The following is a 72,089-nucleotide window of genomic DNA, read 5'->3' on the forward strand; positions in this document are numbered from 1 at the left end:
AAGGAAAACTCTTTTTATACATGTCATAAATATCATTTCATATCTTATCGTATCATATCTTATCATTCCCTTTCCTTTAATTTCATTTCAAAAGCCATATTTCCATATTTCATTTTCTTTTATCATTAAGTGCTAAATCTGGTATTAAACCGTTGTCATTTTTATACTTAGGGTCTACGTCCAATAAAGGAACCACTCCCAAGTCTAGACTAAAGGTGGAAAGAACAAATCAATCCACCAATACATCATTTCCATTAGGACATCTATCTCGCGAAGGGGAGGCGCCACCCCCAATAGATTCCTCTAGTGCCTCTTACGAGGTATCATGGCCCGGGCAGTTTTCATTTCATTACTTTCGAATTCCTTTTGTTACTTTCCATTCATTTTCATTACTTTACATTTCTTGTCATTACTTTCCATGCTTTGCACATTTCATACATTAGTTTCATAAACTTGTTTCAAAAGTAAAGAATATATATTTCAAAATATTTTCAAAACATTCAATCTTCCAAAATATTCTTTACTTTCAAAAACATTATTGCCTTCAAGGCATTCTTTCAAAACATTCTTTTGAAAAGCATTTAATACTTTCATTTCAAAAACATTTAGCATATCAAATAATTAATATTTCTTTATCATAAAAATCATTTTGCCATGTACCCCAAAGTGGGAAAATGCCAACACGTACTCACCTCAATCACATGAAGGCTTGCTAGTCCTCTTCTAGTTCCTTTCCTTAGAGCAACACTCTCAATCACCTCTTATATAACATTGATGAGCATAAGTCATTAAAATGACCAATATACCCCTCAAGGATTTTTATCATTTAAATATCCCCCATAAGCTTATTTACTTCCTATTAGCTTATATATAAAGTTTGAGGGCAATCGGAGGTCATTTACTAGGTTTTCTATGAAAAGAATACATTTCACAGACTATTTGACACGCCCCCGTGTCAAAATTGCAGGTCACCATTTTGTGTAGAATTTTGCTAAAAACTTAGTCACTTGTTCCCTATACCTCCAATGGCTACCAAACTTTACCAAATGGTTAGTAAGGACAAAATAAAGGTTCTAAACTTCTCAAATACTTAATTAAACCTTACCCACATGATGTCTTAATCATTAGACTTTTAGATGTCATCAAGCTTTAAAAAAACATAAAATGACATCTAAGCACTCTAGTTAGAAATTAAGCTCTTAATAACCACTGTTCTCATTCAACATCATTGTAAATCACTTATATGAGTTCTCACACATGGTTAGGAGGTGTTTTATCATCTTGAAACACTCCACTTAAACCCATTAAGTGCTCATTGAACACATCAAGAGCATAATGATTCTCAAGTGTAAGTTAGTCCATTTTGCACTTGAACATTCTAAATCCCACAAAACTTGTTCCCTACTTTTTGTATGCCCAAGAGGATGTTTTCAAGTTCATGTAATGATTACTAATCTCATTGTAAATACCTACTAACCATGGAATCCTCAATTCCATTCCATGTTTCCTAATTTTCCCTTTAAGTCAAAACAATCACTAGAGCTATAAATTCACTAGAATCCCTTCATGTTTATGTTTAAATATAATTTCTAGAGTGTCAATTCCTATTCATGAATGTCATCCACTTCCAATATGGCAATCATCATGTAGTTATCCCTAGATTTCCCAAAATGCCCCTTATGACCACAAATTCCATGGATTCATCCAATAATCAATCTACACTTAGTATTTTGCATCCAAATCAATCTAATTGCATCCATTAATGGTTATGAACTTCATTTGCTCAACAATTTCTCAATTACATAGGATTCCATTGTTCTCATTATATTGTCCCCAAATCAATTTCTACCCAAGCTTATACCTGATTCTACCATCATGGATGAGTTTGATAATTCCAATTGGATTTATTGCTTCTAAACATCATCTAGGTCATTGACTCCATTCTAATCTAACATATAAACGTGAAATCCCCAATTTGAATTTCTAGGGTTCATGAGGGTTTTCACCTAAATCCTCAAATCCATCAATGGGATGATTGGATTAAGATTAGGATCATCAAAACAACTCAAGGGAGGTTAGAAACCAAAACCCTAATCCTCAAATGATATGGAAATCATACATAACTCCTAATCCATAGATGAAACTCGAGTTCTACATTAAAGGAGGAAGAAAGACTTGACATTGATTCCTAGGGTTTCTCTTGAGCTTGAGTCGAAAAAATACAGCTCTAAGGACTAAGATATTCGAAAAAATAAAAATACAGCTCTAAGGACTAAGGACTAAGATATTCGAAAAAATAAAAATAGAAGCCTAAAATATCAATTTTTAAACTATGCCCGAGATTTATAATAAATGTACATATTCAATTTCCCATATCAAAAGTTGATGATGGCAGTTGGGACTTGGTTGGCCATAGATCTACGGGGACCCAAGATCTACACGTGGTGTTTGACTTTTGGATATTTATAGTCTTTTTCTTGGGTGCCTTCAATTAAGTAATTATTATTATATTCAGTTTAATGGTTTCAAATTGTTGAAATCAAAATCTTGAAAAGTTCGTAACATACAAGTCAAGTATCTATTGAAGGCAAAGGGCGGTTTAGATTTTTTTCCCCAACATTGTAATTGTTATTAATGTATACTAATTGTTATATATATATATATATATATATATATATATATATATATATATATATATATATATATATATATATATATATATATATATATATATATATATATATATATATATATATATATATATATATATATATATAGAGGACTAGGGTATAATGTGGATGACATCTATTGTGTGGTTGTAAGGACAATTCTAAACCACTAGAAGAAAAATAGATGACTATGATTTGAGTGTCTATGATGATAAAATGGAATAACATGTACCCAATAACCCCGTAAAATTCGTTATAAGGGTACTTTAGTCAATTAAACTACTTTTAAAAAAGGAAACTTCGGATTTTAAGGGATAATTGATTCTTTTTATTTTAAAATTTTGATTTTAAGGGATACTTGTTCTTTTAGTTTGGATATTCTAAAAGAATATATTTATGAGTATGATGTCTATTCTAACTGAACATGCTTGTAAAATATGAAAACATTTTTTTTCATTTTAAACAACACTTATGCTAGGCAAAATGTAATATTACAACATGTATTATCAAAAATAACAATTTGTATGAAAAGAATAATATGGCTAATATTTGTTAAAAATTACATTCGTTCTTAAAGAATTTGATTATGAATAAGAATTGTATTCTTTCTGAAAGAATACGATTATACGATTAAGAATTACTTTTGAAATCTAACAAAAACATTAATACATTATAAAAGATTGTGGCTACTAAGAATCATTTTCATTTACAGTCTATTTTTCAACCATTAGTTTTCCATAATGCACTTGATCTTTGAAGAATGTATACAATTGTGACAGCATGCACTTCATCTTTAGGTCCAAAAAATGAAAGAAGATCAACCAATTGTATGAGGATTAAACAAACAATCAACTATAACCAAATAAAATCAAACACACGATATGTTTTACTCTTGCTACACCAATTATCTCAATTTCTTAATGTTTCCATTCATAAATTAGATATGTTATAATGTGAATTTAACCAATCTTATCAATCCAGGTAAGAGCTTAATGTAAAAAAATGATCAGTTGATTAATAAAATCAAAAAGATCTTATGCAATATGCCAATAAATATGAACAAAAGGCCAATAATATTACAGTTCATATTATTATACAAAGTTTTGGCTGGTTGACATCATGTGCTTTATTTGTTTAGAAAAAGCAACGACTCTATAAAATAATATAAGACAAAAAATGAATGAGAAATTTACGGTTTCTCATGAAAATCATCCTAATGAATTGTTGAATACTAAATTTTGTAAGGTGGTAACCTACCGGTAATAATCATACGCACAATAAGCAATATATGAACAACCATTCAGTTGAAAACCAAAACAACCAATGAATATATATGCGATATTTGTTTTACCTTGGGATTTGTGGATGAACTGGATTTTACGCATAAACCAACGTCATTGACGTCCAATCTAATCAGTCGGCTTAAATAAGTAATTAGCAACTATTGTTTTTCTTTTTAATCGACAAGCTAAGAAATTATACTTTTGCTTTCAAGAATACAAATTATAAAAAGTAAATTATTATCATACCTGATGTGATTTTGGATACACTGGTTTTGTTTTTATAGTTGATGATTGAATGGTATCAATTAAGGTGGTGAGCGGCAACTAAGGTTACGGTGGGCGACGATGGAGAGGAGAAGATGGAGGAGCTGTGAACGTACGCTAGGGTTTATGAGATGCAACGTGATTTAAGGGAAATTGACCATTTATTTTCGGGAATATAATTTTAGACATAATTAATTAGACGAAACTACCCTTTTGTCAATCCACATATTAACCTCTCTCTCTCTCTCTCTCTCTCTCTCTATATATATATATATATATATATATATATATATATATATATATATATATATATATATATATATATATATATATATATATATATAGAGAGAGAGAGAGAGAGAGAGAGAAGGTTAGGTTTATTTGAGACCATCTATATTTTGTGAGAGTGTGAAACACATTTTTTTATTTATTTTTGATTTATTTTTTTTATTTTTTTAGTTAATTCAAGTTTCAAAAATAATATTTAAAAAAAGAATTTTTTGATTTTTCCATTTATTTTGCATTTTAAAATTATTTTTAGAATATATACAGTGTAATATTCTATTTAGAATATTTCACGTATTTTTCAAAAAAAATGGAATTTTTTTATTATTTTTAATTTTTTTTAGTTAATTCAAGTTCCGAAAATAATATTTAAAAAAAGAATTTTTAGATTTTTCCATTTATTCTGCATTTTAAAATTATTTTTTAGAATATGTCAGTGTAATATTCTATTTAGAATATTTCACGTATTTTAAAAAAAAACGGAATTTTATTTTATTTTATTTTTTATATATTTTTTTTAGTTAATTCAAGTTCCAAAACTAATATTTAAAAAAGAATTTTTGGATTTTTCCATTTATTTTGCATTTAAAATTATTTTTAGATTTGGTCTCACGGTCTCACAAAATTAGAATGGTCTCAAATGAACCTGAACCTATATATATATATATATATATATATATATATATATATATATATATATATATATATATATATATATATATATATATATATATACTATCTTATAAAACAAATCCCAGATTTTCTAAAAATAGATTTAATATAATAATATTATTTTTTTAAGACATTCAAATCATTAAACTAATAATACAAGTAGTCATCAATAAAATAATATTAAATTTTAACCTGTGTTTTAAATCCTTATATTTCTCAACAAATTCTATCTCCTTCCCTAAATTTTGGATAATTCAAAATTTGAAACCATCAGAAAATACATGTTGATTCAAATATCTCTCCTGCAGATAACTCTTTCTTAATAGGTTTTTATTTTAATCCTTACTTGTAATTGATTTCATTATTTTTAACTTTTTATATTTTTATCTTATAAATATATTGGGTGAAAGCTTTATTATATCAGGTTTGTTCATAAAAAGGTTTTTACTATGTCTCTTTAATGTGTTGGCTTTGCAGGTTCAAAGAACTCAACTAAGAGGGCCAATTAGAGTATTGTATTATCATTAGTTTGTATATTTTGACATCTTACTTTTGCTATAAAGAACGGTTAAACACAAGATTTGACATGATTAAGGTAGTTTGTATATTTTTCATATTGTTTAGTCTAAAAATGAAACCTTTTTCATCATTGGTCCTTATAATATCAAGTTTCATCACATGGACTTCCTGATTACGGTAATTATTGTCCTTATTATAAGGTTCTATATAGATTTTGTTCAATATTTTAAGGTTTCGAGAACCTAAATCAATATGAATCCTTGAATAACATACCATCGTTGAAAATGTTTTAATTTGTGACCAAACATGGTTTAAAATCACAATGAACAAGTTGACACCTGAGTATTTTGGCCTTCTCAAAGGCCTATTTATCGACTTTTGAATCACAACACCTAATATTCTAAAGGTTTATTTTTATAAACTATTATTTATTTATTTTAGCATTTTACTTAGTAGGATATTAAATTAATAAATGAATTAAGAAAAACGAAAAAAAAGAGGACGATAAACAGTACAAGAGGTTTGGGTATGTATAAATGGAAGTAATAACCATTTAGGGGTGTTTGGCAAAAAAGCTTATTGCTTATTAGTTTATTAGCTTATAAGTTAATAAGTAAGTGTAGGGTAACTTATGAAAAAATGACGTATTAGAAGTTCCCCACCGGCATAAGTTATTTTAATTCAAACACTTTTTTAACTTATAGTGATGTGGAACCTAATAAGTTGTTTTAAAAAAAGCTTAGCCAAACACCCCCTTAATATGGTATGGTAATGCTCTTGAAAAATAGATGTCATTTAATATTCATTTTTCGAAGTGAATGCAAAATGGTTTTAACTCTAAAGAGATCAAATTATTCGCCGCTCGCCGCTTTGCGCGGGTAGACGGCTAGTATATATATATATATATATATATATATATATATATATATATATATATATATATATATATATAGAGAGAGAGAGAGAGAGAGAGAGAGAGTTAGGTTCAAATGTTTTCACTATCTATTGTTTGCATGTATGATTGATTCAGGACCAATCATTTTAGTTATTTTAAGAAAGTAATTAATGCATATTAAATGCTGAAAATGTAATTAATATTCATTATATCTTCAACATATAATATGCATTAATTACTTTCTTAAAATAACTAAAATAATTGGTCCAGAATCAGTCATACATGCACACAATAGATGGTGAAAACAAAATAACCTAACCGTATATATATATATATATATATATATATATATATATATATATATATATATATATATATATATATATATATATATATATATAGAGAGAGAGAGAGAGGTAGGTTCAAATGTTTCTCACATCTATTGTACGCTACAATACACCAATAAGATTTGAGTAAACATTAAATGTATATTAAATGATATCCATATTTATAAATCCTTTTTATGGAAACTAATTTAATTCATCATTAATGTCAATAATAATATTTTTTCAAAATGAATTCATATGTAAAATAATAAGAGTATATTCTAGGAGAACAAGAGTATATTCTACTAGAATACACCATCATTCTTCATATTCCATACAACTTTATTGTATTTTAAGTGAGTGAGTCCTGAAATAATGTTATTACTGACATAAAAACGTATATACAAATTCATTCTAAAATAATGTTATTGCTGACATTAATGACAAATTTAATTAATTTCCATAAAGAGAAAATTATAATTATGGATATCATTTAATATAGATACAATTATGGAAACCATTTAATATCTATCATTATTTAATTAAATAATAATATAATTTTACTAAATTTCTATTGGTGCATTCTAGCACACGATAAATATAAAAAACACTTTAACCTAGCCATATATATATATATATATATATATATATATATATATATATATATATATATATACGTTCAGGTTCATTTGAGACCATTCTAATTTTGTGAGACCATAAGACTAAATCTAAAAATAATTTTAAAATGCAACATAAATGGAAAAATCCAAAAATTCTTTTTTTAAATATTATTTTCGGAACTTGAATTAACTGAAAAAAATAAAAAAATCCCGTTTTTTTTAAAAATACGTGAATATTCTAATAGAATATTACACTATACATATTCTAAAAAATAATTTTAAAATGCAAAATAAATGGAAAAATCTAAAAATTCCTTTTTTAAGTATTATTTTTGGAACTTGAGTTAACTAAAAAAATATAAAAAAAAAATCTCATTTTTTTTTTAAATACGTGAAATATTCTAATAGAATATTACACTGTACATGTTCTAAAAATTAATTTTAAAATGCAAAATAAATGGAAAACTCCAAAAATTCTTTTCTTAATTATTATTTTCGGAACTTGAATTAACTAAAAAAATAAAAATAATAAAAAATAATAAAATAATAATAAAATAATTAAAAAAAATAAAAAAAATGCGTCTCACGGTCTCACAAAGTTAGGCCGTCTCACATAAACCTAACAGTATATATATATATATATATATATATATATATATATATATATATATATATATATATATATATATATATATATATATAAAAGGTCGAACGTATTTATATTTATTAATTCTCTTACCATACGATAGATGTACAATAATTAGTTAGAATACTTGAACCTATATATATATATATATATATATATATATATATATATATATAGAGAGAGAGAGAGAGAGAGAGGAAAGATCATTTGAGAACTTATATATTCCTAAGAAATCTGAGAACTAAAAGTGGATCGTTGGATCAATTGTTTAGATGGCCTAGATGATCAGTGGCATACTTTGTAAATAGTAGTAAAATTAGTGGTATATTAGGTTGTATTAAGAATAATCATGAGGGTAATATGGGTATAAAAAAAATTGATCACAAAAATCATCGACTTGATATTTCCCCTAAATTCAGACTTTCTCTCTCTAATCCTTTGATCACCTCTTTCTCTCACATGTTCATCGTTGAATCTTTGATGAAATCCAATGCCACCGTCTGAAATCCATGGCCGCCTCCAGTAATCACCACCACATCGATTGATCGCCATCGTCTTCCTTCCGTCTCCATCGATATCCCCTGTTTCCGATCAAATTTGAAGAAGAAGCTGAACAAAACAAAAATTTGGTGCTGTGACATATACCCGGTGAGACTGATAACTTCTGCTACCAAAGAAGAAGCATCCTTCTTCCTTGAATCGCACAACTTCGATCTCGATTCTGCCGTCTCCACCTTCTTCACAACCGCTACCGCCGTAGAAGAGACTCCCATGTCTTCTCCGTCTCGCTCATGATTAGCCTCCCCACCTCCTGCTATTGGTTTACAAAATCCTTACAATCTACGATCTAGAAACACCGCTACAGATAAGAAGCCATCAAGTAGTCGGTCTACTGGACGCATACAAACTTTCTCGGATCTGAATCGACAGGGTGATGACTCTGGAAGTTACTCCAATGAGCCCCAGGAGTATTATACCTGTGGTGAAAAGAGGTAAATAATGGTGTGCCTCAGCTTCAATTATACATAATAATACCAAATTACTTTTGAGCATTCAGCATATGCATGCAAGTTTTGATTGGATTTGATCGTTGCTTTGCCTATTTAAGAAAGGGATTGAAATGAGTTGTTTGTTTTGTATATTACAGGTAGAAATCAAGCACAAGCAGGTTGTATGGATTTCTGGCGCCTTCCCTTCCCTCTTGTTACTGGTAGGGTAAACTTGTAAGATTTTTATTCTTCATGTATGTATTTATGTATGTAGTTTGGTCTGTAATTAAAGATATGTAAAGATGTTTTTTAACTGTTCAATGTACTTTATAAAGATGATTTGCTGTGCTTTTGGTTGTTCACTATCTGCAGTGCAATTGAGAAGCTTTTGTCAAATACTAGGAGTTTGTTTTTTGGTGGTTAATGTATATGATATATATATCTCGAATATAAGACAAATAGCAAGTTAACAAATGACTAATGGTAAGAAGTGACTTTCTCAAATAAGAAATCATGAGAGACATACGTAGAAGTCACGAGTTCAAATCTCTTTGGGAGACATACGTAGTATTTATAAGAAGTTGACTTGATTTTCTATCTAGTCCTTCCACCACGTGGCCTGACTACTTTCACTGAAAAAGATTTAGGAAATTTTTAATTCTGATAGTAAATTTGAGGACATTTTAGCATTTTTCTCTGGTCAGGTCTTTTCTTTATAAAGTCAATTTTGAAATATTAGTTTAAGTTGTATATTGGTTCTTCCTTTATACAGTTTGCAAATCTCCTTACTCTATTGTGTACTCATGGAGTATGGATGATCAAAGGAATTAACCAGGTAATATTATATCTAGTTGTATGCCAACTTTTGTCATTTTTTATATTTTTATACATCTCTTACTCTATGATCATCAGGTACTATTTCATCCAATAGTTGTTCTTGTTTTGTCTGTGTTCATTATTTGTGTTTATTGTTTCAGTGTTAACTTTATTTGTTCAAAAGCAGAGAAATTGAATTTCATTATGTTTAAATTTTGACCTGTTTTTGATCCCAAACCATGAAATCCAAGTTAATAGTTATAAAATTAGTGTTTATGTGGTATAGACGAGTGTTAGAGACAATCTAACAAGTTCATAGTTTCCTTTTGAGCAAAAATTCAACCTTATTCATGCTTAGAAATCAAAACCTAGTTATTTTTACTTGCCTAAACTTTTCAACACAATAATAGAGCTTTATTGATTACTTTACTATATATAGGATCACCAATAATATGAAAGAAAAAGTCTTTGGTGATTCAAATGGATCTTTGCACATTCTGCTTATATTTGGATTTAATTGTAGGCTAAAACACTGACAATTTTGCAGGCAAGTACGAAAGTTGAATGGTTTCTAACGATTTTCAAATAAATTGGTTTGTGTCTTAATATATTGGTTATTGTGTTCCAATAACACATAATTTCTTGTTATCTAGATAGGTTGCTAAAGAACAAGTAGAGAGGAGGAAAAGAGCTCAATTGATGTTTGATTTAGGGCAAAGGCTTATAGAAAGGGTATGTATGGGCAATTAATTGAATTAACATATTAAGCACATGTAATTCACAAATGAATTACATGTGATTAACATGTAAATTGCAAGCGAATCACATATGAATCATATGTAATTCACATGTAAATCATAAGTGAATTACATACGAATTACATGTGATTCACATGTAAATAACATGTAAATCACAAGTGATTCACATGTGAATCACAAGTGATTCACATGTGAATCACAAATGATTCACATATAAATCACAAGTAATTCACATGTAAATCACAAGTGATTCACATATAAAATCACATGTAATTCACATGTAAATCACAAGTGAATCTCATATGAGTTACATATGAATCACAAGTGATTCACATATGAATCAAAAGTGATTCGCATATGAATTACATGTGATTACATGTAGAGCACAAGTGAATCACATAATAATTACATGTGATTCACATGTAAATAACATGTAACTCACATATGAATTACATGTGATTCACATGTAAATCACATGTAATTCACATATGAATCACATGTAAATCTTAATGATATATGCATGTGCATTTTTGTGAGTGTTGTTGCATTAATCAAAATTTTTTAATTTTCTTGTAGATTTTGAAGAATTTGTGGAAAATATTGAAGAGGTGAAAAGTGATAAATTGAAGAAAAGTGATAAATTGAAGAAATACGAAAATCTTGATATGACGAAATGATAACATTGTGAATCTTCGTAGCATTTTTTATTTTTTATATTTTATTTTGTATCGAATAAAAGACTTGTATTATTATGTTTATAAATTGATTAATAAAAATGAGATTTTTTACGATTTACTTACGAATATTATAATATAAGAAATATGCATATATTCATTTGAAAAAATATGAATACATACACCAAAAATGTTGAACTTTTTTTGTTAAAAAAATTAGAGTTTTTTTTTTTTTTTTTTTTTTTTTAAATATTCTAGTTTTTTATATAAATTTACTGATTTTTAAAAATTTATATTTGTTTAAAAAAATACAGTTTTATTAAAAAAAATAGCAGTTTTTTAAAAAAATATAGTTTTTTTTGAAAAAGTTGCACTTTTTTTGAAAAAAATTGCAGTATTTAAGAAACAAAATGCAGTTTTTTTGAAAAAATTATAGTTTTTTTTTTTTTTAAATTACCGTTTTATTAAAACATCTACAGTTTTTTTAAATACAGTTTTTTTTTTTGAAAAAATTGCAGTTTTTTTGAAAAAATTGTAGTTTAAAAAAAAAAATTTTTAAAAATTTATGCTTTCCAAAAAAGTTAAAAAAAAATGTGTAGTTTAAAAAAAACGAAAATTATTTTTTTTAATAAAAACATCCAAAATTTTATTTTATAATGTTAATTTGAGAGCTTTTTATTAATATTTCCAATAATACAAAAATTAAATAGGATTGGTATGATGACGATCATGCCCTTAATGATTTGATTTTGATTCAACGCTCCACCTTTAGTTCGTAGGTTCTCGGGAAGGTATGAGTTCTCAACCGATCTCAACCACACACACACACATATATATATATATATATATATATATATATATATATATATATATATATATATATATATATATATAATCATTTTGTTGATGTTAGAATCAAAGTTTGTTAAGATCGGGATCATACATATGATTGTTTTCAGGTTTGTAAAATCAATATCTAAATATGAGAATCAGGATCCTAACATCCCCAAAAATGACATAAAACGTAACTGATCATATATAAAACCTTTTTTCGTATATCATTGTTAAATAACTCAAAAAGATAATTGATCTTGTAGTGGTTATTGCATGGTTAAATAGCTAAAAATAGTATTTAATACTAATAATTTATCATACAACCATAACAATTCATAACTTTCACGTTATTTGTTTTAACTATAAGGAAGAAACCGATAACAATTTCAACTTTTGAAACTCAATTAAAAATCGCAATTTTTCAAGCTCTCAAGGAAAAAGGTTTGAATAATATAAAAAAAGAAACTTGAAAAAGACTCACTTTTAATGATGGGCTTGAACTCTTGAAAAAAAAATTAATAACAATCCAAAACTTAAATATCAAATTCTATCATCGACGAGAGTAAAGTGAAAAAAGAAAAAATAATTCTAGGATTGTTGGTCATTTACGGTTCAAAAAAAGTACAAGAAAGGGGTTATTATTGATTGCTCATTGAGTAAGGAGACTAGGTCAACCAATAAATTAGTAAAGATAAAAAAAAAATCATATTGAACTTTGGCAATTTTCATTAATAGGTAGGATTGGATTGGATCCCAATCTTATGATCCTGTTCCTATCTATAATCTTACATATAAATGAATCCTATTGCGATCCGACAAAATTTTCATAGGTAGAATCGTAAGATCTTACCATAAAGATATCGATGATCGTAAAAGATATAATGATTATATATATATATATATATATATATATATATATATATATATATATATATATATATATATATATATATATATATATATATATAGAGAGAGAGAGAGAGAGAGAGAGAGAGGGAGATAGAGAGGATATAGATTCAGTAAAAAAAATTTGGTTGGAAGGTAATATTTTTTCTGCATATTTTATTGGTGAACAAAACAAATAAGTCTCTAGATGAAAAAAATAACACGATTCACAAAAAAAATCTCGAAAAGACATCTCGATGATTCATTTTTACGATGATTCATTTTTTATTCATAAAAATTATCATAAAATTGATGTTTTTTCTTGATCTACTTAAAAATGAATAATGAAGGTGCTTTTTGGGATTTTTTTCTTGTAAATCATCTTACTTTTTATTCATCTGGAGATTCATTTTATTAATTCGATTATATATATATATATATATATATATATATATATATATATATATATATATATATATATATATAAAAGCTAATTTGCATGGTTATTCACACCTTGTTTGTGATCCTCGACATCCCAGACACAAACTTGAAGGGCACAATCGAGATTTAAACATGCCATTGAATAGTTCAATGAATCTCAAAGGATTTAGGAACTTCAATCCATTTAAAACCTAATGTTCAATTTCATTTTTCATGGTGGAAATTGGTAAATCGTCATTTACCTATCTTCAAATATTTTGCGATTTGGATTACGAAATCCTTCTTCCAGATTGTAAAATATTGTGTTGGGTCCTAGCCTTAATATTTCATTTGGGTGTTATATTAAGGACTTAAATAACCTAAACTTGAATTTCTCCTACATAGATGTCTATTTCAGATAACTATGGTCTTCCCAAATCTTTTAGAATTAGCTTTCCTCATGAATATGATAGTCCACAAGACAATCAAGGTGAAAGATTAATACCTTCTTTGTGTTGTAGTGGAACTTCACTTCCTCCACCTCCTACAATAATTCTCCCTAACCTACAAGTTCAAGGTCACTCAAAGCCCTATTGTCAGGAAGGAAAGTTTGTATGTGCTCTCATCTTTTAGATGAAGTTACATATTGACAAGTTGGGAGAGTTGGGTGGCGAAGTCTCAAGGAAGTTGACTATTGACTGGGCTCTTCAATCACTTCCTAAGTCATATAGCGGGTTCTTTAAGGACTAACATATGGGAGATCATGACATGACCCTTATTAATCTAACATATTTGCTTGTTGATGCTGAATCAACAATGATTTGGCGCACTAGTAAAGCAAATTTGATTGGAAGATCTACTCCCAAACTTCCATGGATATTGACAATGGTGACATTAGAAGTCCAGAAAAGCTTTCTCTTCCCAATGGAAAGGGATCTGCCATAGTCAACCTGGTTGACCAAATGGTAAAGAGAAGGGCTAAGTCTGAGATTATCCCATGTGCCATGCCAAAAAAGTCCGTATGTTTCTATTGCCAAGAGAAGGGGAATTGGTTGTGAAGCTGCCATATTTACCTGAAAGATCCAAGGTTGGTAAATTCAAAAGTTTGACTCTGCTTCAGGTAAGTCAACTATCTAACTCTATTAAGTTCCTATTTGGAGATTCTTAATACATGATGCAATGTAGTTGCATTTTGATGTATTTAAGAATCGAAGAAGTGAAAGGAAGCTTAAAGGAAGAGTATGTTGAATTTGGTCGCGAATATGGATTTCAATCGCATGGTTCGATGATCGGATTTTTGAGCTGCTGCTTAAGAGTTATGATAGATTTCTTAGAAATTTGTAATAACATAGTTTTCACTAGTATTTGCCTTCTAAGGAAAAGATTTCCGCAATTTTTTAAATAAAGGAAAATTTTGAAATTTATTTTATTATTAAGTCTCCTTACAATGGCATTTTTGAAAAATTGATGTTTGTATATTCTAGCAATGTTCAATACGAATTTGATTTTTTTCGTTTGTGGTAGTGTCAAGATTTACCAAATAAGGAAAGATTCTCATCACCCAAGTTTCAGTTGGATAGAAACTTGGAATCATGCAACTTGTATTGTATGATGAATGAGAATTTTTGTCTTTGGGAAATTAAGACTAATTGCTTGTTCACATGTATATGTGAGTCAAGTGAAGGACTAGGGGATCAGATGCACTTGGTTGTGTGTTGGTCACGTCCACCACAAAGAACGATAAGACTATTCGTCATGATTTACTAAATTTTAGTAAATATGGTTATGTTTACAAGTTTAAGTATAATTATGAATCATTGGAAAAGTTCAATGTATGGCAGAACGAATGAGAGGAATCAAATAAGGCATAAATATAGAATTTTCTCCAATCTGAAAAGATGGGAGAGTACTTGAGTATCATGCTTTATGATTATCTTAGTGATTATGAAACCATATCACAATTGATTCTCTAAGGACATCTTAATGCATTTGTATGGCTAAGAAGAGGAATTGTGAATTGTTGAAATGGTCAAATCAAAAAGGTGAATCCTACTTCGTTCCAAAACAAGTCTTAGAGTCATGCTCCAAGATTGTTCTTTGTGTGACATAATCTTACGAAAGGTTTATAACACTTGTCAAATGTAGAGTAACATGTTTTCTACTCTTGTACATTTGAAATTGGTAATTTGTGATGTCTTGGATAAGACAAAGACCAACTAAGATCAATTGTATGAAGTGTTTGTCTTGATGAGAATCCGCACTAACTCTTGAATATTTGTTTGTCAAGGAATGGTTCTTGACAAGAGAGACTTATATGGAAAGAAGTCAGTGGGGATCGTAAGGATCTTGACAAGTTTCAAGAACTAATCAAGAATAAAACCTACTGTTTACCACTAGTACACGACTTGAGGTTTGTAACCTATCGTGTTGACATATTCCTATATTTGTGCCCAATCGAGTAAAGTTGACTATGCATGTGAGTTCTATGAGTTCTCAGTTGTTTGCATAACAACCTTGGAAGCAATGGTAGGCCCTTGTGCTGCCAGGTGGCAAGAAATTAAGATTGAACAAGTTCAGTCCATATGAGTTTGGATTTGTCACTAACCTTGTCTTATGATTATGCTTATGAAAAATTCACATGGATAGGAATACATACACCATAAAATCTAAATGTCTTAAGGTTTCTCTCCAACTCATGAAAATGATTGTGAGAATACGCTTTCACTAAGTAGATTTTAAGGAGATAGCAATTGTGTTATGTGCATTCTCAAAATCAATTATGATTACAACATCCCTTTTCGTAATTCGAATTGTGAGAAATGGCAAAAGTCTAAACATTTCGGACTTATGGTTGCAAGTTCTTAAATTGTTTAGACACACATGTGAGCTATCTAAGGAAAGGTGTATGAGTTTGAGAAGCCTAGATAAAGTCTTATCAAAGCATCTCATGTCAGAAATCTGAACTTTGGTAAGAAAGTCATTGAAGTATTGATTTCTAGAAGTCCATCTGACTTCTAAATACATGTTAAAGCTAGTGAGAGCATAAGTGCTATGCTAGTGAAGTATTGATTTCTAGAAGTCCAACTGATTTCTGAATACATGTCAAAGCTAGTGGGAGCATAAGTGTTATGCTAGTGAAGTAATGATTGTTATGCTAGTGGTAGCATAATCAGTTATGATGAATGTTGCAAGATTAGCAATGTTAGTTATAGAAAACAAAAGTTTCAATTTGCAAGTTGTAGAGTATGGAAAGTTGTTTTGCTATAATTAAGGGAGAGGAAATTAGACTTCATTTCAAATCTAAAAGCTTAGATTGTGAGATTTTAGTCAAATTTAGTCAAGATTGTGTTAATTGCATTCTCAAAATTCGATTATGATTACGGCGTCCATTTTCATAATTTGAATTATGAGAACATGGCAAATAGAAATATTGTAGCAAAAGACTGGTTAGGTATCATGTCTTTATGACGTGTCCAATATGTTTTGGGTATAGGATCGATTACATGTTCTATAATATTTATCTGTTCTAAAATTTTCCAAATGCCTAGGGCATTAAGAGGAAAAAGGAATGGAATTAGATATGACTAAAGTGGTTAAACAACTTTTAAGGACAATCTAGGGTTCGCCACGGATTGGTCGCTTGTAGTTGGAAGTATAAAAATGGATGGACCATATTGACATATTTTGTAAAGAGGCAACTTTTGTTCATAAGTGATAGTCAAAATGGGAATATGCATATGTTTCCATAGGTGGAATTCATTCCTTAAATATGTGTAAGATTAGAAAACTTAATGCAAGAAGGATGTTCAAAGGTATGTACTTTGAATTTGAGACTTCGCTTCCTTGGAATTGTTTTGTTGTCAATCTCCATTGGAATACTTTGTAATTTCTGTTGCAAAGTCTCTGTGACTTTTGTGCATAGTCATTACAAGAGGATCATTGCATATAAGTTTAAAATCTAACAGATTATAGTAAATGGCAAGAATTTGATTTTCTTACATTTACGGTAAGAATTTGGGATTGTGAAATGAGCATCATTGAAATATTGTCAATTGATCTATTTCACAAAGTAAGGACCATACACAAACATAGTGTGCATGCTTGGAGCATAGCACAGTTATTGTTTAGACAAACATAGTGTGCATGCTTGGAGCATGGCATGACTATTGTTTTAATTCAAGTATTAAGTTAATTGTTCGAAACATTATACAATGAATAATGAGTAATCAGTATGACTCAAGTTTTTGGGCTATATAGGATTAGTATTATTCTTGTGTTTCACTTTGCATGTTTTGACTTCCCGAATAACTAGGTTATTCAAACCATCCATGTAACGTCCGTCTCTCGAGGTATTAATAATTTAATTTTTTTCTTAAATTATAGTTGGGCCTAGTATGGAAGAAAAAGAGTATTGGATTTGGATTATGCACTTGGGCCAAGTCTTGGGCCGCCCATAAGACGTACGCGGGGCGTAGCAAACCGCGGTTCGAATCGGGGACGCGCACACTTACGCGCAGCGTACCACTAGGTACGCACAACGTAAGTGAGCAGATAAGAAAACCCTAATTTAAGGGTTTGAGACCTATTTAAACCCCATTATAGCCTCCCTCTGGATTATTACCAGTCTCCTCACCCCCAAGAAAACCCTAGCACGTCCTTACTCTCTCTTTTGTGTGATTTTGCTCTTTGTGAGAGTTTTTAGTGAGGAAGAAGTTTTGAAGAAGGAAAGAAAAGGTTGGAGAAGAAGCTTGAGCTCAGAGATCTGGACTAGGCTCACTCTTTGTCACCAAAAGAAGGTATAAAGCACTGAACTTTCTTCCTCATATGCTAGATCTAGAGTTATTGAGCTCAAAGATCTGGACTAGGCTCACTTGTTGGATTAGTGTCTAAGTCCATAACTATTTTGGTATGTACTTGACCCGATTATGAGCATGGTCCTTTTGGGTTGCCTTCACCGTAACAATATGTAGGATGAATTAAGGAGAGAGAGGTTTAAATATGATTTATTAATATATTATGAGAATAATATATTAAAGGAGAAATCATATTGTTTAATTAATATTAGTCAAGAATTAATTAAGAATTAATTTTGTGGCTAAAAGAGATTTATTAAATTTAGGGGACTGGACTGCAATTATTGGATAATTGAGTTATTGGGCTAAGGAATGCTAAAGGAATAAGGGGTGAATGAAATTATGATGGAAGCCCATCATATTTTCGTCCATGGCCTTATCCAGAAGGTTCCATGGGCTGCTTAGCGTTTAAGTTGTTCATTAGGGTTTTGACTGAAACCCTAGCAGCCCACACAAGTATATAAAGGACCCCTTAGGCCCCAAAAACGTGGACAATTGATTCTATAGGTTTTCTAGTCGTTTTTGGGCAGCCTCGTTTCTTCTCCTCTTCATCCAAGTTGCATAAGGTGTTTGTGACTCCATTAGAGGTGCAACAATTGAGGCACTAAGCTTTTGAAGCCAATCCAAGCAAGGAATTGATTGTTATTGCTATATAACAATCAAAGGTAATTCTATAAACCCTAATTCAGTTTATAATATGTTAGATCTAAGTTTATTAGTCTTGGATTCAAAGCATGTACAATAGAGAAACCTAGATCCAAGCATTAGGGTTTGTATGAGCACATAGGATTGTACTTATGCATAAAACCCAACAGTGGTATCAGAGCCTTGATTGGTTTCAGTTGTATGTGATGCTTAACTATTTTGTTTGCTTAAAATCGAGTTTTTTGCCTCTGCCCGATACAACTCGAAAAGTCAGTATCTGGACTCGGCGAGTTGGCCCTACTCGGCGAGCCCAGGTCTGACTCGGCGAGTCAGTGCGTTAGGCGGAGGGTATTTCGGGATTTAACTGTTGTTTTGACTTGGATTTGATGCCTAATTCATTTTTTGAAGTTAAAATCCGATTTTTATCTTAAATTAGTGATTATCCTTGCCAAAAACAATAGGTAATTTCAAATCTTTTAAATATTGGTTGTTTATGTGATAAATATGGATTATTTAAAGTTATTTGGTAATTATCTAATGACTAAAATAAGATTAGGTCAAATATAGATAATTATGAAATTAATTGTTTAATTTGTCTTATTTGTTATTTGATCCCTTATGTTTTGAAAAGTTTCAGAACTTGCCCGTCAAGTTTTGGAATTTAAATTTTGATTAAAAGGTTTAATTTTGAAACATTTAAATTCTGAACTCTAATGTTTTGAAATGTCTCAAAACTTGCCCTCAAGTTTTGGGATTTAAAAGTTGATTAAAAGTTTAATTTTGAAATGTTAAATTCTAAAACCCTAGTAATTTGAAAAGTTCAAATCTCACCCTTATGGTTTTATTAATTAATTAACGTGTATAATTAAAAGTGATTTAATAAATCCATAGAGTTATGGTTTACATTTAATTAAATTAAAAGTATAATTGACTAAGTTAAACCACCTAGTATTTTAAAAGTGTAAAGTACACCCTATACTATATATAACATTAAAAGTCTAATATTATATATATGTATGAGTAAAAAGTCAGTCTCACCGTTAGTAGGCCTCATTCACGAAGCTGGTCTATAAGGGGTGTTTAAGGAAATTGCCTATAAAATGGCGATTGAATGGGTATCCACTCTTACCCACCGCACTCTTGACTAGTGGAGGGTCGTTAGCCGAACGGGTAGGATAGGACATAAACCTTCCATTATAAGTATAATGAAGTACAAAGTAACTAAATGCTTTTTTTTTTAAATTCCCAAATCATAGTTACTTTAAGCAAAATGTGAAATTGTATGCTAACCCATGGAATTACACTTCGTACCCTTGTCAAACGTTAGTGGAGCGTGTGTGGTTAACCGACACACTAATTTGGGGATGACATTGGTGGCGAAGGGTGGCTCGATGCTTATCATAGATCAATGGATCGTGTGTGGCTAACCGACACATTGATTAGGTGATAGTAGCATTGGGTGCACCACGTGATTCGTATGGTTATTCACACCTTGTTTGTGATCCTCAGCATCCCAGTCACAAATAGTAGGGCATAATCGAGATTAAACATGCCATTGAAAAGTTCAATGAATCTCAAAAGATATAGGAGTTTCAATTCATTTAAAACTTAAACTTCCTTTTCGTTTTTCATGGTGGAAATTGGTAAATCGTCATTTACCTACCTTCAAATATTCTGCAACTAGATTACGACATCCCTCTTCTAGGTTGTAGAGTATTGTGTTGGATCCTAGCTTGATGTTTCATTTGGGTGTTACATCAAGAATTCTAATCAACATAACTTGAATTTTCTCCCGTTTTGTAGATGTCTGAATCTTGCAATGGTCTTCCCAAATCCTTTGGAACAAGCTTTCCAAATGAAGATGACGTTCAGAGAAACGATCAAGGAAATGAGAGTCATGCTTCACTTCCTCCACCTCCTCCAATTGTTCTCCCTGACCCACAAGTTCAAAGGCTTGAAAAGTTCAAGCTCACTCAATCCCTTTTGGCAAGTAAACACGAAGATGGGAAACCTGTGTGTGCACACGTCTTAGAGATGAAGTCACACATTGATAGGTTAAGCATGTTGGGTGTCGAGATTTCAAGCGAGTCGGCTGCTGACTGGGTTCTTCAGTCACTTCCTGAATCATATAGTGAGTTCGTTAGAGAGTACTATATGATGGATCACGACGTGACTCTCATTAATCTCACCTATTTTCTTATAGCTGCTGAATCAACAATAATTTGGCTTGCTGGTCAAGCAAATTTTTCTGGTGAATCAAACTCCCAAACTTCAATGGACATTGGCAACATTGGAAGTCCAGAAAGAACTAAGTCTGTGATTGTCCGATGTGATGTGCCAAAGGAGTCCATTTGCTTTTATTGCCAAGAGAAGGGGCATTGGAGACGAAGCTGCCCTAACTACCTGAGAGATCTAAGAGATGGGAGAGTCAAGACGTATGGCTCTACTTCCGGTAAAAATCCATTATCTAACTCTTTTGAGTTCCTATTCTAGATTCTTAATACATGATGTGATAAGATTACATTTTGATGTTTTGTAGGATCGAAGAAAAAAGAGGAAGCTTGAGGGAAGAAGTGAGCCGAATCTAATCATGAAGAAATGGATTTCGATCGCATTACTTGAAGAATGGATTCTTGAGCTACTACTTGGAGTTAGAATAAATTGTTAAGAAATATGTAATAACATAGTTTTTCAATTGAATTGCATTGTAAGGACAAATTTTTTTCCGCAATAAAATGAATTTTGATTTTATCTTATTTATTTATCTTTGCGATGGCATGTATGAAAAATTGATTTTTGAATGTTTCTATTATTAGCAATAATGGATTTGATTTTTAATTAGGTTATTTGTGGAAGTGTCAAGAGTTTACCAAATAAGGAGAGTTTATCATCGCCTAAGTTTCAAGTGGATAGAAACTTGGAATCATGCAACGTGTATTGTATGATGAATGAAAAACTTTCACATTTGGGAAACTTAGACTAATTCTTTGACAAAGTGTAAATTGAAGGACTAGGAGATCAAGTACACTAGGTTGTGCGTTGATCAAGTCCACCACAAGAGTGACAAAGATATTCGTCATGATTTACTAAAGTTTAGTAAATATGATTATACTTATAAGATTAAGTGTAATTCTGAGTTGATTGAAAGAGTTTCAATGAATAGTAGAACGAATAAAGAAGAATCAAGTAGGCAGAAAGATAAAAGTTTCTCTATTCTAAGAAGATGGGAGAGTACCTTTTATTGTGGCTTAATGATTAAGAACCATGTCTCAATTGATCCTCTAAGTGAGTCTTGGTGCAATTGCATGTCTAAGAAGAGGAATCGCAAATTGTAGAAATGGTTAAATCAAGAAGTCAATCATACTTCGTTCCAATATCAAGTCTTAGAGTCAAGATTGTGACATTGAGTGAAAAGTCTTAAGTAGGTTTATAACAGTCTTCAAATGTGGAATTTGGAAAAGTTTTCTTATTCTTGCACATTTGAAATTGGTAAGTTGTGTTGTCTTGGATAAGACAAAGACCAACTAGGACCAGTTATGTGAAGCGTTTTGTCTTGATAAAAACTACACTAACTCTTGAATATTTGCTTTGTCAAGAAATGTTTCTTGACAAGAGAATCTTATATGTCAAGGAGTCAGTGGGAGTCTTAATGGTCTTGAAAGGTTTCAAGAACAAATCAAGAATAAACCTTATCGATCATCATTAGCACACGACTTGAGGTTTACAACCTATCGTGCTGACATTATTTTGTTTCTGTGCCAATCCAATTGAGTTAATTGTGTATGTGAGTTCTATGAGTTCTCATTTGAATGCATACTAGAGCCTTAGTCGATGGAAAGTACATTGATATGAAAGGACAAGTTACTAAACTACTTGGAAGACATGGTGGGCACTCGTGTTACCATAAGGCAAGAAATCAAGATTAAGAAAGTTCAGTCCATATGAGTTTGGATTTGTCACAAACTTTGGTTTTGGCAAATTCACAAGGATAGGAACTCATACACCATAAAATCTAAGTGTCATAAGATTCTCTCTTTCTTAAAAAATGACTGTGAGGAAATGCTTTCACTAAGAGAGATTTTAAGAAGATAGCGATTGTGAAAATTGTATTCTCAAATTCAATTATGGTTACGACATCCCTTTCCATAGTGCGAATTGTGAGATTTGGCAATTAGTTTCAACATTTGGAACTTAGTAACATAAGTTCTAAATTGTTTAAGCACACATATGAGCTATCTAAGGCAAAGGTGTATGAGTTTACGAAGCTTAGATAAAGGCTTATCGAAGCATCTGGTATTAGAAATATGAATTTCTGAAATTCAATAGGCGTTGTTTTCTAGAAGTTCATTTGTTTTCTAAATACATGTCAAAGCTAGTGGGAGCATAAGTGTTATGCTTATACGATAATCATGATAGTGGGAGCATAAGTGTTATGCTTGTATGATTATTATGACGAGTATTGCAAGTTAGCAATATTAATTATAGAAAAACAAAGATTTAATTTGCAAAGTTGCATGGGTTGAAAAGTTGTTTTGCTATAATTAAGGGAGAGAATATTATACTTCGTTTCAAAATCTAAAGCTTAGATTAAGAAATTTTAATATTTTCAGTCAAAGGATACATCGTGTGTTCTTAAAATTCGATTATGATTACGGCATCCCTCTTCATAGTTTGAATTGTGAGAACATGACACATAAAATATTATGGCAAAAGATTGGTAAAGTATCATATCTTTATGTAAGACATTATGCATCTTGTCCCATACGCTTCGGTTATAGGATCAATTGCAAATGCTATAATATCTTGTCATTCTAAATTTTTTCAAATGCCTAGCGCATTAAGAGAGAAAAAGGACTAGAATCAGTTTTGACTAAAATAATTAAACAACTATCAAAGGACGATCCAAAGTTCGCTGAGGATTAGTCACTTGTGAATAGTTGGAAGTATAGTATTGGATGGGCCATATCGACATTATTATGAATAGATAAGATTCTATTAAGAATGAGTTGTCATATGGCAAATGTGGAAATGTTTCCATATTGGGAGTTGGATATTGAGAATCTATGTCTAGATTAGAAACTTTTATGCAAAAAGGATGTTCAAAGGAATGTACTTTGAATGTGAGACTTCACGTCTATGGAATTGTCTTGTAACAATTTCTGATAGAGTACTTTGTAGTTTCATTGGCCAAGTCTTGGTGACTTTTGTGCTATGATTTTGCAAAGGGATCGTTGCATAAAATGTTAGAATCTAGCATATTCTAGTAGTGGCAAGAACCTTGTGTTCTTACACTAACAATTAGGATTAAGGAATTGTGAAATGAGCATCATTGGAAAAGTTTTCAGATGATCTAATTCACAAAGCATTGACCATAGGAAACAAAGTGTGCATGTTTAGAGCATGGGACAATTGTTGTTGTAATTCAAGTAATGAGTTGATTATCCGAAACATTAAATGATAAGTAATGAATAATCAATATGGTGGATAAATAGAAGTGTTTTATTTACTCTCACAAGTTTAGGGCCATATAGGATGAAGTATTATTGTTATGTTTCAGTTTGCATGTTTTGACTTCCAGAATAACTAGGTTATTCAAACATCCACAGTCGGTCATACGTTGGGAGTAGGTATGAATAAAGACTGTCATGAATCTGTCTGTAGATTGTCTGAAGTGTTTAGACATAGCACAAATTTGCTGTAGAGTTCATGAGTGCTTTGATAAGATTAGAGTATTGGATTAAACCCACGCTCACTTGGATCACTTCATGGATTTATCACGAGTGATTAGTGAGACGATAATATTGTATATTCTTGAAACCGAGACATGTGAGTTGTTATTTGTTGGTCGGTTGCACATTGATAATAAGTAAACGCACCAATAACTTGGTGTTATAAAACTTATTGTTGTGTATGATTCGATCAGTAACTGCTGTTTTGACTTGGATTTGATGCCTAATTCGTTTTTTGAAGTTAAAATCCGATTTTTATCTTAAATTAGTGATTATCCTTGCCAAAAACAATAGGTAATTTCAAATCTTTTAAATATTGGTTGTTTATGTGATAAATATGGATTATTTAAAGTTATTTGGTAATTATCTAATGACTAAAATAAGATTAGGTCAAATATAGATAATTATGAAATTAATTGTTTAATTTGTCTTATTTGTTATTTGATCCCTTATGTTTTGAAAAGTTTCAGAACTTGCCCGTCAAGTTTTGGAATTTAAATTTTGATTAAAAGGTTTAATTTTGAAACATTTAAATTCTGAACTCTAATGTTTTGAAATGTCTCAAAACTTGTCCTCAAGTTTTGGGATTTAAAAGTTGATTAAAAGTTTAATTTTGAAATGTTAAATTCTAAAACCCTAGTAATTTGAAAAGTTCAAATCTCACCCTTATGGTTTTATTAATTAATTAACGTGTATAATTAAAAGTGATTTAATAAATCCATAGAGTTATGGTTTACATTTAATTAAATTAAAAGTATAATTGACTAAGTTAAACCACCTAGTATTTTAAAAGTGTAAAGTACACCCTATACTATATATAACATTAAAAGTCTAATATTATATGTATGAGTAAAAAGTCAGTCTTACCGTTAGTAGGCCTCATTCACGAAGCTGGTCTATAAGGGGTGTTTAAAGAAATTGCCTATAAAATGGCGATTAAATGGGTATCCACTCTTACCCACCGCACTCTTGACTAGTGGAGGGTCGTTAGCCGAACGGGTAGGATAAGACAGAAACCTTCCATTATAAGTATAACGAAGTACAAAGTAACTAAATGCTTTTTTTTAAATTCCCAAATCATAGTTACTTTAAGCAAAATGTGAAATTGTATGCTAACCCATGGAATTACACTTCGTACCCTTGTCAAACGTTAGTGGAGCGTGTGTGGTTAACCGACACACTAATTTGGGGATGACATTGGTGGCGAAGGGTGGCTCGATGCTTATCATAGATCAATGGATCGTGTGTGGCTAACCGACACATTGATTAGGTGATAGTAGCATTGGGTGCACCACGTGATTCGTATGGTTATTCACACCTTGTTTGTGATCCTCAGCATCCCAGTCACAAATAGTAGGGCATAATCGAGATTAAACATGCCATTGAAAAGTTCAATGAATCTCAAAAGATATAGGAGTTTCAATTCATTTAAAACTTAAACTTCCTTTTCGTTTTTCATGGTGGAAATTGGTAAATCGTCATTTATCTACCTTCAAATATTCTGCAACTAGATTACGGCATCCCTCTTCTAGGTTGTAGAGTATTGTGTTGGATCCTAGCTTGATGTTTCATTTGGGTGTTACATCAAGAATTCTAATCAACATAACTTGAATTCTATCCCGTTTTGTAGATGTCTGAATCTTGCAATGGTCTTCCCAAATCCTTTGGAACAAGCTTTCCAAATGAAGATGACGTTCAGAGAAACGATCAAGGAAATGAGAGTCATGCTTCACTTCCTCCACCTCCTCCAATTGTTCTCCCTGACCCACAAGTTCAAAGGCTTGAAAAGTTCAAGCTCACTCAATCCCTTTTGGCAAGTAATCACGAAGATGGGAAACCTGTGTGTGCACACGTCTTAGAGATGAAGTCACACATTGATAGGTTAAGCATGTTGGGTGTCGAGATTTCAAGCGAGTTGGCTGCTGACTGGGTTCTTCAGTCACTTCCTGAATCATATAGTGAGTTCGTTAGAGAGTACTATATGATGGATCACGACGTGACTCTCATTAATCTCACCTATTTTCTTATAGCTGCTGAATCAACAATAATTTGGCTTGCTGGTCAAGCAAATTTTTCTGGTGAATCAAACTCCCAAACTTCAATGGACATTGGCAACATTGGAAGTCCAGAAAGAACTAAGTCTGTGATTGTCCGATGTGATGTGCCAAAGGAGTCCATTTGCTTTTATTGCCAAGAGAAGGGGCATTGGAGACGAAGCTGCCCTAACTACCTGAGAGATCTAAGAGATGGGAGAGTCAAGACGTATGGATCTACTTCCGGTAAAAATCCATTATCTAACTCTTTTGAGTTCCTATTCTAGATTCTTAATACATGATGTGATAAGATTACATTTTGATGTTTTGTAGGATCGAAGAAAAAAGAGGAAGCTTGAGGGAAGAAGTGAGCCGAATCTAATCATGAAGAAATGGATTTCGATCGCATTACTTGAAGAATGGATTCTTGAGCTACTACTTGGAGTTAGAATAGATTGTTAAGAAATATGTAATAACATAGTTTTTCAATTGAATTGCATTGTAAGGACAATTTTTTTTCCGCAATAAAATGAATTTTGATTTTATCTTATTTATTTATCCTTGCGATGGCATGTATGAAAAATTGATGTTTGAATGTTTCTATTATTAGCAATAATGGATTTGATTCTTAATTTGGTTATTTGTGGAAGTGTCAAGAGTTTACCAAATAAGGAGAGTTTATCATCGCCCAAGTTTCAAGTGGATAGAAACTTGGAATTATGCAACGTGTATTGTATGATGAATGAAAAACTCACATTTGGGAAACTTAGACTAATTCTTTGACAAAGTGTAAATTGAAGGACTAGGAGATCAAGTACACTAGGTTGTGCGTTGATCAAGTCCACCACAAGAGTGACAAAGATATTCGTCATGATTTACTAAATTTTAGTAAATATGATTATACTTATAAGATTTAGCATCTCAGCAGCCAGCGTTACGAGGTGAGTTTTCCTTCCAGTAGGAACGGGTCTATCGCCACAATGCCGACCCATTTAGTTAGCAGTAGTTCCGGACTTCGGTCTGGTGCAGTAGTTCAGGGTGTTTGATGTCTTTGTGATTCAAGCATGTGTTTGTGTTTTGTGTACCAGACTTCGGTCCGATGCAGTATGCAGTATATGTGTTTATGCTAGTAGATATGATTATGATATGCTATGTTCAGTCAATTTCTGGACTTCGGTCCGATGCAGTTTCTGGACTACGGTCTGATGCAGAGAGCAAGGCCCTGGTTAGTTTCCGGACTCGGTCTGATGCAGTTTCTGGACTCGGTCTGGTGCGGAGGTCAAGGCCCTAGTTAGTTTCTGGACTTCGGTCCGATGCAGTTTCCAGATTTCGATCTGATGCAGTGGGCAAGGCCCAGTATGTGCTTTATATGTTATTGTATGGTATGTGGTAGATTGGGGGAGCTCACTAAGCTTCGTGCTTACAGTTTTTTGTTTTGGTTTCAGGTACTTCTGCTAGTAAGGGGAAGAGCTCGGGTTGATGGCATAGCACACACCACAGTTACCGTTTTATCCTGGGAGTTTTATTCAGATGTTTCGATATGATATTAAATTTAGTTTGATTGGATACATTTATTATGGCATTTTGAGACATATGATGCATGGTTTTATTATATAACATTCGATGTCGTGGTTTTTAATAATGTTAAAACAAAAATTTTTGGGTTGTATTTTTAGGATGTTTCAATCCACAGTCGATCACACTTTGGAAGTAGGTATTGAGGCAAGATTGTCATGAATGGGTGTGTAGTTTGTCTAGGACATAGCTACAGTGTTCATGAGTGCTCCTGAAATAAGATTCGAGTATTAGATTCAACCCACACTCATCTGAATCACCTCATGGATTTTATCACGAGTGATTGTGAGACGATAATATCTTATATCTTATATTCTTGAAACGGAGACATTGTGAGACGATAGTAACTTGGTGTTATAAAACATATCGTTGTATGTAATTTGATGAGTAAGTACAAGCGAGCATTTGGGTCGAAGTTATCTGTTCCTTTTACCACACGTGGATAAAAGTGATATTCGGTGGGCCCCTCGATGATCTAGTGATGACACCCCTAAGTGCTTGGCCAAGCCTAGACTGATCTGAATTTTTCAATTAGTCGGTCGTCATAAATCGAAAATCAGGAAACAACAAATGGACAGAGCGAATGATTATAATCCATGTATCAATCCATATGATATCTAGAATGGAGGAATATATGATCCCTTATCTAATGGACGCTCCATTCGACAACGACTTTTAAGAGCTACGATTGCTAGTCGGTTTGGAGTCATGTTTGCAATAATAGTTATTAGACTTATCCAAGTGGGAGACTATTGGATTAGATGTCTAAGCCCATAACTATTATTGGTATGTACTTGACTCGAGAGTAGCATGGTCCATTTGGATTGCATGACACCGGAACAATCTAAAGGATGGATAATTGAGAAGAGGTTATTTATGATTTATTAATATATTATAAGTTCTAATATATTAATATGAAATCATATTATTCAACTAGTATTGGCCAAGAATTAGTTTGGAATTAATTTTGTGATCAAAAGAGACTAATTAAATATATGGGGATTGATTATGTAAATCATTCATTCTTATAATGTGGGCTTGTGATCCATAGTTCCTTATGTTGGGCTAAACCCATGCGGTGACCCATGGAGGTTTAAACCCATGGAGCATGAGGAATATGGAAAGTCATGCACATTAGGGTTTTCCTGGTGTAACCCTAATCAAGCCACACTATATAAGAACCCCTCTAGCTCATTAAATTGGTACTAGTGGAAACACAAGAGGGCAAGCCGATTTTATGAGTGCAAGTGACATCTTCTCAAGTTCCTCCATTTGTTGGTGGTGTTGTGTGATTCCATTTGAGGTGCAACACTTAGGGAACTAAGTTCTTAAAGGTCCAAGGTTTCAACTACACTAAAATGTATGTCATCCAACTTGTATTTCATGTTGTTTATACTCCATTGTATGCTAGTTAGGATGATGCTTTGGAATATTGAATGTATGCATGTATAATAGAGAAAACATAGATCCAAAGCATCTAGGGTTGCATGTACACCATAAGAGTGTTATTAAGCTCAAAACCCGTCATATATAGCTGCTAACGATAGCTTCACCTTGCCATCCTTGATATGTTGCAAGTACTTGGGGTGGTTCCTCTTCCAATGGCCCTTTTCATTGCAGTCATAACAAATGGCCTCTTTGGGGTCACTAACAGTTGGAAGTTCTAAAATGGGCCTTGCCTTTGGGCCATTGCTAAATGACCCAACTTAGGCCTTGTTCTTCCAGTTAGCTTTGGGAGCAGCTTTCCTCTTCTTCCCTTTGCTTTGCCCAATGGCGAGAATAGGAGCATTAGTAATAGTGGTAGGGACTTGATTTTTTCCATTCATTCCCGACTCAATAGTTTGTAGCAAGTTGTGGAGTTGGTGTGACATCCCCATTTTCACGGCCAAAAAAGACCGATGTTGTTTATGCTTTATAAAAATCAGAGTACTTCATTTTATAAAAATGTTGCGGAATTTGTTCCCAGAAAAACATGGTAAATACGTTATTAAAACATTTTCGAAGAAACGTATTTATTTCATTTTAAAACGTTTGGGATGTCATCGTTAATACAGAAACATAAGCATAAACAGAACTTACAATTATTTACACTAGTGATCTACATCTCTTTAAATCTCTCAGTGTAATGTCACTTCATATCAACACCTGTGATATAAATAAACCGAGTGGGTCAGGTTGGGAAACCTGGTGAGTACATAGGGTTTTCAACCCACAATAATATAATTATTATGTTTAAACAATCAAACAATCAACCCAATTACCCATCCCCATTATCTTCTTTATTCTTAAGGATCTACCCTAAGAATCAGCTATTTCTCATTCATTCATTCCTAAGGATCATCCTAAGGAAACAACATGAAGTCCATTGTTGCCAATGACACATTGGTCAAGCGCAGCTGCTAATATTGTCACTTAGGCTCAACTGCCAGAATTAGGACATTTTCTATGAGGCGCTTCTGCCGCTATTGACCTTTAAACACTACTGTCATGGTCATAAGGCTCCCTATTAGGCGCAACTGCCGATACTATCCTTAGAGCGCAGCTGCTAGGATGTTTACCGTAGATCTAAATCATCTACAGGTTGTGGCGCAGCTGCCAGTGCTCATCTATAGGGTACTAGGTCCACTGCTGCCAATGTATACCTATAGGGCACTAGGTCCGTACTACTAATGTTTCTCTATTTCAGCTTTTATCCATCATCATTCATCTACCCATGTTTTACCCAACATATTTTGTAGATATAAAATACTTTATACAGTTTACATCATTTAAAACATGTATAAAAATCTTTCACCAGCATAGACAACAAGTATTCAGACAATATGCACACATAACACGTAATTTATATTAAAATACTTCATATCTATGTGTAAGATGAAAGAGACCATGCACTCACCTGATTAGGTGGTGATTCCGAACTCAGACAGCACTTCGTTATCTCAAAACAATTTTCCTCGACAAAACCTAGTATCAATACCACTAGGGTTTAGTTTTTAACGTTAACCACGACTAATTAATAGTCTAGCTATTATTACTATTATATAAGCGTTAAATAACACTCAATATAACTCATAATAATAGCCCAAATAATTATTTTAAGGTCCTAATAATGTTACTATAATTAAATAAAATCTATATTAAATATAGTATAGGCGTAGCTCACTTACAACGAGTTTTTATTAAAAACCAGGCTTCGCTGGAGCAGCGTTTCCAAGCCGAAAGTTTTTCTCCTCGGAGCCGTCGGGCGCTCCGAGGCTTTCTTCTCGTGCTAGGGAGGTTCCGTAGACTTGGGAGGGGTTTAGGGAGGCTAGAGAGAAGTTAGAGAGAGAAAGAGAGGCTTATGGTGTGAAGAAAATATGAGGAGTTCACCCTTGTATTTATAGGAGTTTTATAGTAAAGTAGTCTCTAAGCTTCGTCCGTAACTTTTGCATACGAGCTCCGTTTTTGTCTGTCTTTTTACCGTTGAGTTCCTATTAATGAGATCTTCAACTTTCATTTAGACCTCGTTGGCTAATTCTCATTCTATCTCGGATTTACAAAACTGTATCGAATTCGCCGCGCTCGAAAAGTAGGGACTAAGCTTCGTCCATAACTTTCGCATACGAGTTCCATTTTTGTCTGTCTTTTTACCGTTGAGTTCCTATTAATGAGATCTTCAACTTTCATTTAGACCTCGTTGGCTAATTCTCATTCTATCTCGTATTTACAAAACTGTATCGAATTCGTCGCGCTCGAAAAGTAGGGACTAAGCTTCGTCCATAACTTTTGCATACGAGCCCTATTATCGACGTTCTTTATATCCACGCATTGGTATTTATGAGTACTACAACTTTTATTTAGATCCCGTCGGCTAAAAATCGACCGATCTAAAATTCAGATTTCGGGCTGTGCACTGCTATGCTAAATCTTAGAAAAATCATAACTTCCTCATACGAAGACAGATTTGGGCGTTCTTTTTATCGATGTTCTTAGTTTAACATTTTCTACGACTTTCGTTTAGATCGCTAAGGCTAAATCTCGCTCTATCGTAAATTCACTATTTACGCTTCCCGGTATCGTGCCGGTTCCGTCGCGAAACTTCAACGGGTCATAACTTCTTCGTTATAACTCGGTTTTCGGCGTTCTTTATATGTACGAAAACCTTGTAACATACTCTACAACTTGATTAAGATTATTTATTCTAAATAATCTTTTGTCGAAAAGTCGTTTTCGACCCCTATTGCCTCTAATTTGACTAGCCCAGATTTGCGGGCGTTACAATTATCTCCCCCTTAGGATGATTACGTCCCGGAATCATCAACGAAACAGGGTCGTATAATGACTCCATACGTCATCTCTTCATCCTAGGTAATAATTATAACTTCTACATTCCTTCGATTCTATCTCTTAAACTCATTGACTGTAAGAGTACTCGATCGTGCACCTGCTCTCTACCTCAGGTTAGACTCCAAATTATGACCTTCAAGTCACAATCTTGATCCTTGCTGGATACGGACTTGAGATAAGTTCTTTTATTACTACTATAGATCGATGTGTCATATTCTAATGACCTATCATCGTATGTTGCAACACTTAGACTTAGGTCTCTTAGAGTTAAATTCTAAAACAGACTATGCCTTCCTTCATGTTCTAATGTGATATAATCACACTTTAACATTAGGCATTTCTAGCCACCAACTTCTTTAACAACGAGTGCGATACTTCTATTGATCGCTTTGATTTCAACCGTTTGGTTTAAGTCGGACGCTACATCAAACTTGGTTCTCTGAACCACACAACATACTCATCGTAGTCGGACTCGATTCGATATGACCACTAGGGTCGGAATATCAACAATCTTCTTAGTCATTACCGAAATGATGGTAACAACACACTTGAATAAAACGAAATCAATTACTAGCTTCTTGGTAACCTTGTGACTTTCCCTGATCCAAGTGTGAGTCCTGTGCTTCCGGTAGTATAGGCCTCTACTACCATTCACACCTACTCATACTCGTCTCAGGTATTGTCCCACAGTTTTCCAAGTCACCACACAAGAAAATCATATAACAGCTTAACACATCAGATATCAAAACGAAGGTTTTTATTATTCCTTGAAACTATTACATAGGTGTTCAAGTTCACCCTAGAATATGCCTCTAACAGGCTACATCATACGATTCTATGGCTACCTCATAACTCGATCTTTGGATGTCAAGTTGTCACTCCTGAATCCTCGCATTGTCATCTGCTTCGTCAAGGATCATTTGAAATGCTCTCGCCTTTGGCTTTGGCGGCACATTTGGCTTTGTATCCCCCTCTCTCTTTGGGCAATCTTGCTTGAAGTGTCCTTCCTCATTACATTCGTAACACACCCTTTTATTGAATTTACACTCGTTGGCATAATGCCCATGCTTCCCACACTTGAAACAAGTTACTTCCTCACTGCATTTTCCAGAGTGTTTCTTTTTGCACTTCTCGCACCATCTTTCTTCACTCCCTCCTCCTCTAAACTTCCTGGTACTTGATTTGCTTCTCTCATCGGGCTTCGCAGACCCCTCAAACTTCCTCTTTTCGCCAACCTCGGTCTTGTTGGCGGCTCTTCCCTTGATCATCTCCTCAACCGACTTGGCAGCCCAGATAGCTGCCTCCAAAGTAGGTGCCTGACGCACTGGCACTGCATATTCCCATGGAAGTCCTTTTGCGTACTTGTCAATTTTTGTCAGCTCATCCGGAACAAGACGTAAGGCGAACTCCATCTTCTCTGTGAAGTTGTTGGTGTATTCATCAATAGACATGCTTCCTTTCTTTAAGGTAAGGAATTGGTTTTCTAGCTCGAGCAGATTTTGGGCTGAGCAGTACCTACGTTTGAAATGCACCATAAATTCTACCCATGTTAGTTGCAGGGGCTCATTGGGGCTCAGCGTCTTTCCCAAGGTATTCCACCATCGTACAACACCTCCTCGAAACTGACGCACTGCAAACGTGGTCTGTTGTTTTCCCATGCAACCGCACGTCATGAAAGCTAATTCCATCTCCGAGATCCAATCCATGACCCCGATCGGATCCTCCTTTCCAGTGAAAGTCGATGGCTTGCAAGTCAGAAAATCCTTGTACTTGCATCCATTCCTCTCGACTTCGTCATCTTGGTTGTTTTGTCGAACTATTGGTGGGTTGACTTGAACAACAGTCCCACTGTAGTTCCCTTCCTCAGTCTGCCCTTCGTTCAACTTGGGCTGTTCGATCTGAATAGTCGCTTCCTCTCGATTTTGCTGGAGTAAACGTCTGGTTTCCTCCATTTGACGATCCAACATTGCTTGGATCATCGCTTGCACTCCTGCCATCGTTATTGGCTCAGCAACGGCTACCACAACCGGTATTTGCTCAATCGCTGGGGGTTGATCTCGGTTCCCATTTGCATTCACGTTTCCGCTACGGGTTCTTGCCATCTTGATCTATACGCCGAATAAGGTGAATCTAGACCTTTACTTAGGATTGACGTTTAAATCATTCTTATCACTCCGAAACGTTTATATGCTAGTTCTAATATCGTAGTTAAACGCTTAGAATCCTAAACACATAAGGTTTCCAGATCCGGTCGGCAACAAACCATAGATCCGAACAAATAACAGCATATCAGGCACAAGCATTTAGCACATAAAAGCATTTTAGGCACAATTCCTAAAATAAGCTAGTGCTCACACCTCACAATCATCGCTTAGCATTCTAAGTTTAAGTCTAGAAATAAATCCATATTCCTAGTTCGCTTAAACTAATGCTCTGATACCAACTGTGACATCCCCATTTTCACGGCCAAAAAAGACCGATGTTGTTTATGCTTTATAAAAATCAGAGTACTTCATTTTATAAAAATGTTGCGGAATTTGTTCCCAGAAAAACATGGTAAATACGTTATTAAAACATTTTCGAAGAAACGTATTTATTTCATTTTAAAACGTTTGGGATGTCATCGTTAATACAGAAACATAAGCATAAACAGAACTTACAATTATTTACACTAGTGATCTACATCTCTTTAAATCTCTCAGTGTAATGTCACTTCATATCAACACCTGTGATATAAATAAACCGAGTGGGTCAGGTTGGGAAACCTGGTGAGTACATAGGGTTTTCAACCCACAATAATATAATTATTATGTTTAAACAATCAAACAATCAACCCAATTACCCATCCCCATTATCTTCTTTATTCTTAAGGATCTACCCTAAGAATCAGCTATTTCTCATTCATTCATTCCTAAGGATCATCCTAAGGAAACAACATGAAGTCCATTGTTGCCAATGACACATTGGTCAAGCGCAGCTGCTAATATTGTCACTTAGGCTCAGCTGCCAGAATTAGGACATTTTCTATGAGGCGCTTCTGCCGGTATTGACCTTTAAACACTACTGTCATGGTCATAAGGCTCCCTATTAGGCGCAACTGCCGATACTATCCTTAGAGCGCAGCTGCTATGATGTTTACTGTAGATCTAAATCATCTACAGGTTGTGGCGCAGCTGCCAGTGCTCATCTATAGGGTACTAGGTCCACTGCTGCCAATGTATACCTATAGGGCACTAGGTCCGTACTACTAATGTTTCTCTATTTCAGCTTTTATCCATCATCATTCATCTACCCATGTTTTACCCAACATATTTTGTAGATATAAAATACTTTATACAGTTTACATCATTTAAAACATGTATAAAAATCTTTCACCAGCATAGACAACAAGTATTCAGACAATATGCACACATAACACGTAATTTATATTAAAATACTTCATATCTATGTGTAAGATGAAAGAGACCATGCACTCACCTGATTAGGTGGTGATTCCGAATTCAGACAGCACTTCGTTATCTCAAAACAATTTTCCTCGACAAAACCTAGTATCAATACCACTAGGGTTTAGTTTTTAACGTTAACCACGACTAATTAATAGTCTAGCTATTATTACTATTATATAAGCGTTAAATAACACTCAATATAACTCATAATAATAGCCCAAATAATTATTTTAAGGTCCTAATAATGTTAGTATAATTAAATAAAATCTATATTAAATATAGTATAGGCGTAGCTCACTTACAACGAGTTTTTATTAAAAACCAGGCTTCGCTGGAGCAGCGTTTCCAAGCCGAAAGCTTTTCTCCTCGGAGCCGTCGGGCGCTCCGGGGCTTTCTTCTCGTGCTAGGGAGGTTCCGTAGACTTGGGAGGGGTTTAGGGAGGCTAGAGAGAAGTTAGAGAGAGAAAGAGAGGCTTATGGTGTGAAGAAAATATGAGGAGTTCACCCTTGTATTTATAGGAGTTTTATAGTAAAGTAGTCTCTAAGCTTCGTCCGTAACTTTTGCATATGAGCTCCGTTTTTGTCTGTCTTTTTACCGTTGAGTTCCTATTAATGAGATCTTCAACTTTCATTTAGACCTCGTTGGCTAATTCTCATTCTATCTCGGATTTACAAAACTGTATCGAATTCGCCGCGCTCGAAAAGTAGGGACTAAGCTTCGTCCATAACTTTCGCATACGAGTTCCGTTTTTGTCTGTCTTTTTACCGTTGAGTTCCTATTAATGAGATCTTCAACTTTCATTTAGACCTCGTTGGCTAATTCTCATTCTATCTCGTATTTACAAAACTGTATCGAATTCGTCGCGCTCGAAAAGTAGGGACTAAGCTTCGTCCATAACTTTTGCATACGAGCCCTATTATCGACGTTCTTTATATCCACGCATTGGTATTTATGAGTACTACAACTTTTATTTAGATCCCGTCGGCTAAAACTCGACCGATCTAAAATTCAGATTTCGGGCTGTGCACTGCTATGCTAAATCTTAGAAAAATCATAACTTCCTCATACGAAGACAGATTTGGGCGTTCTTTTTATCGATGTTCTTAGTTTAACATTTTCTACGACTTTCGTTTAGATCGCTAAGGCTAAATCTCGCTCTATCGTAAATTCACTATTTACGCTTCCCGGTATCGTGCCGGTTCCGTCGCGAAACTTCAACGGGTCATAACTTCTTCGTTATAACTCGGTTTTCGGCGTTCTTTATATGTACGAAAACCTTGTAACATACTCTACAACTTGATTAAGATTATTTATTCTAAATAATCTTTTGTCGAAAAGTCGTTTTCGACCCCTATTGCCTCTAATTTGACTAGCCCAGATTTGCGGGCGTTACAGTTGGGCCAATGCGATTTTCATATTGTTCAAATGATAGGCCAGTATTAACTTATCATAACAACTTGGCAAGGAGGTCAAGACGATAACAATGGACAAATCCTCTCCGAACTGCACATTGATCCTAACAAGGAATTTCGCGTACCTTTGCATTCTCTACATGTAGTTGCATAATGACTCTCCCTCTTTCATCTTGCAAGCCATGAGAGCTTTGACCACCTCATATTTCTCTTGTCGAGCTCTCTTATGGTACTTTTCCACAGGGTCATTGTTCATCTCATAAGGCTAATAATCCTAATAGAACCTATGCAATTCATGGATCATTGTGGCGACCATGATGCAAACAACTTTTGTTGCATCGTCGTAGTGTTTCTTGTAGGAGTCTAGTTGTTCAGGAGTAGCAGTGGCTTCATCGATCTCAACAAGTTTTTCTTCAAGGACATACTCTTTGCCATCGAATCGAAGAGCCATCTTGATGTTGCACATCCAATCATTGTAGTTGGTGTCATCAAAGGTCACCTTGGACATGATCGAGAGTAGGGAGAAACCCAAGTGGTGGGTAGACAACGATGGAGCAGAAGCATCACCAGAAGTAGACATCTATAGAGAAAAAGAATAGTTATATTTAGATGACAATAATCCTTAATATTTTAACCCATAATAAACAATTAAGGCTAGGATCCAAAATAACAATTCACAACTAAGAAGAGGGGTGTCGTAATCTTATTGCGAATTTATGACGGTGGGTAAAATAAATTTACCAATTTCGAACTTTGAAATTCCTAGATCTTTTGAGATTTATTGAATCTATCAATAGAATGTTTAATCTCAGATTATGCTTTATTATTTGTGACTGGGATGCCGCGGATCACAAACAAGATGTGAATAACAATACAAATATGCTTGGCACTCTCGATGTCATCTCATTTTAATATGTTGGTTAACATGCGCTCCATTAATCAATGATAATTTTCGAGATGCCTATTATTACTCTGTATAATCATTATTAGTGTGCCGGTTAACTACACACGTTCCACTAACTACTATAAAGTATAATGTGTTATCTTATGGATTAGCATATTTTTCATATTTTTCCTAAAATAACTAGGAGTGAGATTTTATTAAAAAAAAAGAATTTAGTTACTTTTATAGCATCATACTTATTAATGAGATTATGTTATATCAAATATGTTCGGCTAACATCCCTCCACCATAAAAGAGAGCGGTGGGCAAGAATGGATACCCAATGACGGTCATTTTATAGGTGGCTTTCCTTAAACTCCCCTTATAGTATGACTTCATGAATGAGGTGTACTAGCGATTTGACTGACTTATTCTTATATATATATATATATATATATATATATATATATATATATATATATATATATATATATATATTAAGCAATTAATTATATTTATAGTATAAGGTGTATTTTAAACATTTTAAAACACTAGACATTTAACATTAACTATTAATTAATATCTAAATTAATCATTTATACATTTAATAAATTAGTTATATTAATCAATTAAATAATTAATCAAGCCAAGGATTTATCTCCTAATTTTTAGGCTTTTTATTTAATTATCAAATATATAGGCAAATTCAGATTTGGCAGATATAAAGCAGATAATTTCCAAATAATATGCACGCAAAACAGATTAGGCAGATAAACTCGAAAAAATTGAACTTTTCAGATCTCACATCGTGAGATGTAAAAAACAAAAAAATTTGTTTGTTCAATTTACTAATGTGCAATTAGATGAAAGACAACCATAGTCTCTGATACCACTGATGGAAAACATAGATTACAAAACAATGCTCTAAGCAGAAAAACATTTAACAATTAAATGATTAGGGCACATACAACCTAAAGGGATCTATGTCTTTCACATAAGGGCAACTGTTTAGTGCTCATTTTTCGATCACTAAATGAACTAAAAAGCTTATTTTTGTCCCTGGATTTTACAATTTACATCATTTTTTGAGCTTAAAAAGATAAATTTATGTTAATGAATATAATAGACCTAATATTTCCCTGTTGGTATTTTTGTGCCCATTCAGTTGGGTTTTCGACCTGTTTTGCATGGGTTCCTCATCTTTTATTCTATAGAACGATGGGAGTTTGGTTTCTTCATATGAAGTCCAAAGTTCTTAAAGGAATTGACGGCTCATTAACTTGTTTTTACAAGTTCACCTAAGCTTCTTATGTCCCCTCCTCCTATTCTACAGGTTCGTGGGAGATGGTTTTCTTGCACGAAATCCATAATATAGCATATTGTGCTTTGCATCGGAATTGACGGTATTCATTTTACTTGTTAATGCAAGTGCAACCTGTGTTTCATGGGTTCCCCACCGCCTAGTCTATGGGTCATGGTGGGAGTTGGACCTCCTCTTATGAAGTTCAAAAATCTATAAGGAATTAACGGATTTTATCTTGTGAATACAAGATTGTCTAAGCTTCTTAGGCCCCCACCACTTATTCAACGAGTCTTGGTGGGAGTTCGACTTATATTATAATGTCCAAATGGTATCGGCAAGGAATTGACGGATTCGAAAAAAATAAATTCATCACGAGCAAATTAAGGCGAATAAATGATGTTTGGCAGATTGACCACATCTCAATCTTTTCATCATATATGGCTCCTTGGGACCCCGATTTAGGCGATTCAAGATGTTCGGGAAACTAGACACAATTATCTACAAATTTTGTGTTTTGAGTTTTCTAAAAATCGGTCGTTTTCCAGTTCATAATCGACGTGGAAGTTGGGGTTAGTTTGCTGAAAGAATTCTAATCTGAAAATAAGGTGCACTGTTGAGGACTAAAGTTGTACAATGATTAAAGTTGAGAGATCAAGGGCTAAAGTTGTAACAAGTTGAAAAGTTGAAAGTTATGGGCTAACGCTGCACCATTCTTGAAAGTTGGAGGCTAAGTTGTGCAATTATGTTTTATATTTATGCTTTACGTGATCTTAAGAGACGGAGGCAAGAACCCTACGAAGAAAAAAAAAAGATCGGCAATCTAAACCTCAAAAACCCTACGACTGGAACAAAAGAATAAAAAACATCATGTGTTCATAATCGTAACAAAGATTTGAAGGGGAAGTATGCAGATTCATTAGAAGGGAAAGCGAAGGACTCAAGGACATCAGCCCTTGCCACAGGAAACTTATAAGAAGTCAGCAATTATGGTTATTCTTTTCCTTGTGTTTAAATTTTATTGCTTTAGTATTTTCTTTTGCTACGTTTAGTTGATTTTTGTTTATGCTTTCAAAAGTAATTGCTTTTGTTTAGACGTTTAATTAAAATATGATGCTTAATTTTTATTTGTTTACTGTTCATAATTTTAGTTTAATGGAGTAGTAATTTTGTGGGTTTGGTTGACTAGGGTGAGATGGTAATTTTAATGTAGTTTATTTTGTTGAACCAATTTTGTTGAAATTGAATGACATATTCAAATGTGTGCTTATTTTAAAAATATAAATTTTGAAGGGTAACTTTCATTTTGGCTAGCACTTGATCAACGTTAGTTAGGGTTAATTTCATTGGTTTAAATTTAATATTTACATGCTTATATTGACTTCGAGAGAAGCTTTATTTGTGACATCGTTTGAATATGAATGTGTGGCTTCGTTATCTCGCTTAAACTTAACATAGACGTGTGTTAGGGCTTTTTAACAAAACCATTGGAGTTAATGCTTTTTAAAATCATGAACTACATAGAGATATGAGTGAATGTTTTTTAAATCGAATCATGAGACCGAGAGGTAATTGATAACTTTTGTTGGTGTTAAGTTATTCGTTTCTATATAATTGGTTTGACAAATTAGTTGCATTAGAAGAACCAATGAACCCGTATAAGTCAACTGAATCCCGTTTTTCTCATAATTGTTAAATTGTTCAATTGTTTTCTTTGTTTGTTTGATTATTTTAGTTTTCATTTTTACCTTGGTGAATTTAGTTTAATTTAATTTTAATTGTTTCCTTAGTTTAATAAAATCAATCACTTTTGCAATCAATTGTCTAGTTCATTCTTCCTTAGAATAGGATATTCTATGTGGGTTCGATGTCTGGTCTTACGACTATATTACTTGCACGACCTCGTATACTTGCGAGTACGCGTTTTCGTCAACAGCAACATACTATGAACTATCAAACTACAATAACCCTAATGAAATCATAAATCATAAAGGATGTTTACATACCTCTTGATTTGTTATTGTAAACAAATCTAAAATCCTTCTTCAAAGTTTTGGAAGCAAGCAACAGAAATCTCGTGCCTCTGATGGTTCACACCCAACTCGAGAAACTGGAAGACTTGAAGAAAAAGGAGAGAGGAGATTAAATTTTTGGCATTGGCTCTAAGAATGGAGCGGTCGAAAACTGTAGCTCATAGGGCCTATTTATGCATGAATTAGGAAAACCTAGATAACTCTAATTTGAATAAAATAATATCAATTCAAATTTATAATTATCCAACTTCCTATTTATCTGTAAGAATATTCCCAATGCCCAGAAATACGCTTAGAAACCATCCAACCCTTCCAAGGAAGGTTCAAGAACCTCTTGCTCAACTATTGAACAATTACAATTAGACCCCTACACTTTTAATTAATCCAAAAAATTAATTCCAATTAATTTCTGATTAATTCTTAATTAAATATCACTATTTCTAATTAATATATTATTTTCATAATATATTAATAAATTCATTTATTACTATTCATTAATCATCTAATAAATCAATAAATCAGTCTCTCTCTCTCTCTAAAAGTCATCCTATTCAATTACTAGGTTTGAAGGCAATCCAAAGGAATTTGCTAATAATTCAAGTATATTCTAATTCAGTTATTAGTTTAGACACCTAATCCAACAAAATTATCATTCAGATGCCTGATAACACACAAATTGTAAGACACTCAAGTATACCTCATCTGGAACCTGACATATTTGGATTTTTCATTCCTGAATAGGAAGTATTTTTGATGGATCATTGTGAACGCATCAGTTTAAAGGAAACTACTTCAGATCTAGAATCTGAAAAATGTCTTGAAGCCATGAGAGCTGAAATTCAGTCCATGAATGATAATCAAGTTTGGGACTTGGTTAACTTACCTGTACCTAACAGCATGGATGTTGGAAGCAAGTGGATCTTCTAGAAGAAGATCGACATGGACAGAAATATACAAACATTCAAGGCATGACTTGTTGCGAAAGGGTATACTCAAATTCAAGGTATTGGCTATGAAGATACCTTCTCAATAGTTGCCAAGATTAAATATATCAGGATTATCATGGGCATAGCTGCATATTACGACTGTGAGATATGGCAAATAGATGTCAAAACTGCTTCCTTAATGTATATCTTGAGGAATATGTTTATATGGAATAACCTGACTGTTTTGCCAACCCAAATAGCCTAAAGAAGTCCATTTATGGATGTCAAAATTGCTTTCCTTAATGTATATCTTAAAGAAGTCCATTTATGGATTGAAACATGCATCAAGGGCCTGGTATCATCGTTTTGATGAGAACATTAAAAATTTTGGTTTCTCGGAAAGCCCTGATGATCCATGTGTATACATCAAAGTAAGTGGGAGCAATAGTGTTTTTCTAATTCTATATGTCGATGACATATTACTGATCGGGAAAGATATCCCAACATTGAAAGAAACCAAGACTTGTCTTAGTAATTCCTTTCAAAGGAAAGATCTACGGGATGTAGCGTACATACTCAGAATTAGGATCTACAGAGATAGATCCCAACGACTTATTGGATTAAGTTGTAGTACATACATTGGCAAATTCAAAAAACGCTTTTTAATGGATAACTCGAAACGAGGAATTGTACATATACTGCTTGGCATCATTCTTTCTAATACAAATTGTTCTAGTACTGACGATAAGATCAAAAGAATGAGTTGCATACCATATGCTTCAACAGTAGGTTCAATTATCTATGTTACGACATCTATGAGGTTGGACGTAGTTGATGCTATAAGTTTAACTAGTAGATATCAAGCTAATCCTGACGAAAAACATTGGATGGCTGTAAAGAACATCCTTAAGTACTTGAGAAGGACTAAAGATATGTTCCTAGTTTTTGTAGGATTTGATGAAGAGCTTGTTGTAAGATGTTACATTGATTCTAGCTTCAACACTGATCGAGGTAACTCACAATCATAGTTGTGATACGTTCACCCTTAATGGAGGAGCCATTGTCTAGAAAAGTTCAAAGCAAGATGTGGTTACACTTTTTATAATAGAATATGAGTATATAGTTGCGTCTGAGGCAACTTAAGAAGTTGATTGGATGAACAAATTCATTGATGATCTGAATGTTGTTCCAAACATGAAAAATGCCAGTGAGATGTTTTGTGACAACGCTTGTGCTATCGCTATCGCAAGAGACACAATGGTTACCAAAAAGACTAGACACATTCAACAAAAGTTCAGTTTCATTCATTAGAAATTCGAATTGGAAAATATACACATTGAGAAGGTTCATACAATTGATAATCTAGCAGTTCCATTCACGAAGCCTCTTTCTCAAAACAAGTTTGAGGTCCATGCAAAAGTAACTGGTCTTTGATTAGCTAGTGATTGGATTTAAATCTATACTTTACTAGTATCTGGATATTAGTAAATTACATAAATTATTATTTTGTTTTTTAATTTGATGTTTAATTTCAAGATAAACAAATGAGAAACGTTTAAAATGTGTGGGTATGTAGGAAAACTATCTAGACATACTCGAAGAAGCTGTGGAAATAGGATGAAATTGTGAAAACAACTTGAAGTAAAAAAATACATAAATACATAAAATAATACGGTTGTACATTTAAAAAACATAAAAAAAATACGTAAACATCTATATAAAAACTTTAAAAAATACATAAATGTGTAAAAATATATATAAATACGTAATATATAAAACACATAAAAATATATAAAATATTTAAAAATACATATAAATACATAAAATAATACGTTTATACATTTAAAATACATAAAAATACATAAAAAACAAATATGTAAAATACTTAAAAATACATATAAATAGGTAAAAAATACGTTTATACATTTAAAATATATAAAAATACATAAATATCTATATAAAAAACTTAAAAAATATATAAATATAAAAAAATACATATAAACACGTAATACATAAAAACTAACACGTACAAATATGTAAAATACTTAAAAATACATATAAATACGTAAAAAATATGCTTATACATTTAAAATACATATAAATATGTAAAAAAAAATATGTGTATACATTTAAAATACGTAAAAATATGTAAGCATATACATATAAAAACATAAAAAAAATACATAAATACATAAAAATAGATATAAATATGTAAAAAATATGTTTATACATTATATACAGGTTTTGACGAAATTTACATAAAAGTCTCACTATTTTGAAAAAATTAACGATTTGATTTCATGACCTGCTTAACAAGTCAAAAATGACTAAAATAAATAAATTAATCGGTTTCTTATACTTTTCTATTCAAAAAGTTAAATAGTCGAGACTTTTCTTTTAAAAAAAAATATTATGACTTTATTAAAAAATTTCATAAAATATTAGTACTTTTCTAAAGATTTTCCTCTTTTAATTTATTTAACGCAAATAAGTTATATCTTGATTTCTATTAACTTTATTACATTGATTTTTAATAGGATTTATTTAGTCTCAGTAAACTTTTATTGAAACAAATATTTGTAATTGTTTTTGAATACATAATAGTATTTGTAATTTGTTAATTAAATAAATGAACTTTTTTCTTAAGTAATAAAATAAAATCCTTCTTCTTCAACTTTTTAACGTTTAAATGTGTCCTACCTACGAATATCTAAAACGTGTGTTAACTAATCAAATATAATATAATGAATATTATAAATGTCAATAAACAAAAAGAATCCAGTAGCCCACTTTACATTTTTCATGTTTACAAATTTGATTAAAAAAAAAGTTGCTTTTTCAAGAAACCATGCAACACCTTCCAAACCAATACAACTACCCCGCAAAATTCTAAAAATGTCACCAATTTTCAAGCTATTTAATAATCTAAAGACAAAAAGAAATTAGTTGATACAATTTTTCTGGTCAAGTTATTTAATAATCTAAATACAAAAAGAAATTAGTTGATATAATTTTGTTGCTGCAAAGTTTAAACTACGATTAAACACAGTACAACTTGTCATGACATTTGGTAGCAAAGAATACAACATAGTCATGACATTTGGTAGCAAACGTGAGGATTGCCTAAATTGTGTATACTTCATATAGAGAATATGAGATATGGTCAATGTTTTAAAACTCGGATATTTAGTTGACCTTGTGTGACGAATAAGTTACGAGTCAACCTGGTTTTTAGAATATGAGTGATTATTCTTTAGAAAATATGTTGCTATTTCATATATTTAACCTTGTATTCTAATATGAGTTTTTCGCAATAAAGGTTCCATATATATAAATTAGTGGCGGAAGTAATTAGTTAGTAGGGGTAGCATTTGCTACCCGTCAATTCCCCATAGAAATATATATATATATATATATATATATATATATATATATATATATATATATATATATATATATATATATATATATAAAGTGGTGAATTATGATATTTATTTTAACCAACCTTAAACATCAAATTACATTTAAAATAGAAGTCCAATAAGTTAGCCCATTAATTGTGAATGATTTGGCCCATTAAATAAAAGGATATGTGTTTTTGTTTTGTGTACAAAGCAATTACAAAGTAGGGAAAAATGATATATATATATATATATATATATATATATATATATATATATATATATATATATATATATATATATATATATATATATATATAAGTTTAATAGAGAATCATAATTATTGGTTCTTCAATGAAATAAATCTTTTTTTTTTAATTTCTAGAGCTTATTCATTATCAAAAAAAAAATCTAAAAATATCTAAATTCATATATTAACATTGTGAATGTGAAAAATATTTTTCAGATTCATCGTGTGAATCCGGATTCACGTTGTGAATTTTCAAAAATTCACATTGTGAATTTGATGTAAAAAAATCGAATTTTATATCATTGGAAAAAGGATAAAAAGTTATGAATTTCTGTATTTTTAGTTTTTTTTTATAAAAAATAAGTTCTAAAAGTTGAAAAAAAGATTGGTTCCTTGGTTTCTTGGTTAATTATAGTTCTCTATTGAACCTCATCCTATATATATATATATATATATATATATATATATATATATATATATATATATATATATATATATATATATATATGATTGTCGTTTTACCTGCCGCTGCCTCCTACTTGACCAGAACTTTTCTTGGCAATTTGGTTTATTCACCCATTTTGCTATTGGCTCACTTACGGAATATGAAACAAGTAATATTTAACTTTCCATCTTTAAGGTTTTATGATTTAGTTTAATTTATTTGTTCAAATTGAAAACCTAATTAACCAACTAGTTGTTCACTTGTATTATGTTTAAATCTTCAATTGTGAATTTTAAATCTTTAATTGTATTAATTTGTAGAGTTTAATTGGAATTTTTTTAAGGACATTGGATATTGGTAATAGTGATGAAAGTGGTGGAGGAAAAAGATCTCATCATCAACCTCAACCTCAACCACAACATATTTCACCTAGTTTTGATATTAATAATCTTCCTTCGGACCCGACGGATAGACCAAAAATTATATCATATCATCCAAATCAAATGGATGAAATAAGGAGAGCATATTGGATTAAAGGATCTTCTCAACTAAAATACCATGATTTTCAATCAATAAAAATTGGTGGTAAGAACAGACGTATTGTAAAGGAATGGTTTGATGAATTTAATGTTGGAGGAATTGGGGTTTATATTGGAGATTTGGATACCCTTTGGATCGTGTTAACACTTTCCGAACTGATATTTCTCCCATATGTTTGCATTGCAAGAAATTCAATCTAGGATAATCCAAGATGACACTTACGAATCTAGGCACATAAACCGTAAGACAGATTGCTAAAAGGATTCTATGTTCGTCTGAAGAAAAGAGAGTTAATAGTTGTGTATCCTTTCTCAAAGAGAAGATCTGTTTATATAATAAACGAGATTTAGGGTTTGCCTCTTACGGTTGGCCGTCATGGGTTGCTTTGGAAGCAAGTCAGGGAAATCCGAAATTTAATGAGGAAATCAATGGTTTCTAAAACTAACGAATTTCGTCAGTTTTACCATAATCACCCTCAAGAATTCGATTTTCCCACTATGTCCTCATATGTAAAATTCAGGACCCCAGCTAGAGGTTCTGCCCCTTGGACCCCGCTAGGGGCGCGGCCCCTAGACCCCACCCAGGGGCGCTGCCCCCGGACCCCCAACTTGTCGTCGAACTGGCTTCTAATTCAATCTTATACATGTGTGCACTCCGCACATACCCGTACATATATTAGAGTACAAATTATGAAGCCCCTTAGCTCACATGTTAGTTCCGATTACATAAAATGACATAGTGACACTAAAATCACCAACATTTAATTGGTTAGAGACTAAGAGTATAGCACAAAAGAGAACAAAGCTTATTGTTTATGTTGTTACTTGTTTGGAGACATTGTGGGGCAACAAGCGGGAGAGATGTATTTGTGACAGGAGGCTTTGACACTTGGAGTAAAAAGAAATGATTGAAAGATCATGTGGGTAAAGTTGACAGTCATCACAACAACGCAAAACAAAACTGTGAAGATCTAGTAAAGAAAAACCAATCTATTAGTGAAGCTTTCATAAGAAAACTGAAGTTGAAGCGAATAACTAGCAAATTCGATTACATGCTACAACAATTGATACTTGTAGATTTTTATCGAAGAATGTGTTACCATTTCGTGGTCATGACGAGTCGGATGGATCAATTTCTAAAGGCTTTTTCATTGAAGAATTATCATTCCTTCGGGACCATAATGAAAGCATTTAGAATGTTACTTTAGAAAATGCTCCAAAAAATAAAAAGTTGACGTCTCCAAAGATTCAAAAAGAGATTGTTCAATGCTTTTCAAAAGAGATAATAAAGTCCATTTGTGAAGAAATTGGTAATGGTGTGTTTACTATATTAGTAGACAAGTCTAGTGATGTATCCAAAAAAGAACAAATGGCTATGTTTTTGCGATATGTTAATAGCCTTAGATTAGTGAAAGAAAGATTTGTTGGAATTGTTCACGTGAAGGATACAACTTCTTTAACTCTAAAAGAAGTCATTGATTCAATATTTACCAACAATAACTTGAGTATATCTCAGGTAAGAAATTATGAATTCTTTTTTTTGTATGTATTTGAATCTTTATCTATTTTATTTCTTATATATACATTTTTTTTAAATAGGTAAGAAGGCAAGGATGCGATGGAGCAAGTAATATGCGGGGTGCATTTAATGGTTTGAAAGCATTGATATTGAAAGATAATATTTCGGCATATTATATACATTGTTTTGCACACCAACTTTTATTTGTGGTTGTGGATGTAGCAAAAAGTCACGATGGTGTTGATGATTTCTTTAAGCAGTTAGCTTTAGTAGTTAACGTGGTGTGTGCTTCTTATAAAAGAAAAGAAATCATACGAGATAGTTACAAGGAAAGGGTTCAAAAAGAAATTGGTACCAGTGAAATTGAGACCCGAAGAGGGTTAAATCAGGAGACTTCACTTGTTCGAGTCGGGGATACAAAATGGGGCTCACATTATAAAACAATAAATAAGTTTGAAGAATTTGTTTCCGGAGGTTATCAAGGTTCTTAAATATGTTGAAGAGGATGGATCTAGTTTAAATAACCGAAATCAAGTGTACGGTATTTTGTCGTATTTCAATACTCTTGATTTTGTGTTTTATTTACACTTGATGTTGGAGATTTTTGGTGTCAAGAATACCTTGTCAAAACATCTTCAAAGAAAAAATCAAAATATTTTGAAGCCGCTTTTTTGGTAAAAGTGACGATGAAAACGTTCAAAGCTTTTAGAAATAATGGGTTCCTTGAGAATGTATTTTCTTTTTGTCATAAACATAAAATTAAAATCGTGGAAATGTCCGAATTTTATGTTACTCCAAGAAACCATAGAACCAAGGTTACTAATCAACATCACTTTGAAGTTGATATTTTTAACACGGTTTTGGATATGCATTCTAGAATTTGGGGACCGTATTAGTGAAGTGAGCACTGATTGCTTGAATACATGGCGACTTTAAGTCGTTGTAATGCATTTTCTATGTTTGACAAATCAAAGTTGGTGAAGCTAAGTGAGTTGTACAAAACTGATTTTAATGATTCGGAAAAGGTGTATCTTGATGGCCAACTTGAAACTTATTATCACATTTTGCTTGATGATGAGAGATTTTCTAATATGAAGGGAATTGCGGACCTTTCTCGTTTGATGGGTGATGGTGGAAACCGGGAAACATCTTTATTTTCCTTTGGTTTATAGGTTATTAAAGTTGACTTTGATTTTGCCCGTTGCAACCGCAACCACAACCGTTGAAAGATGTTTTTCCGCATTGAAGCTCTTGAAGACCGACTTACGTAATAAAATTGAAACAACCCAAAAATTCCACCCAAAAATTTCGATTTTTATTATAACAAAACCCATGAGACTGAGTATCACATAATAAAACCATATGTTGCGTGTCTCAAAAACCATAATAAAATACTGTGAGAAAAACTGTATCACTACTGTATCCAAACATATCAAGAAAACTAAATCAACTCCCAGGACAAAACTGAAGTTGTGGTGTGTGCGATGTCATCATCCCGAGCTCTTCCCTTTGCTTGCGGAAGTACCTGAAACCAAAACTGAAACTGTAAGCACGAAGCTTAGTGAGCTCCCCCAAACTACCACATACCACATAATAACATATAAGCACATACTGGGCCTTGCCCACTGCATCAGACCGAAGTCCGGACTAACTGGGGCCTTGCCCCCTAAATCGAAACGAAGTCTGAAGCTGACTGGGACCTCTGTCCCCTACATCGGACCGAAGTCCGAAGCTGACTGGGACCTTCGTCCCCTACATCGGACCGAAGTCCGAAGCTGACTGGGACCTTCGTCCCCTACATCGGACCGAAGTCCGAAGCTGACTGGGACCTCTGTCCCCTACATCGGACCGAAGTCCGAAGCTGACTGGGACCTTCGTCCCCTACATCGGACTGAAGTCCGAAGCTGACTGGGACCTCTGTCCCCTACATCGGACCGAAGTCCGAAGGTGACTGAGCGTAGCATAAACATATCAACTAGCATAAACACATAAATCCTGTCTGAGCCACGGAGGCGTCAAACATACTAGCTACTGCATTGGACCGAAGTCCAGAAACTACGGTTAACTGAACGGGCCGGCATTGTGGCCTTAGACCCGTTCCTACTGAAGGGAAACTCACCTCGTGAACTGGCTGCTGTGTGAACGACTCTGGAAGCTAACTGCTGCTGCTCCGGTATCTCCCCGGCTACAAGTCCATAAACACACTCAATCAAATGCTAAACACTGCACTGGGGTAAAATGACTCTTTTACCCTTGGTCAAAGTCAACTCTCTCGGTCAAAGTCAACCCACAGTTGACCTGACTCGCCGAGTTGGGCCGCCAACTCACCGAGTCTCTAGTCTCACTTTTCAACCCTACTCGTGGCTACTCGTCGAGTATGGCATCGACTCGACGAGTACCCTCTCGATCCAAGAACTCAGACAATCTTTATCCGACTTGCCGAGTCATATGAACAACTCGACGAGTTGTTCTTGAGCTAAGAAGATTGCCTTGGACTCGCCAAGTTGTATGAACAACTCGTCGAGTCCCTCCATTACTGAGTCTGCCCTCCAACTCACTGAGTCCACTCTACTACTCACAGGCTTCCACTCGACATCACTCAAAAAGGGGAAAAACGGGACTCGCGACTTGACTCGCCGAGTCGTTCTTCCGACTCGCCGAGTCACATCCATGCAGCTACTCTAAACTCGATTCTGCTTGAATCCAGCGTCTGAAACTTATAGATCTGGGCTTCCTTAACTCGATTAGCACGTAAAGATTCTATCTTTACGTGCCCATAAGCGACCAAGAAGATAATAAGGCTCAAAAAGCATAATAAAGGCTAGATCTAGGGTTCTTATGTAAGGCATCTTCAAAAAGGCAATAGATCCGAGCTCTACAACTCCTAAATGAACAGATCTAGGGATATCTCGACCTATTAAGGCATCCATACAACTATAAGGCTTGGAAAATGCATCAAACTAGCCCTAGAAAAGTTCTAATGGAGGTCTAAAGCATAAAACAGAAGGAATCCGAGAAATACCTCAATGAGCTCTGTTTTTGCCCTTGGATCTTTGCTCTACACCTCTTCTCTTTGCTCCTTTCTTCTTCTTCTTCTTCAAGCCTTCAAAATCCACACACAAAAGCACTTAAAACAATAAGGGATGGATTAGGGTTTTCTCACAGCTCTCTGAGGCTGAAGGAGGCGAGTTTGGGGCACATAGCATTGCTTAAATAGTGAGCAACCCGAGGATTTAGGGTTTCTTCCAGGCAGGCAGACTCGCCGAGTCCCGAATATGGACTCGCCGAGTCGCCGACTAACACGTGCACAAAAACTCGACCCTACTCGACGAGTCAGGCCATAGACTCGCCGAGTCCCTCAATGAAACTTTTAAATAAATGCCACAGGAACAACATACCAGAGATGGGGCGTTACAAAAATGGGTGATGATTTTTTGAATGATGCTTTAATTTGTATTGTAGAAAAAGAAACACTTATGGATGTTAAGATCAAACGAGTGATAGAGCGCTTTCAGAAATAGGTAATCGTAGAGGACAACTTCAAAAAATGTAATTATGTAAGACTTTGGGCTAGTTTGTTATTTCTAATGAAATCGTAATTAAAAAAATAGCATACTATCTTGTATCGGGATTTTTTTGTGTTGCCCCTTGCAAAAGTTTCTGGTTCCGCCGTTGATATAAATAGATAAGTCAATACATATCAATAGAAGACAAATAGACAATAAGTTGCACCAATAGTCATTTCTAAAACTAATTCTTTTGAAGACAACGCTTGTGACTCTAGGGGACATTACATTACTATATATTTTATAGCTAACATGCATAATGATGTATTTTCTAAATGAATTTTATATACCGTGGAAATTCTTTCAAATATGAGTGATTATTCTCCGTACAAAAATAGAAGTTAAATTATTAATTCAAAATAAGGGTGACAATGAGTTGGATTGAATCATAAATAGGATGATATGTTTAATAATTATACGAGTTCAAAATCTCTATCTAGCCCAACTTGTTTATGTAAACGGATTAAAAATTTATAATTCAACCCAACCTTTTTAGTAAATGAATTGAAATCGGATTGACATGTTTATTATTTTCCGAACTGAACCTTTTTAATAAATGAGTTAAATGGGTTGACCATTTTAATATTCCAAAACCTCTTAAAAATTAAATAATCTTTCAAGTAAATTTACATAAAACTTAAAAACTCCAATAATTGTTTAAATTTGAAAATTGATACAGCCATAAGTCTACAAGTTCATAACACAAACATAAATTAAGTGTTTACAACCATAAAACATTAATTTTAATTTTTAAATTCCATGCAACTCAAATTTTACTTTCATCAACTCAATTTTCTATAACGGTTACTGACTCATATTTTTTAGAAATTAAAAGTAATCAAAATATAATAATCAATTAAATAATAATATTAAATAAATATAAATTTAAAATATTTAACATATTTAAATTAGTTGGTGGGTTGTAAACATATTAAAATTTTAACCCTAACAACCAATTTAGTTAGGATGCAGTGACCATCCAAACTTTCTAATTATTGGGTTGAGAGAAAGTTGAATTGATTTTGAATTGGAGTTAATGCGTTCGATTTGGTATTTGACAACCCTAGTTAAAGACTAGTTATTGAACGTCAAAATACTTTTGAGTTTAAATATACATGGAAAGACTTACATGTTGAGTCGGCCTAACACTTGTAATCCAAATACCATAACACTTTAGATCCATCAAAAATAAAATATACGAATTTAATAAAAAAAAATATATTTAACATAAAATGATTATGTTTCAAGAAACAAGAACAGTTAACTCACATACGAAACAATTAATCGAATTTAAAAAAAAAAAAAAAAAAAAAAAAAAAAAAAAAAACAATATAATATTAAGTCAAAATCAGTCGATGTTTTGTTTGTTGTCATTTCAAGAAAAGATACAAAACCTTAAACATTGACAACTTTTCTCTAAGTCTAAAAGTGCAAATAAAGTAAAAAAAAAAAAAATTAAAAAGACAAAAAATGCAAAAAATATATATATGGTTTTTTAGTTGGTGGAAATTACTAAACCCCCCATCCCTTTTTCGTATCTACACCAAGTGGTTTACGTTGCAGAGGTGGCAAACTCGACAATACCCAGTCGGGTGCGCTATCTAACCACAACACTTTCCCGGAATCTTTGTTTTTGAAATCCGGTGAGTTCTCACTTTTCTGTATTAACCATAATATAATATTTGTCATCAACACAGAACAAAACAGACTGTACTGTGTACTGTATTGGACTGGCACTGAGACTGACGTACCTTATCTAGTCTATTGTCCCACCAATTACCAGGATTTTCGACCAAATGCTTCCAAGAATCACCATCTACGTTAAACCCAACAAAAAACATATTTAGCAAGAAGATGACAGTGATTACAAAAAAGTAAAATTAAAAAAAAGTAGCAACCTTTTACAGGCTTGTTGTAAGGAACACCATCAGTTTCTACAATGAAGCCATAATAAGTAGAATTAAATTAAAACTTTATATAAAAGTGAATTTGAAAGTAAGATTAAAACTAGGTTAAAAAAGTAAGCAACCTTTTATGGGTTTAACAGGATTAGAAACATCACCATTAAACTGTAAGTGTCCAAGGCTTTGTAAAACCTCTGGTGGTGCATTGTCAAGCCATAGTCCATCACCACTGACTTTGTGTTTGAAGTCTGGGTATTTGGCTTTCACCTGGGATACATATTATTTAAATATTTTTGTTTAAAAAAGTGCATATTATTATAACTACTATAATAATAAAATATAATAATATACGATAAAAGTAATAATCACCAAGCCCTTGCGTTTCTTTTCACGGTTATCATCCCATTGTGTGGAATTAGTTAACAGATCTCTCCAAGAAGCTGCCAAAAAGATTTGAAATTTTTATACTTGATATCATGGAAATTGACAATGTTTTTTAAAACAAAAAAGATTAATGTGAGAAATATTTATATATATATATATATGTGAAGTACCACGGGGGGTTTGTTTATCAAACTTTTTAGCAGAATGAAAAGTTTTGACTTCTTTTGAGTTATTATGGACTTGGGAAGATTCAGCATCATCATCAAGTAGCAGACTTTCATTTTCTTGTTCAAATGCTGCATCTGTTGTAAAGATTTGTCAATTCTTATAATTCATTTGTAAATATAGGATGGAAATTGGAAAGGTGGAAGCTTAGTTTTGAAGGCTCTCATCTTCTAGAAAACATAGAAAGTGATGAATGAGAATATTATGTGAACAGATTACCTGAATTCTTAGTGCTCCACCTATCCAGCTTGTATGGTGTAGAAGTAGATGTTTTCTTTTGAACAAAATTAATGGTATGTGCCATAACCTGGACATTTGCTTGAACTTCACTTAGTTTAAATGGTGGAACATCAACACTTAAATGACCAGCTACATGTACAAAATCTTTTTCTTTAAGATGGCTCATTGCAATATGTGCCAGATCACCTTCAAATATTACTGGAATCCTGTATTCAACAAGAAGCAAACAACAAAGAATTAACAGATATCCACATACTTTGAACATACAACATCCATGAAGTTATTATCTTATAATAAAGTTAAGAAATCTGAGCTAACAAAAGGATACTCAAAGAAGTGTGAATTGAGTAGATAAGTTCAAAATTCAATATAATCAAAGCCCTAAATTTAGGTACATAAAACCCAAAGTATCTCCTTTTTAGGAACTGATGAGTATGTTTTTTTTCCTTTATAAGGAGAATGGAAAGTATCACGATCATAAAATGGATGTAATACCACCAAAAACGAAAGGATTATACAGTTGGACTACTAAACACATTAACAATAAAGCTGTGCAACTGGAAGCAATACGCGAGCCAATATCAATATCAAGTGAGGGAATAGTAGTACCAGAAAGACGGTAGAGAAGTAGGAGATTCAGAGTCATCATCTTGAGAAATGATAGTGCCGGCCCAATTTTTACCATCAGAAGAAGTTTCAAACTGAACAGGAATCTTAACTCGCCCAATTAAATTCACCGAATTAACCACCTTCGCTTGCCACGGAATCTCGCTAGGTTTTGCCCAGGTCACTGGTTCCTTCAGAACGGCGTCATTCGAAGATGAGGTAGGTGCCAGAGGTGGTGGTGGAGGCGCTGATGATCTTACTACCGGCGCTCTAGTTTTGGAGGAGTTGAGAGTTCGCGACGTACTTCTAGCAGTAGTAGAAGATGAAGAAGCGTGCTGTTTTTGGAGAATAGAAGTCGGAGAGAGTGTTAGGAGGCGTTTCCGTTCGGCAGTGATAGCTCGACGTATGGAGTTCATGACGGCAGCAGCGACACCAGCCGCGGCGGAGTAAGGAAAGCGGAGAGTGTGTGTGTGTGTGTCGAGTGTAGAAAGAAATCAAAAGTTGAAAACCAAATTGCGCATTTGGGGCCGGGGGCCCTGACCAGAGTGTTCTCTTGAAGGAGAAAAACCAAACGTAAACGTTGCTAAATAAGACCATTCCAATGGTTTCACCTCATCATTTATTATTTTTTACGTCTACACGTCAAAACAAATGACTTCTCAGATAATTAAACTTATTTTAATAGATTTTTTTATAAATTTAACTTTTTTTTTTTGAAACGGCAAGTACAAATATTATAATCTACTTCAAAACTAACACCTAATACCACCTATGTCCATCAAGAGACTTGAACCCTCGACTTCAAGGACGGAGGGCACCACCTGATACCGCTAGGCTAGAAGCCCTTTGGTCTATAAATTTAACTAATTTATTTTCGTCTTTTTAAAATGTTTTATAAAACATCTAATTTAATTAATCTTTTTTAAACACAAATCATATCTTAATATGAAAATATATAACACAACTATATCGAGTCTTTATTTATATAACTAAAATATGAAAAATTATTATGTTTTAGGTATAAAAATACAACAAAAACATTGACAATATTTTAAATTAGTTATAAAATAATATATCTTTGAAATGGAAGGGGTTAAAATGTACAAATAATCATATTATATTGACCACTCAATATATATTAAATGGTTAAAATAAAAAAACAAAAAAGTTGTTTGCTCTAATGGTATTAAGTGATCATTTTAAAAAAATATATATATAGTAATGCACTATAAAAAAACCTTCGGAGATGCTTTAAGGTACACTTTAATTTATTATTTATAAAATTGTAAGTTTGGTCCTTGTGGTATGTCAAAAATTGAAGATTTGGTCAAAAAAGTTTTGTAGTTATACTAGTGGTCTAAAAGGTTTGTTTTTGTCGTGGAAATGGTCAAATGGCTTAACAATCGTTTATGTCATCCGTTTGTTTGAGGGCAAATCTATCAATTCACAACTTATATTTTAATATCTGATTAAGTTAATACCCCCTTATTAATTGATACATACCGTCAAATCCTACTTACCTTTTTGCCGAGTTCATCTCCTATCACCTTCTTCTTCGTCTTGCATTACGTAATCAAAAACCCTAATCTCAAAGTTAAGGTTTTTTGTTCTGATCATAATCGGTTTAGTGTACGAACATACAATATGGAATTTAAGGCTCTTAGACAAACTGTTCAACTTAAAGGTGGCTTATGGTAAGTTTACTTGCATTTTCCATATACATTACATAATGTATTTTTGTGAAATCAAATTTCTGAAATTGTTTTTGTTCTTGATTTAAAGATTGACACCCAATATTGTTTAACATCAAGTTATACCATAGAGGTGAGTTCACCAAGTTTCCTGGTGTTCAGTACATTGACGGAAGAGTGAACTATGTTGACATGGTAGATATAGACAAGTTTTCAATCCATGATGTGGATGCCATCATTATAAGGTTAAGGTACAATGTTCCTCCAATAGTTTACTATCACTTCCTTGTGCCCAGTGGAGACTTTCACTTTGGTCTTAACCCTTTAGGCAATGATGATGATTTATGCAACTTTGCCCAGTATGTGAGTGATCATAAACTGATGAGGGTATATACAGAACATGGTGTGACAAATTTACGTACCTACTTTATGAATCCTAAACTTGTGATGAAAGTAATTATTGTAGAAATGGATGAAATATATGAAAATGATGATAATGAAAACCCCGCAGCTGAGGTACAACCATTAACAATCCCACTTATATCATCCCCTGTTTTTAGAAGAACCATTACCAACTCCAATATCCCCTATGTATAATTTGATAAAGGTTTCGAATAAGTACAAAGGGATGTCATCTTGTAGTGAGAGATTGAGCTTGGACTATGATGTTGATGTTAGTATTACAAAAGATAAAGATAAGATTAAATGACTGAAATCGTCCTTGTGGTTTGGTCAAAATTACACGTTTGGTCCGTAACTTTTTTTTGCACTCGGATAGTCCCTATAGTTTGATTTTGTTGCGTTTTTCGTCCCTATGGTTTGGTAAAAGTTGCATGTTTGGTCCCTAACTTTATGTATGTAAGGGACGAAAAATGCAACAAAATCAAACCACAGGGACTAAAAACGCAACAAAATCAAACAACAGGGACGATCCGAGTGCAAAAAAAAAAAGTTAGGGACCAAACATGTAATTTTAACCAAACCACAGGGACGATTTCAGTAATTTACTCTAAAGATAAAAAGCTTATAACAAATTACTTTATTGAGGCAGCTAATGAATTTGATATTGGTTTGTACCAAAATATATTACAATCAAATGCAGATGTTAGTAAACATGCACAAGTACAACTGGAAGAACAAGTTTAAGTTGAAGTGGAAGAACAAACTGAAGTTGAAGTGGAAAAACAACCACAAGTTAAAGTGGAAGAACATAATAATGCAAATCTTAGTGAACATGGACATAAGGTTGACATGGAAGATAACTTGATTGATGACATGGATGATTTACATGGAGATTGAAATAGAAGGTAACATAAAAAGTGAGCAGGAAGATGGGGCAAATCTGATGGGGAAGATGACAGTGAGGATAGTGATTGGGTGGGTGAAGACAATATAATTCCTAAAGTTGAAATGGATATGCGGGATTTCCATATAAGCATTGGCACTAAAGCAAAGTTTTTGAGAAAAGACTAAGGGATAACATGGAGAAAGATGGAGATCAAGACCATGAAGAGTTGGATGTAATTAAAAATGAGTAATGGGATTCATTAGGTGATGATTCTGATATGGGCAATAAGAGAAGAGAAATTATAAAAGAAATAGGGAAGGAAACAAAGTGTTCTTTAGGAGCAGTTCATAAAGCTACTTGTCGTATAGGACAAAAATATAAAAGTAAAGAAGAGTTGAAAGACAAGATTACCCATCATGCATTGGAAACCAGGAAGAAACTTTTTGTAAAAAAATGATAAAGTAAGGTTGCGGGCCATATGCAAAGGAAATGTAGTATTTTGTGAAGGGAAAGTGGATGTACCTACCAGTGGAAAGAAAATTAAAGGAAAAAGCAAAAACATAGGTAGGGACAAAGTTGAATTGTCTTGTCCCTGGGTTATACATGCTTCAAGGAAGAGTGAGGCAAACCGTTGATATATGAAAACATACCAACTAGAACATTCATGCCTCAATACCAGAAGAGTAAGATCTTCCACAACAAAGTTCCTCTTTAAACAAATTATGGATCTAGTGGAATCTAACCCAACTGTACCAATTAAAGTTGTTCAAGAACTACTTCAAAAAAATATCAGGTGAGATTCTCTAAAGATAAGATATTCAGGGCTATATCAGATGCAAAAAAACATGTGGTGGGAGATTACACGAAACAATATGAAGTCCTAAGAGATTACATTATAGAGTTGTAATCCATAAATTCTGACACGACTATGAAGCTGGAAATGGTTCCACAACCTAATCATGTAAATGTAATTTCAATATGTTCTTAAAGAATTTATGTTTGCTTAGGTGGAATGAAAAGTGGTTTCAAAGCATGCCTAATGGATTTTATTGGTTTAGATGGGCATTTATGAAATGACCTTTTCCATGGAAAATATTGATTGTAGTTGGCTTAGACTTTAACAATGGTATATACCCATTGACATATGTCATTACTGATTTTGAGAACACACAAAGTTGGAAATGGTTTCTTGAGTATCTAGGAGATGATTTATACATGTCACCACTTTTAAATTTCACTTTTATTGAACTTGTGATATACTAATCATACTTTAATGTTTTTGTAGGGCTTAATTCTGGTCATTGCCCAGAAGTTCCCAGTTTCTGAAAAACAAATTTTGTCTCAGACATATATATGAAAACATGAGGAAAACATGGAGAACCAGTGAGTACAAATACAAACTATGGATGTTTGCTAATGCCACAACAGTCAAGGAGTTCAACAATCACATGAAGGAATTGAATTCATATGACACACAAGTGTAACATCCAAAAATCATAATAAAATTTTCATTTTTAGTTAAAGAGAAATCATTTTTTTAATCCAACCCAAGTCATAAAAACCCAAGATCAAGTACAAAGTTCCCAAAGTCAATATATCATATTATCTCCAAAACATATTACCAAGGATGTGTATGATCACACCTTGGCTTTCCCCCTATTATCTGAAGTACCTACAACATAAAACTTAAACTGTAAGCCAAAGCTCAGTGAGTTCCCCCAAAGTACCACACATAACTAATACAGATAACAACATGCATATATGAGCCTTCAGCCTGACTGTACCGCCTCACAGGGCCTACAGCCTATCTGGACCGCTCTATGGGCCTTCGGCCTGACTAGACTGCCTCGCAGGTCTACAGTCTACTCGGAACCCCTGGATATCTTGGCCTTCAGCACAAAGCAGGACCGCCTCAACCCAAGAAACCATATCATGTTGACATATACAATAATAATCAACAACCAACAACACATGTAATCATACATATCTACCAATCTAACACATACATAGCATAATATCAATCAAATATACCAGGATACATAATCCAATGGGTTGGCATTGGTGCCTTCGACCCACAAGTACAGTGAGGAAAACTCACATCACAGTATGAAAATATAGCAGAAAAGAATTATGCTCCAAGTGCCAGCTCTACAGGTCACCTATACAATAAATAATGACCTAGTTTCAAACTACTGCTCAAAATACCCAAAATATTGATGTGTTTTGAGCACTATAACAACCCTATGGTGCACATACATCCCTAATGCTTTGGATCTAAGTTTTCTCTAGTTATACATGCAATTTTCATTTTCCAAAGCATAAAGCCTAACTAGCACACAACATTGATAATTGAAACACAAAATAGCAAGTAAGATGATTACCTCTTTGTTGTAGCTTGTAGAACTCGACCTTTCAAGAGCTTACCACCTCAAATGTGATGCCTCTAATGTGTCACAAACACCATAAGCAAATGGAGGATAATGAAAGAGAAGCTAGGAGGCACCAAAAACGGGTAGGATTCTTCTTGGAACTCTTAGGGGGCTTTTTAGTGATGCTAGGGGTTACATTTATAGTGTGGAATTCCTAGGGTTTCACTTGTAAACCCTAATTCACTTCCTTGGGCCTTTAGTGCAATAATCCATATGATAAGCCCTTTGGACTAGCTCTTCATAGACTTCCATATAAAATTAGTACATCCTAATCAACATGGATCATTAGCCCAAACTATATGTATTACTGATTTACTTAATCAGTCCCCGTTAATTTAATCAGTTTCTTTTGATCATTAAATTAATTCCAAATTAATTATTGACAAATACCAATTAAACAATATGATTTCTCAATTAATATATTATTCTTATAATATATTAATAAATCACAAATAACCTCTTTCTCAAATACTCATCCTATCAACTTGCTCCGGTGAAGGCAACCCAAAAGGATCATGCTACTATCAGGTCAAGTACATACCAATTATAGTTATGGGCTTAGACACCTAATCCAACAAATACCCTTAGGTCAAACTTGGTTAAAATCCTGGTCAAATTCAATGTCAAAAGTCAAGATTTCTATATGGGCCGAGTACGCCTTGCGTACTGGCGTAGAGGGTTCCTTTCCAAAATATAAGATCGATCCCTAGTACGTGCAATGTACCTCCATGTACCCCCAATGTATCGGATTTGTATCTAAAAATCGCTATTAAGCTCTTATTTGATTAAGCTAAACCACCAAACTTCAAATCCAAGTCAAATGTAACGTCTTAATGGATAAAGTCTCTGACTTTATCCATTTTCATGCATACAAGAGGGTAAAAACTCAAACCCTTAGCCCAAAAGTTAACCAAAGTCCCAAAACTCTTGCATGGTTCAATAAGACTGTCAAAGCTCTCATTTTTATGAATTTATGAGCTCAAAATCACATGAAACTACATTTCAAGGACCTGGAGTAGCCCACACTCCATTAGAACAAACTATGGGACCAAAAATGCATACAAACTCTAGACTAACAAGATCTAAGCAAATAACGCAGCAAGATCCAAGCTTTATACCTCTAAATGATGCTTGAGGGCAAGATACTTCTAGATCCACGATGCCTTGAGCCTCCAATTTGTTTCTAGTTCTTTCTCCTTCCTTTAATATCACCAAAAGCATACTTTAAAGCTCAAAATGCTCACACAAAGGATTAGGGTTAACAAGGGACGGTTTGGGGGAAGGGAGGCTGATGAGGGAAAAGGTATTGAGACCATAATGATGCTTAGATTAGGTACAAACCCTAAAAATTACGGAGTGACAAAGATGATCTTTTGTATTATTAGGTTATTTTATTTTTTATTTTATTCGTGTACATGTGGATTAGCAAAGGCAATCTCATATTTCAATTCATATGCGAGATTAATGCAATTCCTTATAGGCCTAAAGATTCATATGATGGTTTACGTAATCAAATCCTTGTTTTAGATCCTTTACCTACTATTTACAAGGAATATTCCATGGCGTTAAGTGTTGAAAAACATAGAGAGAGAGAGAGAGAGATATTCAAATGATTTTTACAAACTCAACTAATATGTCTGCTATGATAGCTAGATCATCGAATTACAATACGAACACCAAGAAATCATTCCAATATAAATAAAGAAACGATTCAAACAGAAACAATAACAATGATCGTTATTGTGATCATTGTAAAATTACTGGTCATTCAAAGGAAACTTGTTTCAAGATTCATGGATATCCAGACCGGTACAAGGAACTTAAAGAAAAAAAAAGAAGTCAACAATGAATTCTGCTCATATGGCAATTATACGTCAAAGTGAAAGTCCTTTTCACGATAATTATGATGAAATGAACACAAATGAGAAGTCCATGGAAGATCTACTTCAATAATTCACTCAATTCATGTAGTCAAATCAGAAGATTGATGTCCATTCTGCGAACATGACTTATTTTGGTGATTTCGCAGGTATAAACATTTCACTTCTAAATTCTTTGAGAAGTGATAATTTCAAAACACTTGGATTATTGACACTGGAGCTGCATCTCATATGTGTTCAAACATTTCGTCTATAAATAATCTTTCTCCATTTTCCAAATATACCCCTATATTTTTACTGGATAGCTCCATAAAAGCAGTAACTCATTTTATAGTTTTGAATTCTAGAATAATTCTTAACAATGTATTACATGTTCCTAAATTCACATGTAATCTTCTTTCTGTTAAGAGCCTTGCTGAATCTGCAAAAATTATCTTCAAATTCTACTCAACACATTGTGTTTTGCAGGACCTTGAAACTGAGAAACTCCTTGCTTATGGAAGAATCATTGGAAATCTCTACATTCTTGATAATCATAGTCTTTTTTCTATTTCATATGTTTCACATCGTTATCCTTGTAATCCTAGTAAACCAACACATTTGTGTAATGTTGTTCAGACTTGTAATAAGGATTCTTTTTTGTGTGGCATAACAGATTAGGTCACTGTTGTGAAACTACTTTACTTCATTTAAAATTTGTTCCTCATTGAGTTAACAATATGCCATGTATTCCATGTCATGAAGCTAAACAAAAAAGGCTATCATTTCCAAATAGTAATTCTTCTACTTCAAACATATTTGACCTTATTCATGTTGATTTGTGGGGCCCATATAGATCAAAAACTATTACAGGATCATATTATTTCTTGACAATTCTTGAAGATTTTTCAAGGTCCACATGGACTTTTCTTTTAAGTGATAAAACCCAAGTTTATAAAACTTTGTCAAACTTCCTGACTTATGTTTCTACTCAGTTTCAAAAATTTGTCAAAGTCATTAGAACTGATAATGGCACAGAATTTGTCAATTTAAATGGTCAAAAATTGTTTTCTTCTTTGGGCATAGTTCACCAGAAAATTGTTCCTTATTCACCCCAAAAAAATGGAAGGGTTAAAAGAAAACAATAACACCTTTTACAAGTTGCTCGTGCTCTTATGAGTCAATCGAATTTACCCATTTATTTTTGGGGACATGCCATTTTAATGGCCACACACATCATCAATCTTCTTCCTACTCCTATCCTTAATTAGGAAACATCTCTTTTCAAACTTTATGGAAATTCTCCTTCATATGAAAATTTGAAAGTATTTGGCTACTTATGCTTTGCTACAAATACTATGCCACACAAGACAAAGTTTGATTCAAGAGCAATAATGTGTTGTTTTCGGGGGTATAATGTGGGACAAAAAGCATACAAGTTGTATGTTCTCAAAGAAAGGAAAGTATTCATGTCTAGAGATGTTATCTTTTGTGAGTCAATATTTCCATACAAAGGAGAAATTGAAAGAAATGTTAATGATAAAGTGGTTCTTCTAAAAGTTATACCTGAAGAAGAATTATTTGAAATTCATGATGAAGAATTTTTGCCTTCACAAGATTATTCTGATAATGTTGATCTCATAAATGAAAATGAAGAGTTTTATGATCCAAATCAAGACAATCATAATGAAGAAGATGATCATCATGTCCAATAAACTAGAACTAGTACAAGACAAAGGAAGAATCCTTCTTGGCACAAAGATTATGTTAAGCACTATAATGATTCAGCTAGAAAGAAATTTACTTATCCTCATTACCCTCCCACTTTTCCTTATATTCATTCAGCCTTTCTCACTTAAACTCATTAGAGTTTCTTAACCGCAATCTAAAAAATATCCAAACCCACTAGTTATGAACAAGCTAGTAATGACACTGAATGGATAAAGGCTAAAGAACTTGAAGCCTTGGAAAAAAATGATACATGGACAATTATGCCCCTACCAGCAAATAAGAAACCTATTGGGTCAAAATGGGTATACGAAGTCAAATTGCATCTAGATGGCACAGTAGAAAGGTACAAAGCCTGACTTGTGGAAAAGGGATACAATCAAGTATATGGAATTGATTATATGGATAGTTTCTTTCTTGTGGCAAAAGTGGTAACAATACGAATACTTCTTGCTTTATCTACTTCAAATAATTGGTTTCTACACCAATTAGACATAAATAATGCTTTTTTGTATGGATCTTTTGACGAAGAAGTCTACTTACTTCTACCATAGGGTTATGAAAAAGATAAAAAGGGTGAAGTGTGTGAATTGAATAAGTCATTGTATGGCTTGGAATAGGCAAGTAGGCAATGGCATATAGAGTTTTGTAATAAACTCTCGAGTTTTGGCTTCAAAAAATCCTCACATGACCATTATTTATTCACAAAAGGAGAATGAAAGAGTTTTTTTTGGCATTATTGGTGTATGTGGATGATGTGTTAATCACAGGTCCAGATGAAGCTCTTATTAAAGAAGTAAAATCTTATTTGCACAATATCTTCACAATCAAAGATCTTGGTGATGCAAGCTATTTTCTGGGAATTAAACTATTAAAAACAGAGAGGGGGCTTATATGTAAATCAAAGAAAGTATGCTCTTGATATACTTTCAGAGGTGGGACTTACATGGGCAAAACCGTCATTAAGTCCAGTCATTAAAAATATGCAATTACGCACATATGAGGGGCAATTATTGCAAAATCCATAAAGATACAGGAAGTTAGTTCAAAAACTACTTTATCACAACTTTACAAGACGAGACATCAGTTACGCAGTTCAACAATTAAATAAGTATTTGCATAAATAGAGAAGCGCTTACAAAACCCCTCTCCTTTTCCAATTCCCCCCTGATTTGATTTTTTGTCTTTTGCTGTTTTTTTCCTATTTTGTTTTTTTTGTTGTTTTTATTATTTAATTAATTATTATTATTATTATTATTATTACTATTATTATTATTATTATTATTATTATTATTATATTTTATTATTATTATTATTATTGTTATAAATTCCACACAAAATTTTATCATTCGGACGACATTATAAATTTGAACGGCTATATAAAATCGTTTTTTAAATATTTTTTATATTTTAATATTAATATTTTTATAAATCAACATTTTATAAATCGAACATCATAAATTTTAACGATTATATAAAATCGGAACAAAAGCAAAATTTGTCTCTTTTAATTGTGGATATTAATTGGTACGGTATTACAATTGTGTGGTGCATTATGCGGATTGAAAACATTTAGCCGAGCACTATACAATGCTTCCGATTTTATATAACCATTCAAATTTATAATGTCCGATTTATAAAATGTTGTTCAAAATTTATAACAATAATAATATTAATATTAAAATATATAAAAACTATTTAAAACCCGATTTTATATAGTCGTTCGAATTTATATTGTCGTCCGAATGTTAAAATTTTATGTGAAATTTATAATAATAATAATAATAATAATAATAATAATAATAATATAAATTAAAATAGAATTAAAAAATAACAAAAAACAAAATTGGAAAACAGAAAAAAAAACAACAAAAGAAAAAAAAATAATATCAAATCAAATGTCAAAATTTTGATTTGATTGGTTTTAGGGGGTAAAAATGGTTAATGGGGGGTACTTAGAGCACAACCCTATTTAAAAGGGTCTCCATTAAAGGGGTTACTCTTTGATAAAAATTCTACAAATTTTGAAATAATTGCATACAGTGATTTCAACTCGGCAACATGCAAAGATACGAGAAGATCCTTAACAGGATATTGCATATTCATTGGTTCATCTTTAATATCATGGAAAACGAAAAAAGAAAAAGACGATGTCAAGATCGTCATGTGAAGCAGAATATAGAAGTTTTGCCGCAAGTGTTTGTGAATTATTATGGATTTGCTACATCATTAGAGATTTGAAGGTTAAAATCAAGATTCATGTATCGTTATGGTGTGACAACAAAGCAGCTATACATATCACACAAAATCCAATCTTTCAAGAAAGAACCAAACATTTGGATATCGAGTGTCACTTAGTAAGAGATCAGTACAAGGAAGGATTTGTTGTTCCTAAATACATTCCAACCAAACAACAAATTGCAGAAATGTTTACAAAAGGATTGTATGGACCACAGTTTCAAACTTTAATGTCCAAGTTAACTTACAAGATATTCATCAAGGAAGTTTAACGTGAGGGGAGGATGTAAAATCTATAACATGTGTACATATTAGCTTGTAAATAATTAGTTGATAATATAGCTATAAGTAGATTCCTTTATACACAATTGATCAACAATAGAAAATAAAATTCAAACTTTTCTCTCTACTTTCTCTCGCTAACTATCTTAAAATTAGAATTCAAAATTTTTGTGTTTTTCTTACATTTATGAATTCTATTTGTTTATAATGATCTTGTTTTAGTGGTGATTTGTTTATTGTTTATGGTTCCATTCCAAGTTGAGTTGAGACGCGACGATTTCGGGAAAGAGGTTTGGGACTGTATAAGGGAAGCCAAGTTACTTTCTCACAAGTACAACAAGAAATTTATTTCATCGGAATGTCTGATTTTAGCTTTGCTAAGTCATAGAAATGGAATCGTCCATGGCGGACTAGGTGAAATTTATGACGTCCAAATGTTTTAGACTATTGTTACCGATAGAATGATGCTAGCATCGATGATATATGTTATTTCACCTAAGGTATTTTTTTTACCCTAATTTCATTTATTTGGTACTTTAATTTTTTTTTAAAAAAAAACAAATTATAATATTTTTTATTATAGGTCAGCATCGACTCTCTAAACAAGCTTAACCCTTTGCTTCAAGAAGCAAAAAGGAAAATGGTGAGCGTTGGTGATAAAGTTGGTTGGAGTGGAGCATGTGATGATGGCCTATGCTACTCATGATAAATTTGGTAAATTGATATGCAAAAAGTTAGAAGTTGATGTAGACCGAGTTAATTATCGTGGCAAAAAGCTCCGAAAAGAAGTAAATGGTACATAAAATTAAGAAGCATATTACATGAGAATCAACTAGAAAAATTATATCCTAAAAACATATTACATGACAATGGTGAATTTTTGTAACTGTAGCATATCACCTGATAGATAGACAGATTAGTAATTTGGCTTAGTAATCGATTAGACAGCATATGTATTTTGGATGTTACTTAAAAAAAAACTTGATTAGTGATTGATATTGTTATTTCCGACTCTCCGAAATGGAATCAATTTCCTTTTGCTCTCTATAATGTACCAATCACATTGGAATGGAATCCTCTTTCCGATGGACTGATGTTCTCAACTGTTGATTCTCTTAGTGACTTGAAGCAAAAAGCTTCTCTTCTAGAACCTTAATTTGTTCAAAAATCAACAACCTTTCTTCCTCAAAGTTTTCTAATGAAGATGCAATTCCAGTTTTCTTGATCCCCCTCAATTGGGATTTCATTCCCCTCTTCAGAATGTCTACAAGAATTGGAACCCGTCCTAGTATTCTCATTTGACCACAAGATCATTCAAGAATTGCAAAGATTCTCGATCATAGTCTGATTATTCATCTATCATTCGTTGATATTGTAAGGCCTCCATTTGAATTGTCGCCTTCTCTTCTTGAAGCCTGTTGATCATCACCATTGTTTCACTGGCAGCCACCGTGGAAGCACCTCTCTCCTCCTCCAACTCAGCATACAAAGCTTGTAAAGCTGATTTTAGATTCTCCATGGTATCAAATGACTCCTCTTCCCCCGATTCCTTTGGCTGAATCATCAATAAATTCTTGTTTAGTTGATTTAAGCTCTCAATCGAATGAGGTGTATTGGGAATTTTCTCTTCCTCAATCTGATTATAGTTTCCATTTGATTTATTTGATTCGAGGCCCGGTAATCGTTATAATCAACATATTCTTGAAATTAGCATACAATCAGGATTGTGCGTGGACTTTGTTGTTTTCTTGTGCGTGGACTTTGTTGTTTTCTTTCTAACACGTGTATTGTTTTTCTGCAATTTCATATATGATAATCAATGAGAGAGATTTAAGGTTGAAACTTATTATGCAATGATGTTTGTTGGATGTGCCTAAAAAGTTTAAAAGTTGTAGTTATCATAAAATTATATTTTGGTTATCAAAGAAACTAACAAATAAATTGACAAAATCAATGAATTAGATTAAAAATCAATGATTACGATTAATTTTTGACAATTTGCGTGTAAAAATATTTTGACTTTTATGAAATCAAATTTTGTGAAATATAAATTAAAAGTTGGCATATGTACAAGATTTTTAATTTGTTAGAACTTATAAGCGTCTTTTTGTCAATTTTAAATATTAAGATCATCCACATCGATGACTTGCAAATGGTTTGCAAGGCCAAATAGGCCATTATTTTATGTCACATAGGAGTGTCTCTTTCAAAACTTGAAAGGCTTGCAAAAGGATTATATTAGTATTTTAATCAAATAGCCATATCAAGATATTAAAAACAATTGCATTGATATATTATATTACCTTTATAATAAAGTAATAATATCTAATCCATGTGTCTTGCAAACATTATACAGGTGACCTTTACAAATATATTGCAAGACTACCACTGATGTGGTTGCTTTAAGAGTGGCATATTTGACACGTCAAAAGTCAAATGTGGAACCTTTATTTTGTTTAACTTTCGTGATGGTTTGTACAAATGATCTTCTAACACATTGCATACAATTTTTGTTATCAGATCTATACATTACTTTAAACATCTATGTTGATTTTACCATCAACTATAATAAATGAAGATCATTTTGTCGCATGTCAATCTCTCATTAGTTTTGACACTTGTTATTTTATCATATTTTTGAAATTAAATAATATCCACATGTCAATTTCTAGGTTTTTCTAATTTTTAAAATTAAAAAATCATATAATACTTATGTATGCAAAGTATTAAATGTAATAAATATAATAATAATTGTAATTAATTTGTTTTTTCTTTTTTTATTTCAAAATTTTATTTTAAAAAATACTTAATGTTTAATTTTAATATTTAATTTTTTTAATCAACCCGTGTAATATACAGGTTTTATACCTAATATAATAACAAATTATGAACAAATTTGTAAAAATATCATTTTCTTTTATTTTCTTTCCAATTTAAGAATGTAGTTTTTTTTCTTATTCTAAACAACAAAACAGAGCTAATTAATTTATTTCTTTTTTTCCCATTCCCTAAATTTTAAAACTAGAGAGCTATGTGTGTGTAATTGCCAATTTTAAAACTTGAAAATATATTCAGTTTACCACGTCAAGTGTTTTGTTTGCAAACTTCATTTTAGGGAGCAAACCAACAAACTATCAATTTGATTTGTAGATTACATCCAAAATCTTACCGGAAAACCATAACCACCTCAAATTTCTATATAAACCAGATACATAATGATTACCGTCCATATTCAAAAATTTGTTATGAAATTTGGTCAATTTGCACTGAATGCAAAACAAATAGAAAAAAAAAAACAATGCATCAAACAAAAGCATAAGTTTTTTTTTTCAAGTTTACTTGAAAAAAAAAACACTTCTGGTTCAAGCGAAGCTATTATTACAATTTGCGTAGCATTCCAGTCTCTCCTTGGGGTTGCGACGTCTGCAAAGTTCGGAGAGATGAGTTTTTTGAAATGGCAACTTCTTGAACGCTTACAGGTTCGATTCTTTCTGCTAACGTTCTAACAAAATGTGTAATCTTTTGGATTCATCAACCCCGTCGTCCAATTCTAATTTTATCATCTATTTACAGCCTTATGTCAGCCAAATAATCACTAAAAAGCTACAATATTTTAGTGATTAATGAGGTGCGATCTTTATGGAATCGGCACCAATTCTTTTGAGAGTGATTCTCAAAATAAAAATAACTTGATGACTTCAAATTTCAAGTAAACTTTTTAAAAATAATCTTATGTATTTGAATGATGCGTTGTTTTTTTTTCAACATTTATAATTTTTTTACTTAACTTTGAACATATATAACTTTTTCATATGACCTCAGAACAAGATCATTTTTTTTTAGATTGTAGTATTCTGAGTGAGATTCATTTTAAGCTAGCAAAAAATCTAAATCTGTTAATTCAATTCACCGACTTATACAACTTTAAACATATGGGTTTTTTGGTTTTTGTTTCAACATTTTTAAATTTTTTTTACTTAACTTTGAACATATATACCTTCCTCATATGACATTGGAACAAGGTCGTTTATTTTCTGGATTGTAGTACTTTGCGTGGGCTTCATTTTAAGCTCAAAAAACATCTTAATTTGTTAAGAATCGACCGACTTATACATCTCTAAACATGGGTTGTTGGGTTTTTGTTTCAACATTTTATAATTTTTTTACTCAACTTTAAACATACATAACTTCCTTATATGACCTTGGAACAAGGTTATTTTTTTTCATAATCCTATGTATTTACTTTTATGCATATACTTATTCTTATGCATATACATATGCTTATTCATATGCATATCATTATACATATGTCATATACTTGTTTTTATGCATATGCATATACTTATTCATAATCATATGTATTTTTACTTGCCTTATGCATATGCATATGAATATGCATATGTTATATACTTATTCTTATGCATATGTTATATACTTATTCTTATGCGTATGAATATGCATATCTTATATACTTATTCTTATGTGTATGCATAAACATATACATAAGCATATACATACACATAATCATATGTATATTTAATTGACTTATGCCCCTTAATATCGGTAACATGACTTCAGATGAACCGATTGTGAGTGGTAGGTTGGTTATGGAGTTATAAGGTGGGTTTAGGGTGGGGAAGAAGGTGAATAGTAATGGGTTTATTAGGCGTTTCATGAGGTTATACATCCAAAGTCAATGTGGATTAAGGAAAAACGGGTCAACAAATGTCCATGTAACAAAGGAGTAATCATGTGACCCCTTTATTTTGTTCAAAAATG

General features: G+C 32.7%; 2 protein-coding genes and 1 long non-coding RNA gene across 5 annotated transcripts; 2 read left to right on the forward strand and 1 right to left on the reverse strand.

Moving 5' to 3' along the window:
• Nucleotides 1-8,573: 8,573 nt before the first annotated feature.
• Nucleotides 8,574-11,374, forward strand: LOC145069275 (uncharacterized). Of its 3 annotated transcripts, XR_013689393.1 has the most exons (5): nucleotides 8,575-9,171; nucleotides 9,327-9,389; nucleotides 9,941-10,003; nucleotides 10,642-10,716; nucleotides 11,319-11,374. It is a non-coding gene; the product is annotated as an uncharacterized LOC145069275 (long non-coding RNA). The 3 variants fall into 3 exon arrangements; XR_013689392.1 differs by having other exon boundaries at nucleotides 8,574-9,171; nucleotides 9,941-10,716; XR_013689391.1 differs by lacking the exon at nucleotides 9,941-10,003 and having other exon boundaries at nucleotides 10,638-10,716.
• A 37,346-nt stretch (nucleotides 11,375-48,720) lies between these two features.
• LOC145067229 (uncharacterized) lies at nucleotides 48,721-49,361 on the forward strand. The gene is made up of 3 exons (XM_079014415.1): nucleotides 48,721-48,867; nucleotides 48,951-49,002; nucleotides 49,093-49,361. The coding sequence occupies exons 1-3, from the start codon at nucleotides 48,721-48,723 to the stop codon at nucleotides 49,359-49,361; spliced, it is 468 nt and encodes a 155-aa protein (XP_078870541.1).
• Nucleotides 49,362-53,773: 4,412 nt separating this feature from the next.
• LOC145070860 (protein OSB2, chloroplastic-like) lies at nucleotides 53,774-56,358 on the reverse strand. Its single transcript, XM_079017819.1, has 8 exons — nucleotides 55,799-56,358; nucleotides 55,169-55,395; nucleotides 54,895-55,026; nucleotides 54,710-54,780; nucleotides 54,466-54,607; nucleotides 54,335-54,370; nucleotides 54,188-54,252; nucleotides 53,774-54,095 (listed from the first exon to the last, which is right to left on the reverse strand). The coding sequence occupies exons 1-8, from the start codon at nucleotides 56,209-56,211 to the stop codon at nucleotides 53,949-53,951; spliced, it is 1,233 nt and encodes a 410-aa protein (XP_078873945.1). The 5' UTR covers nucleotides 56,212-56,358; the 3' UTR covers nucleotides 53,774-53,948.
• Between the last annotated feature and the right edge of the window lie 15,731 nt (nucleotides 56,359-72,089).

Source organism: Lactuca serriola, chromosome 8, assembly GCF_051521515.1.
Source record: "Lactuca serriola cultivar US96UC23 chromosome 8, Lser_US96UC23_V15, whole genome shotgun sequence".
NCBI lineage: Eukaryota > Viridiplantae > Streptophyta > Magnoliopsida > Asterales > Asteraceae > Lactuca > Lactuca serriola.

Bases quoted from the DNA above. Each gene is read 5' to 3' on its own strand.
- LOC145067229 (XM_079014415.1), top strand. From the start codon at position 48,721: ATGGCTATGTTTTTGCGATATGTTAATAGCCTTAGATTAGTGAAAGAA. The intron at 48,868-48,950 runs GTAAGAAATTAT...TTTTTTAAATAG, and splicing joins ATAACTTGAGTATATCTCAG to GTAAGAAGGCAAGGATGCGA. The intron at 49,003-49,092 runs GTTTGAAAGCAT...TTGTGGATGTAG, and splicing joins TATGCGGGGTGCATTTAATG to CAAAAAGTCACGATGGTGTT.
- LOC145070860 (XM_079017819.1), bottom strand. From the start codon at position 56,211: ATGAACTCCATACGTCGAGCTATCACTGCCGAACGGAAACGCCTCCTA. The intron at 54,781-54,894 runs GTACTTCACATA...TCTTTTTGGCAG, and splicing joins TGATAAACAAACCCCCCGTG to CTTCTTGGAGAGATCTGTTA. The intron at 54,371-54,465 runs GTTGCTTACTTT...GCTTCATTGTAG, and splicing joins TCCTGTTAAACCCATAAAAG to AAACTGATGGTGTTCCTTAC.